Source organism: Thermobia domestica, chromosome 10 (genome assembly GCF_964235325.1).
Source record: "Thermobia domestica chromosome 10, izTheDome1.hap1.1, whole genome shotgun sequence".
NCBI lineage: Eukaryota > Metazoa > Arthropoda > Insecta > Zygentoma > Lepismatidae > Thermobia > Thermobia domestica.
Window position 1 is genome coordinate 232,806,516 of NC_137463.1, and position 68,816 is coordinate 232,875,331.

General features: G+C 35.6%; 1 protein-coding gene across 6 annotated transcripts; it reads left to right on the forward strand.

The window, feature by feature from the left end:
* The first annotated feature begins 10,925 nt into the window (after positions 1-10,925).
* Positions 10,926-42,129, forward strand: LOC145663073 (uncharacterized). Of its 6 annotated transcripts, none has more exons than XM_081729269.1 (4): positions 10,926-11,062; positions 21,592-21,778; positions 31,328-31,617; positions 39,916-42,129. In XM_081729269.1, exons 2-4 carry the CDS (start codon positions 21,725-21,727, stop codon positions 40,976-40,978), a joined length of 1,407 nt encoding a protein of 468 aa, XP_081585395.1. In that variant the 5' UTR covers positions 10,926-11,062; positions 21,592-21,724; the 3' UTR covers positions 40,979-42,129. The 6 variants fall into 6 exon arrangements, with proteins under 6 accessions (XP_081585395.1, XP_081585391.1, XP_081585396.1 ...); XM_081729265.1 differs by having other exon boundaries at positions 11,050-11,142; XM_081729270.1 differs by lacking the exon at positions 10,926-11,062 and adding an exon at positions 11,114-11,231.
* Positions 42,130-68,816: the final 26,687 nt, after the last annotated feature.

Sequence of the window (68,816 nt, forward strand, 5' to 3'; positions counted from 1 at the left end):
CCACAGACATGATTATTCAATTACAATATCATATATCAATACTAAAAAATAAAAACCCGGTTTAAATTTTTTTTTTAAAAAAAAACGAGGATTAAAACCCAAAAATGCATAGGGTTCAAACATATTCAAGCCATCAGGATTTGGGCCCGCTACGTTTCGACGACACCGTTTCGGCACCAGCTCAGTTCGGCGAAAATTTTATGTAGAAGGGCACACATCCCATTTGATTAACATAAGCGCCGAGCTGAAACGGTGCTGCCGAACTGAGCGGGTCCGTCAGGCTTTAACGCAGCACCTAGTCACAATTAACCACACATGGATTTAATACAAAAGAGAACGCTAAGACTGCGGCTATTCGCCATGAAAAGCAATCGCAGAAACTTTAAACGTGTTCTCCTCTAGTGTTTGTGATTGTATTACGTGGTGAACTTTTTGGATTTCCAATTTAAAATAGAATCAATTTCCAACTAACGTATTCATTGATTTTTCGCGTCTGAAATGTAGAATGGCGACGGTTTTCTACATGCTTTCAATTTATGCTTTAAATCATGTTCACTTTCACACGCGATCACCTAAGAAAATGCAATGTTACGCATTTGATTTGCAAGATATCTTGATCAAAAGTTGTTAGTACATTCTCCTATTTTTCGAAAACAAGGATATAAAACTAAACTATGATCACTCTGGCGGTTTCTAATACAATTTTTGTCCGTGCGCATCTCAGAACGTTTAGTTCCTAGACCCGGGCTTAGTAGGCCTATTGGGAAATCCGGACCTACAGGAACAGATAATGAAATCTGTTTGGAAACTTTCGAAATGTGGGCATAGAGAGAAAGGTAAATTATCAGACAAAATACATAATGAAGGAGAGGAGAAGAAATTAAGTGCTGTAACAGCAATATTAAAAAGATGGAATTAAAGAGAAGTAGAATGGGTGAGACTACGCACTAACTGAAGAATGCGATAGGCCAGGGGGAACAAGAAAGAAGCTTGGTATTAATGCAGACTCTTCAGATCAAATCTGTAACACTTGTACGAAAAGCAAGTATCAGCATTTAGCTGCCCGTCTGTCTCATTTTCCTTGGATTAGAGTCATAAAACTATCCACTCTTCCATACACTGATGTCAAGCAAGAGAGTTCCACACATAATTTTCTCTACCATTCAAGATTACATCTGTATAGTTCAAACGATTGATTCAATTCTAACATTGCAGTTTGGAAACCCACACTTTCTTGTAACATTGTTCTCCATCGAAATGGCGTCCGTAGAAAAACACACTGTGCGATATTGGAATATTCTTGGTTTATATTTCAAAATTGCTCATGTTCTCATAGTCCGAAAATAACATCAAGATTAGCACAAATACTTGTTGTCCCAGCCTAATGCTGCTATGACACTGTTAGTTTCCTTTATTGTAGTTACTGGTTTAAATAAAATACAGTGATGCACCTATGAAAATATCCTAAATATGGTCTATACCCTCCTCAAAATATTCTAGATATGGCCTATACCCTCCTCAAACAAATCCTGTGTACGGCCCTCTTTAAGACGAACCCCATTCTCAGCTTTTGGACATCCTACTAAGAGGCACGCAAACAAAAATGCTCTACATGGTCATAGATCATGATTTTTTTTAGATATTCCTTGTTCTATCAGATAGTCTTCCAGAAACCAGATATACTTAATTTGCTTACGATTGCTCACCAGATGATCTCCCCAAATAACTCACTTCCATAATTGTTCATCACCTACTCACGCTAATACTTGATTCACCTCCCGTAACGAAATAAGCGTTTTCACGAAAAGAATTTCATAACACTAGACATTTAACCTGATCAAAGAAAGCATTTAACCTGATCGATGTTTAAGAACGCGCCCCTAGAGTCAACGGTGCATGAAAACGTGGCTTTCACGGCAGAGTCGCACGGTCCGTACTTACCATGATTTTTTGGCGGAAATTTTGCAACGAATGCTAAATACTGCTTGTAATTTTTTATGTAAAACGAAAATTTTGTAAATAATAATAATCTCTTTTAATAAAAGATAAATAAATTTAAAATAATTCGAAAATCGTCTAGTAGAGGGCAGTAGCTTACTGGTGAGAATTAGCCAATAGCGATATAGATGCGAGCCATGCAACTCTATATTGAAGGGCATGTATGTATGAATTGGAAACGCCTTAACTGGTAGAGTTTGTTGGAATAGACATTTCAAATTGGGTCATGGACGACAAGCCTGGACACATTCCTCAAGTGTCCAGGTTTGTCGCGGTCGATCCCGGCAAGCCTGGACACATCTCATTTTGGGTCGTTGACGACAAGGTTGGACGACGACAAGCCTGGACACATTCCTGGGGTGTCCAAGCTTGTCGTGGCCGATCCCGACAAGCCTGGACATATCTCATTTTGGGTCGCTGACGACAAGGTTGGACGACGACAAGCCTGGATACATTCCTGAAGGTGTCCAGGCTTGTCGGGATCGACCCCGAGATGCTTTGACATATTTCATTTTGGGTCGCTGACGACAAGGTTGGCCAACGACAAGCTTCGACACAAAAAGTGTCCAGGCTTGTCGTCGTCCAACCTTGGCGCGGTCCCTACGTGCGGCCAACCTGACCATCCTTCTTCCTCCTGCTTACGTTTAATCTGCCGCATTTCCACTACTACTTGGTCTACAGATTTCCGTATCCTACTTCTGTTATATAAACAGGTTTACTTACCTATTTTAACGTATAGTGTTTTTTCTATCTCCTTCTCCTTCTAGGGTATTTCAAAAATTCCAATCCCTTAAATACACCACTCTCTGCCGTACTCTTAGCCTTCCTTTACCACTGCTGCTACTGCGCTTTATTCTGAGACCCGAGTTCCACCCTTAGTAATTCACTTGAAACGCCCTCTCAGACAAATTCTGTCTTCAACGTTCCCAATTTACCCGACCCTCTCTCCTCCCTAAACTCACTCTGCTCCGACACCTTCATACAGGCCGCAAGCATTCTTCATATCTCGCATCTCTCCCTTTCATATACACCAGTTACCTAGACCTTACACCAGATTTGTTACATATCCAGCGCATGTATACTCTCCCTTGCTACTTCCATGACTATCCTGTTTCTTCCCAATCCTTTTTATCATTTTCCCCAAATACCCTCCTGCCCACCTTTCCAATCCCGTCTCTTACCAACATCGTTTCTCCTCTTCCATTCCTCCTCCTCTCTCAGGATACTATGCATTTGTACTGCGACGGTTCTGGCGAGGGTTTGCATTTGGGATCAGCCTTCCTCTTTCCAGCAATGTTTCAGCTTTAAACTGCCCCCATTATGTCACTACTTTTCTCACTAAAGCTTTTGCCTTATTTGCAACTCTAGAGGTGCCGGCCCCCTAATTTTTTGCTGCTCCCCCTAAAATTTTCACGGTAGGCTTACAAACGAACTCTAATATGTGATGAACTATAACATTGTTCGATCGGCCCCCCAACTTTAGCCAGTCTCCCCTACATTTTTGGGCTGGCTACGGGCCTGTGTAGGCATCCTCAGGAATTCTCTAGCTGATGCCGCAGAACGTTTCGGAGCCCTGCACTTCCCTCGTATTGTCCTTTTAGTCTCGCTTATTGACCTTTTTTTTGACTACTTCCTAATCTTCATTATCTACGCTGTACTGCTTATAATGCCTCATGTACAAAGGCACGTTGGTACTGGTATCATCCCTGTTCTTTCCGTTCTCCATCATTCATTTATTCATTTTATTTATTTATTTCGTCTTTTTAGTCACATATTGCACGATTACGTGCGTATGAATAAGACTCTTGGTTCATTCATCTTAAACTCTCTCCCTCCTGCCTCCAATTTCTTCTCCGAAACAGATTTCACATTTTGTATACTCCCCAACGTTTATATCTTCTCCGAAAACGCGCTACTCCACTTTGTAACTGTGGTCTCGATACTGGCTCCATCAATCATATCATTTTCTCTTGTCCTCTCTACCAACAATATCGCCAGCCATTTCTCGCCATTCTTCATAAATTTCACGGTTCTGGTCCATTTAATGTAGATTTGTTAATTTCCCCTTATCTCCACCTGTTCTTAATGCCTATTATTATTATTATTATTATTATTATTATTATTATTATTATTATTATTATTATTATTATTATTATTATTATTATTATTCAGGGGCGGATCCAGGGGAGGCGATCGGGTTGATCGCCCCCCCCCAAAAGAAGAAACTTTCTTATTTTATATGTATAAATAAAACCCATCCCAAAGTTTGGAGCTCTTAAAAGTAGCAATATGACAACCCACCGCCCCGCAGAAGTCAGATCTGGATTAGTGATGGGCAGTGGGAATATTCCCGGTGGGAAGGAATTTAAAAATGGGATTAGTCCCGGGTTTTTTCCCTGGCCTATAAATTCCCGGGAAGGAATTTATTTCAATTTCTTTACTTTATCTTCCAAATTTTAAGAATCATATGACTAATTATTTTATTTTAATATATTATGATTTATTTCTAGGTTTTAAAGAATTTGGAGGTTAAAAAGTTAAAATTATTTGACGGTATTTGTTTAGAATTGGGGGCCAAAGCTAGCAAAAAGTAGAATGATTTACGGAAGAAATGAGTTGATAGTGATCTTCAAGTAGTCAAGAAAGTATCGAAAACATTTTTTTAGGACAGTAGGGTAATTACAAAACGGAAAGGTAAGTGGAAGTGATTTATGTGAGAAAAGAAAGTGAATTGTTGGCAACGAAGATAGAAAACAACGTGCCATGCGGGGCTCTAACCCGCCTTCTTTCGCTAACGCTCGCTCTCCAACGCTCTCTGAATTTAATGTTGGTAACGTAATTTAACGTATGAAACCATAAAACAACCGCATCGGAATAGAATATCGCAAAAAAGTAGGTGCAAAAGCTGGCCTGCAATGCTAAAGAACAGCCAAAATTAGCAAAGTACTAATTTACAAGTGATGAAAAGGAACCATTTTGTAAAGTAATTTAGAATTATGTAGAAATAGAGATGAAGTACTATTAATAAACCCTGAACCACCATTAGTAATAGACGTCGGTCTGTCTCCTCTCTCTGACTCGAATTTCTGAAGAAGTGCTCGGACTTCTTTCACATGTGAATTAACGTATGAAATTTCGACAAATAGGTAGAATGAAAGATCGTGTATGGCAACGTTACGTGCTAAAATATAAAGATAAGTAAGTATCTTGAAAATTTTGTGAACATAAATATGTAAGCGCAAATGTTGATAAATTGGTGAGACATGTATCTTCTAGCATTTAAACAATCTAATTAGATTATAACATATATAAATTAATTAACCTTATGCAGAGTCGTTTTGAAGTTTGATTAGAGTCATACTAAAGGCTTGACTACTGCAGGGAACACATGTTAGTCGAACTCTTTAATATGGTACTAATCACGCTTCAAAATGACTGCATAAAGCCCAATGTGTTTATAATATCAGTAATAGAGTCAAGTTGAGCAAATCCACTTCAGGGTTGAATTCAGGGGGTAGCCCGGGGGGGGAATCTCCCCCCGAAGAAAATTCATTCCCCCCCCCGGAGAAACTCAAAAAATTTCGGTCACAAAATGTAGAAATTACTTCACCCAATTATTTGCTTTCTTTCCGTGTACGTGCAGACGAAATCCGATCTCTCAATATACATATAAATGACGCAGAACCATTCTATATAAATATTAAACATGTAACATCTAAGAGAGAACACCCGAGTTTGGCAGAACATGAAATTGTTAACTGTTGAAGAAAGGTTTGTATTTTAGTAGGTACTATACTCTCGCCCTATATTATATATTAGTAGGTAGCACTAGCACAGATTGAGATAGGAAAGGAAAGATAGGGAAGATCTTTCGATCATTCCATATGATCTGTGATGTCAGCAGACTTCAGTTCTTGAAAATGTACAGTTCTTGCATTATTTGAAATAGAGCGCCTAAATCCCATTTCTCCCATCGGAAGTAACAGACGTAAATGTTTTTACAATTGTTAAAGTAAACACACTTTTCTTTAATTAAAAATAATTCAGTTAAAGGGTGAGATTCAGAGTGCGTCATTTAGAGGGATCAGGAAGGAACAGTTATCCCTCCTTGGTTAGAGATTTATAGAGAATTTATCAATATGATAGTACTATATGAGTAAAAGATTGCTATTGAAGGTGATGAAGATCCTGCTCAGTGCCGTGCCATGGGGGAGGGGCAAGCGGGGCGACGGCCCCGGGCGCCGAAGTAATGAAATAATGGGGCTGTAAAATTCGGGAGGGAAACAGAAAAGAAAAGGAGAAAAGAAAAACAAGAATGAAACACGTGCACATATATAAAATGAAAGGAAAAAAGTAATGAAAAGTGCTCAAAATCAAGGAAAAGCAGGGTTTACTTTTTAAAATTTTCTCATGTTTCACGGCTGGTCTGTGGACCTCACTCATATATACGGGTGCCATCGTATACTCTCGCGCAAAGCGCTGATTTTCCACGACACGGCACTAATCCTACTGAAGATTTCGTAAACTAAACTATTGATGCAGTGAAGAAACCGAGGCTAATATGCTTGATTTAGAATCAGAAGTATGAGAAAGGGTGATAACTTTTTGTTAAGATATTCCTATGTATGTTTGTTTTAGGACAAAAAATATTTCAGTTAATTTAAATCTTTTTAAAAACTTCTATATTGGTAACAAACAGTAACTTCTGAATATAGGAAATAATAACAAAAATAGCTACTGTAAATAGCAGTTAAAGTTTAGTGTAAAATATTTTTGCCAGTCTTTAATGTTTTAGATAAAATTAAACGATTGTTTTTTTTTAAATTATAATCTCTCATTGAATATTTAGCAGCAATTAGTCCAGTGTGCGAATTGAAAAATTTTCCCAAGGGGGGATAATTTCACCCATATGCGCACCCAGTCCTCCCCCCCATATATATACACTAACAAGTACAAAACAGTTGAGATGTGAGATCTTTCATAAATTTTCACTCAAGTAATATTTAGGTTAGCTACGCAAAGTAGACCTACTTATCTTTATGTCCACTTAAAAATACTCCAGAGGGGGAAAAAGTTATCCCTGCCAGGGATAAAATTTTTCTTCTCCAGGGTGGGAAAGATTTTTGTCAGAGGGGAAAATCCCTGGCAACCCCCCCCCCCCCGCCAATTCGCACCCTGAATTAGTCTCAATATTAGGTAAGATGTGGATATGAATGGAATTGTTAAATATGCTGCTTTCTTGCAAAAATACAGAAAAACAACCCTCCCCCGAGGAGTTAACATTCCCCCCCGGGTGAAAATGTCTGAATTCAACACTGATCCACTTACATATAAATTTAAACTGTTACTATGTAATTTACTATATAATTTTTCACACATCTTTAATTGAAAGAACATATTGTAAATAAATATACATTTATGCGTACTCTCTAAATATAATAAAGAGTTAATAAAGTAACATAGTACCGTTCAGAATATACATGGACGACAGTAATAATATGCTATGATATAAAAATTAATTCAACTTTGAAATCTTAACATAGCAATAGAAGACAATTTTATTTCCGATTAAACATAAATTCCCATTTTGGGAATCTTCCCGGGAATATTCCCGAAAAATATCTTCCCGGGAATTTACCCATCACTAATCTGGATCCGCCCCTGTTATTATTATTATTACAATGATCTAAGTCATTTTGCATCTTATAAGCTAGATTCATCTCATATCATAATTTGTTTCTTTGGATTTCACCGTCTATAATTTCCGTAGGAGTTTTTTAAACTTATTAATTAGCGTTCGCAGAAGAAGAAGAAATAGAAGAAGAAGACGGAGAATCCCCGGGAATCTACTAGGGCTGTTCCTAATTCCGGAATTCCGGAATTTTTCGGAACGGAAATTCCAATTCCGGAATCGGAACACAGTTTCAAGACATTCCGGAATTTCGGAACGTCCCGGAATTTCGAAACATTCCGGAATTTCGAAACATTCCGGAATTTCGGAACATTCCGGAATTTCGAAACATTCCGGAACTTCTTATTGAAAAAATAATTTTTGCTGTTACCCCGAACTGAGAGGTGTGCGCAAAGCTTAGCTTTGAAACTGGATATTGATTCCGCTGTGCTGAAGGAAAGAGTTTTGGTCCACGGCAACTGGTTTGTTTCATTCTCTAGATCCGTTCACTGTGAACGATTGCGCATAAGATTTGAAACTTTGTCTGTTTATCCATAAAGTCTCAATCATAAGTGATTCAGTGTAAATTCCGTGATTTTGTTGCAGAAATCGGAACATAGAAATTCGAGCTAGTTCTTCCCTTTAGTTTGGTTTATCTTCCGAGAAACACCTTTTTTATAAACCACTTTCTATATTCTTTTTTAAATGAATACCGACTACCTTTTCCATTTATACGAGGCAACCCTAACAAGAAATTGAACTGCATATCTTTTGATGTATGGCCATTGTTAAGTATAAGTACCTGAAGGAGGGGCAGAGAATCATTTAAAAGAAAATACGATTTTCAGTAATTAAAGGGATAGGATAGTCTGAAATAAAAATGTTCAATTATTATGCTGCTGTCCGTATTATATAAAAATATGCATTACTGATGTTACATGAACTTTTTGGAAACTAGAATCAGTATTTCATATTTCAGGTTCAAATCACGCAAAGCTAAAATTATTAATGCATCGCTTGTATTGTATTTAGTATACTGCATGCTGCAATCAGCAAAAAATTTCTTAGAACAAGGGACTACTGTTTAATGTTTTTTGTAACTTCTATAATCATGATGCTACTGCTGTTTTTTTAAATGAAAGCTTTATCAAGCATTATTTGCATATCTTGTCAAAATGTACAACGAGAGTAAATCGAATAGAGGTGCAAACTTTACATAATATCTTATAATTATTCACATGTACGCGCTACTCTTCTTGTCCTGCGACACTTATTTGAATAACTAACTAAATAAAAGTGTCTATCAGTTAAATACTAAGCATTGGAACCTACGTATGAAGATTAGTTCTAACTCTACTAATCAAAATTTTATGCAAGGTGATAAATGAATTGTGTGAGTGAAAAACATTTAAAATTGGTTTGTTGAGAAATTGTATTAATCACCAATATATTATCAATGTTGTGAAATTTTGATGTAAAAGCATGTTACTTTCTTTAAACAATTACATTGATACAAGCCAACAGAATATGTACATTTTCATACAAAGCTGCAATATGAAGGGTAGTTATGCATTCAGATGAAAGGGTCTGCACCAATGACTAACTAACAACAAGAAAGGTAAATGTTCAATTAGTATACCCGAAATTGTGAATAGCGATGGTAAAAGTTAAAAATGAAAGAAATCATTTCGTAAATGTTAATATTCACATTAAAAGTATTAGCCTAATGTTCATATTTCTTACGAAAAAATTAATTTGTATCAAAAACTATTCGTACTTCGCGTAAATTGATCTTTACAAAAATTGATGTCTTACTTTCCTTGAGTAGAAAAGTTGGCGAAAACTTTCTTTCTCCTGATTTCTCAAATAAATCAGATAAAAAAGATCAATGAGATAAAAGAAGTTTGTTAAGCTAAAAGTCCCTAAAGCCCATTTTATGCGATGCAATTTTCTATGCAATCTTGCATGCTAAGAGTCATGCGTTCAAATTATTTCGTGTAATAATAATTAACATTCAACTTTCCATAGTAAATTGCACGTATTTCACCTTGTTCGGAGATAGAACATGTGCAATCTACCATGGAAAGTTGAATTCTAATTTTTATTACAGGAAATAATTTGAATGCATGTCTCCTAATTTTGCATACAAAATTGCCTTGTTTAATATCGTCTAAAGTCTACTTTCCCCTAATTTTAAAAAAAAATCATCTGGGCATTTATATGAAAATTGACATTTAATACATGCTCTTATAATATTTTATCCACATCATTGTTCTCTAATAGTATTATTTTGTAGCACAGAAATTTTGCTTTTTCTTTCAATAGTAATTTACATTTACATTTTTGTTGCATTATTTGATGACGTCTCAGGTAGCATCAGTTGTACCATTTCAGGGTTTCAGTTGTCAAAATTTTCACAATTATGTATTACTCATGTGTACTCCTTGTACTTTAGATTAAAAGTTCATTAATATAATTCCAAATGACATGACTACAAATGTTTCGTGTGCTCTTGTATTGTTTGCTTAATAGTAAAACAAATATTTTGGAATTATAATGCCAAACATGTAAATTGTTTCCTTGGTACTTCAAAATACAAAATGGCAATGATTGAAAAAAAATGTAAAAGATAAAGATAAAATGCTGTACTTTATTCCAATAATTGTAAATACGAGAATGCATAACTGTTTAAGACATGTTTCTACTATATTCCATAGATACCAAAGTGAAAACGAGAAAGTATTTGCGAGTAAATTTGTGGGATTAAAGCCTTGTAATAATGTTTGAGAACCATTGCCTCAAAACTGTTTCGAACTTTTATATTCAAACTTCGAACTAATATTAATATTACGATTCCAGAATCAACAGTGAGCTTCAAAATTTCAGTCTTGAAAACAGTTCCGAAATTCATACTTTTGAGCATTCCACAATTCCAAACTTTTGGAATGTTACGGAATTTGCGGAACATTCCGGAACTTCGAAACGTTCCGGAATTTCAGAAAATTCCGGAATTTCGAAACGTTCCGGAATTTCGGAATATTCCGGAATTTCGAAACGTTCCGGATTTTCGGAACATTCCGGAATTTCGAAACGTTCCGGAATTCCGAAACATTCCGGAATTAGATGAATTCCGAATTCCGGAATACGAAATCGAATTCCGAACACCCCTAGAATCTACCCATCACTAATCTGGATCCGCCCCTGTTATTATTATTATTACAATGATCTAAGTCATTTTGCATCTTATAAGCATCTCTATAGATTCATCTCATATCATAATCTGTTTCTTTGGATTTCACCGTCTATAATTTCCGTAGGAGTTTTTTTATACTTATTAATTAGCGTTCGCAGAAGAAGAAGAAATAGAAGAAGAAGACGAAAAAGAAGATGCAGGTTTGTATATATTATTTATTATTGGGCATTACTCGAGCAGGCGGTTCTACCAAACGATGACACATTTCTTACATTTTCAGGTTAGTTTCGAACTTTGTATTTATTGTGGCAGAGCATGCACTAAATGAGGAGACGCATTACTACTTTCAGATTGACTCGGGAGGGCTCAGTAAATACAGTGTGGACATTTGGCATAAAAACTACAGTGCGTAAAATACTAACCAACTTGAGCTAGGAGCCCACTATAAAGTACTAATACTATCTAATGGGGCGTTTACACTTGGTCGATTTAGTCGCACGACTAAATCGACTCGCTGCATTTGCCACTAAATCGAAGCAACTAGGACGAATCAGATCGATGGATGTGTTCAATTATTTTAACCACAGAAAATAGAACGTCTTTCAATTCAGTTTCCAGTCGATTAGTCGCCTTCGATCAACAAGCGATTAAGTTGAAGTCCCGTTTACACGGTCGATTAAGTTGAAAGTGACGCCAATTCAACTGAATCGAACGCAAATCGACAAAGTGTAAACGCTCCATAACCGAGTCAGGGGACGACCGCAACAGGCTGGTCAGCGTGCAGTTTTACTACATGGATCCATAGTATAAATAATAGTAGAAGTAGTGGTAGCAGTAGAAGTAGAAACGGGTTAGAAGCCCCGCAGGGGTTCGTTGGGTTTTGTTCTAGACAAAATGGAAAAATTAGACTCCTAAATTTTGGGGGGCCTTGTACAATCTGTGGATCCATATAGTAAAACTGCACCGGTGGCCAGAACAGCAAGAGATCCGTAGGCAGCAGGCGCATCAGCGACGGGAGGTATACGCATAAACGAGGATAGTGGAAGAACACAACATATTCCATCATTACTCAAAATTCGTTTCAATGTGCTGTGCACTTATAATAATTATTTATGTAGACGCTTATTCCTTTACGAAAAACGTTTCAAATCGTACTCTACTTGTAAATTTTCTATTTGATACAACCGCTTCCTGGAGTGAACCCTTTTAGTGCCCTATGTTAACGAAATTGCAAATTTCACATGCTCCTTGCCGCTAGAAGGAATTTCGATAATAGTATACATGAGACCGCCCTTGTTTTCGGTGTTCCAGGATACTTCTTAAGTAGGGAAATGATGTTATTTCATGTGCAAGTGGTAACAGAACACAGAGGAAACCCAGATCATGTTGTATTCACACTCCAATATAAAGTGTGAATACACCCTGATCTGCGTTTCTTCTGTGTTCTATTACCACTTCGACATGAAATACCATTTCCCTACGTAATGCAAGAGTAAGAAGTATCCTGGAGCACAAGACATGCGATATGCGTTAAAGTCCTAATCCCCCACACACACACAGCCATACATAAAGTACAAGGGCACTACACGTGCAGATATTATAAAGTACAAAGGCAAATGTGAGGATACGTAGAGCAACAATAAGAAGCATCCACGTGCACGTGACATGCGATATGTGTTTCGAATTTCCCACATATATTCATACAATATGTACAAGGGCACATTATTATTCGAAAACTAAAAAAGTCCTAGAAAAACAGTTTAAGTACAAGGGCCAATTTCAAGAATGCAATAAAAATAAGGGAGGGAGTACCAAGCGAAAACGCGCACAGACTTCAAAGCACCAAAATACAAACAAATAACAATTTTATACGTGGTTCACGATCCACGCATTTTAATTACACGTGGTTGTACATTCCTTTCTCAAAAAAAAAAAAAAAAAAAAAGCATCGAAACACAACTTACCAATCCACATTAATGCATGTTCGTGCAGCTTCCCCCTTCTTCGGCAACTCATGCAGCTTCATGTATTTTCAATATTGAGTCAAGCTTCTTCAATAAAATATATTTTTTAACATCAAAGTACGTCTTCACCACTCCAGCTTCCATTCTTCTCCTTCTATTTTCGTTCGGCACTTTTATAAATGTTGCCAGGTTCATGTAAAAATGCCATCGCACGTAGGCGGAACCTCTGCCTACAACTGCAGGACGTTATACGGCCCGCAAGAAAATTCCCGAAAATGCAAATTAGCAGTAAGTGAAAGTAAAGAAGAAAAACACGAAAGTAAACAAGAAAAAACAAATTTCCCGTTGCGTTCAGCTCACAAAAACCTCTACGCAATGACGCAAACCTGTACGGAATAAGCCCCAAACTTCCGTTTCTACAACAAAAACTGCTAAGCAATCACGTTAGACCTGCTACTACTGCATACAGCTCTCGAACATTTGAAGAGCGTTCAACGTGAAGAAAAACAAAGTGTAAGAAGAACAACAAAGGCGAGGAATGGTACGTTCTTTTTTATTTTCGTATCAGTCGATAAGTAAATGAAAGTGGGTTTGTTACCCCCTTTTTAAGTTCGTAGATACTCAATGAATAATCCCTAGAAGTATGAGCGTCCAGCTCCTTCTAGAACTCTGACGGTCTTACGTATACTATATCTGGAATTTCATTTCCCTTGCGTGCAGTGTTTCTTCCAGACACGTTTTTTTTGGGGGGGGGGAAGGCCAGCTTCCCCCGGAGATCTGAAAGTACCCCCCCGAATGAGACGAAAATAATACGGCTACAATTTAATTATAAATAAAATAGTATAACCTGACCAGGATAGCTGTGCGGTTTTGGAAGGATGGCGCTGCTGTTGTGTTTACATTAGTTTCTTGGCAAGCGCGGTGGGACAGGGGAGCGGGGAGTTTCACTTTGCAGTGTATCCAACGGTTTTTTAAAGTTGCAATTTAGATATTATGCTTAGTCTAATCTCTTTACGCTTAATAAAAAACAGCGTAACTTATGTATGTATTGTAGTGAACCATTCCGGAAGTAATGCAGATGTATTGTGAATAGTGATTTATGAATGGAAATTATCAATCTAAGAACAACACAGCACAGTTGGCAATTTAGCTTCTACCGTGTATTAAGCAGATTGTATAAAAATTGATTACGTTTTATTCGATTTCATTATAAAGCAGTAGCAGCCTGTTAAACACAGGAATGACAATGTCAGTGACTAAAAGATTCATTTTGGGTTGATAGCTTAGAGTTTTGCGCAATATCCTGTAACTGTAAGTTTAAATCAAGTGAAGGTTAAGGCTCATGATGCTGCTGTTTAAGTGTATGTTTATCGATTGACAAATAAATTATTTTTTCGAGTTTTAGCCAGAGAGGAATCTCGAAACGTTTCCTCTCGAGAACTGTGAAAGTCCTTTCCGCTGGTCTATTGGCCAGCGCATGTGCTTTTATTGTATGTGGTTCTGGGTTTGATTCCCATTGAGAGAACAAAATTTAATTTTACAATCCTTCACTTTCATTAATCATCTGTCTCCTCTAGCATAAACAACATAATCATGGGACGTTAAAATAAAGAAATTTCATTTTTTTGTTCTGAACCCTTTGGGGGAAAAGGAGGTGAAGAAATTTTTCCTTCAGTTTTTAAAGATTTATGGGATTGGATAATTTGCCTTTAGGGATTGATTTGTACAATTTGGTTCAGTGCACCCTTCTTTTAGGATCATTATAGAAATCCAGCCCTTTGGTAGAGTTCGAATAAAAGTATTGATAAAACATCAGCATATGGGTAGTGTAAGAGTAAGTATCATTGCTTCAGCACACAATAAATTTTATTTATGAGGAAAGAAATTACCTCTGGACTAACTCTGAATTTCTCTCAGGTTTTAGCTATCAGGTGACAAAGAATTAAATCTACTAACTGTTTTCACACACAATATAATTTTGAAACTTGGGAGCCTAGTGTTATATTTGTGTCTGTAGTATATAATAATGCTGATACGTTATTCTGTTGAACATCAAAGGTATTTGTCGATTGACTTCAGAGGACTGAGTTTAGCCCGTAAACACAAGTTGCCTATAGTTCAAACATATCAGATGTACGGTCTTGTTTAATAAAACCTGCTCCTCCCTGTCCTCTATCTGAAAAGTCCTATATTGTTATTCACATATGAAATTCAAAGGCAAAGTCAATCGTCTTTATTCAGTTGTATTTTTATTTCAAGTGTAAGTATTAAAATGCGCTACGCATGGTTGCAAGAGGTTGGGTGGCTTTTTTAAAAATACTGAACTGACATATCTAACATTGGCATTTATCTTCTTTATAAATTGATGTAAGAAACGGCCGACTGATTTCCAGCCAATTACCGGTATCTTTGAGCAACGAGATAACAATGGAAGACAAACTTCGTTCTTTTCAAACTCTATACTTTGAAAAACTTATGAAAGTGGTTTTGTTATTCAAATACATATTCCCTCTAATCAATTTCAGAAGTAACATTAATCTTAGAATAACGTAATGGCTGTAAGAGTTACCCTGAAAATGTATTTTGTATGTTTTCTTTTTTACGAAATTCAGAGACTTTGTCTGAATTATACTGGAGTTACAAGGAACCTTCAATTATCAGGCACCCCATTTTAATCGCTCCCCCTCCGCCGTCAATGCAACACTTCTAACCGTCTCCCCAGGGGTCCTGGATCCACCCCTGATTGAGATGGTACATAAAAATAACTTTGTCTAATCTCTGTCATTATTTAGCATGGTTTAGTATTTCTTTAAAAAAAAAAAAACAAAAAAAAACGATATTTCTGCCACATTTTGAAAACTTTATTTGAAAGTTTTCAAAATGTGGCAGAAATATCTTTTTTAAAATTACTAAATCATGCTAAATAATGACAGAGATTAGACAAAATTATCTTTATGTACCATCTCAATCAGGGGGTGGACCCATGACCCCTGAGGAGACGGTTAGGAGTGTGGCGGTAAAAGATTATCAGTTCACTCTCTCACTAAACTTTTGAAGTACATCCGAATATGATGTCAATGCAAAAGAATTTTCTTACTCAAGACCCCGATCGCTCCGCCCCTGACTTGAGCATATGCGTGAAGTGGTTTATTACGAACAAGACAGAAAGAACTGTGATAGATTGATTAGAGAACTGTGATAGATTGATTACAAGTAGTCCGGTTAGAAACACTGCTGCTTGCATTTTAGTTCCAAAACCGGCCGCCCGCACTCGTTCGCTGGTTGTGTTATACCTGTAGTGCCCCCGGAATACTACGGAATAGATGAAGTTCAGACCTGGTGTGGTTTTCATTATATCACTTTGACGGGGCAACTTACAAGGGAAGAGAGGGAGATTATATATCGGAGTAGAAGATGGCTTATACACCAATCGAAAGAACTAATGACGCCTGTTACAAAACTGTAATAAAAAATTTCCGAATACATATATTGTGCGAGTTTTATGAATATACAGGGTGTCCAGAAAATCCGTTTCCACCTCTAGAATCGGAAACGGTGAGTCAGATACCAAAAGAGGAAAACATGTATTTGATCATTTTAAAAGTACAACGTATCAAAAGCAAAAAGTGTTGTCCCAGGGCCACCCGCAGTGTCCCAGGCGGGGTCCAACTCAAAAATTGCAAATGATAAGGGAGTCAAATAGCATATCGCTGGAAACGTGTTGAGAAATGAAAGAAGACGGAACAAGTCTCGACTCTCTAAAATTACCCCGTGCAAAATGGCGACCGGTCAAAATGTCAGCAAAAAAAGTCAAGTCTATGACCACCCCTATAAATCTGAAACAGTGAGACAGATGTCAAAACAGGAAAATACGTGTGTCATCATTTCAAATATACAATGATTGAAAATAAATATATTTGTCCCAGACGGGGTCGTACTCACAATTTTCAAATGGCAAGGGAGGTCAAGTAGCAGATCTGTCGCGATATGAAAGAATATGGAACAAGTCTCGACTCTCTAAAATTAAACTGTACAAACTGGCGGCCGGTTAAAATGTACATCCTTATTTCGATTCTCCGAGGGCATTCGCTTTCCATTTTGCAATCAACACTTGTCATTGTGAGATATTTGCACGTATTCGCTGTTCCAGGTGCAAGAAAGCTTTTTTTTTTTTTTTTTTTTTTTCAATTCTCAAAGATGTCAAATGTTATTTATTTTCTTTTCTTTATTTCTTAATTTTCTTTTCTTAATATCTAAGAGTACACTACGTATCTAAGCTTGTGAATGTACTAAAAGCAGATGTGACGTCTAGTTTTTATGTTATTGTGAGACAGAGCTTAGATTGCAATCCGGAGAAGTGTGTAAAATCAACTTATATCCATCTTGACGAACTATTGAAATAAGTCCTGGAGGAAGTAGAAAGTGGCGGAGACCTTAAAAAATGCTTGAGCTATCTCCAAAAGCTGGAATAATGAACTATGAATCGTACAAAATGGATTGACGATGTACAGAAGTATGAAGGTTCCACCCTAACGATGTGCTGTTCGTTCGGAAATTAACAAGATGGCAAGTTTCTTCTTAAATCCACCTTGGAGTATGGAGCTAATGGTGTTGGGGCGGGCACATTTTTCTTCGATTTTTGAACTTCCTGACTGAATTCTCTGATGTGCCACTTATTTTATTCTTTTATTTTTCTCTTATTTATTTAGATTTTCCATTGTTTGTTATTATTCTTCTCTTTTTTACTATAACTTTTATTTGCTCATTTTTTGTTCTGTCTTATTCTTAGTTATTTTAATTTCCAGTTATTTTCTTAATTATTCTTTTTGTGAAAATGAAACATTTTCTAAACCCTCCTTCTCTAATTGCAGTTGTTTGTATTTAACTTGTATTTGCACTTTTCTGTTCTTAGTTCACATTTGTTGTGTGTTTTCTCTTCCTATAGTAAAAGCGGTTTCAGGATGGATCACATGATTGGCTGGTGGACTTATGAAAATGCACGACATCTGCAGAATGATAATCCGATAAACAGGACCTTGCGAAATTGTTCGATGATTGGTATCGTGTGAAATTGCACCATAAGAAAATGCACGACACCCTAATTGCAATGCTCTTGCTTCGTAATCATCAAAGTTGGTTCTTTTTTAAGATAAAAATAAAGATAACATCTGTAACTCCTTAGTAGCGTCAAGTAGATCAAGCTTTTCCTTCTGTAGTATCTCACTGGTTTTGTTCACCCTTTGTAAGATTTCGTCCCAAATCACCGTTAACAAAGTAGTCTGAAAACTTTCTAGTGTTTTGCGAAATCCTTCAGCTATGATTCTCCTATCACATACGTATTATACGTATCACATTAGCCTCCGAGATCTAGTTTGTTTGTAACCAGGTAGCTCAACCGGAACGGAAATTACGTTTTCTGCATTAGTGAATTTTAATTTTTTCTCTTTTCTCGCCATCCAATTTTTGCGCCCTATGCAAGTGCCTAGCGCGCCTAAGCGGAAAAGCAATCCTGAAGTGCATATAAGAACGAACTTTATCACCTATTTTTTACTGTAGACCAGGATTTCTCGACGTGGGGGTCGCGACCCCTACGGGGATCGCGAGAGAGTTTCATGGGAAAGAGGGTTCATGTAGATTAGTGGAAGAGATAAATGTAATTAGAATCTAATACCGTAAAATATTTTCAAACATTATTTTGAATTTTGTTCTGATAGGAATATTTTTATTTTTATACATATCGTTAAGAACAACAAAACAAAACAAACAAACAAACAAAAAAAAGTTTACTAAATATTTTTAACAGTTTTTTTTTTATCATATGATCCAGAATTAAGGGAGCTATGAATTTTTTAATTTTCAAACGGCTTCCATTTTGAAACAGTATAACGGATCGGATTCGATACTTGTAACATGAATGAACAGATCAAAGTTAGTTTTAACCCATTTGCGTTTTGGGAAGTTACTGTATCCAGTAAATACAAGAAATGGATTCTACTATGATAGAAATAGATGGATATCGTAAGATCTCCGCCATGGGTATTAAAAATCCCACACAAGCTTATTACAAACCAGAAATTATAAGGGGATTGCTGGCAAGAGGATGTGATTAAATGGGGGTCATAATAGGAATTAAGTTGAGAACCACTGCTGTTGACAAAGTTACACAAACTTCAAAGGATGAAGTTTAGTTATGGGCCAAGCATCGTAAGCGAGTCTCCGGTTAACCATACCAATGAGCTAACTAGTACGGTTGGGTAGTCCCATCTCTTAGTCCTGCAACGCATTTTTATTCTTTACTGTTGTACTTAAGATCTCAGATGTGCTTAGCGTAATGGCAAGAAGAGCTGAAGAGCCAGTCCAATCGGCGACACAGACATATTTATATGTTGCTTTCTGAAATTTGTTTTTATAAGTACTTTCACTGTAAAAGAACTGGAGAACCAACGAATAAATAGCGAAAAGACAATAGTATACATAGTAGCGAAAATCACTGCTCACTTGTGTCAGAAGTTTTGTCGAGGTGCGAGTTATAATGTTTTCATAATTTTCTTGTTCTAATCCATTTCCTGTTCCCGCTTCGCGATTTTTTTGTTTTAACTATATATATATATTGTTAAGAAATAAACATTTTGTTACTATTTCTCTTACGTATAATTGATTTTAGTAAAGGTATGCAAATATATAATATAGGTACATTGAAATCTCTAAATAGCGGACACCATGATGGGACATGAATTTTTGTCCGTTATTGAGAGATGTCCGTTATAGAGAGGTTACAGAAATTTATTTTGACTCAACAGTAATTGTGTGCTGTAATATACAGTAAATACATTGTGTATGAACGTACGTACATAAAATTCAATATGCAAATACTGTATTTAGTACGTGTTTGAATTACTGGGAGAGATGGAGAAATTCATTTCTGTTAAATATGCTGGGGGATGTGTTAATATATTCGTATACCCGTACTGCAACAGATAATGCGTGTATGTTAATTTTCTTAAGTACATGTCATCACCCTGTAAATGTTTCTCATTTATTTCAAATTCTCAAAACCTTCTCAAAAGATGCGTTAGCAACCAACTAATCGGCTAAACTCTTTTGTTTAGTGAAAAAGGCATACTTTTTCCTCTACAATGGTAATAAAACTCATTAGCAAGTGCCCATTGCGGGCAGTACGGTTGCGGAAGAAACATATGTGTGCGTGCGCATTTGTGTACTGTCGCGGTATTTTTTTTGGCGGAATGGATGAAAAGGCATATGGGAGTGGATGTGTTTATTGACCCAGCCCTAATCACAAAGAAAGGGAAAAAGGAAACCGGGAAAGCTCCAACCCAGACTTGTTTCAGTATCATAAGTTTAAAAAAAAAAGAAAAATGTTGCTTTTCAAAAAAAAAAAAAAAAAAAAAAAAAAGAAAGAAAGAAAGAAAGTAAGAGAGGAAACATTGCTCATTGAAAATGTTATTGCAAAACAAACAGTGTTTGTTTTGTTATCTATGAAACTGTCGGGAAAAATGCAAGGTCCAGAGGCAAAAGGACTAAATTTGTTAGGGAAGGGAAGATAGTTCGCATAGAATTCTTGGCCATACGACTGACCCTGGATGAGTGTTATCGTGTATTGAATGTTTTCTAGAATTTCCACCAGAAAGCAGTTTATTGCGGGCAGAAAAAGAAAGAATTTCAAGTTCAGTTTGAATCTGTTCTGTTTGATGGTTCACCAGGTCTAGACTCATGATAGATACGCTTGTGAGGAATAATATGTCGCAGAACCGAGAATAATTCCTGTCCGTTATGAACAGGTTATTGAAACGGCTGGGGTAAAAAAAAAGGACTGTCCGCGTCCGTATGTGAGAATGTCCATAAATGGGAGTTTTTTTTTCCCATAAGGGAACATATATTTTTGCCGGGACAAAAAAAAAAAGGTCGTTATTATAGAGGTGTTCGGTGTTGAGAGGTGTCCGTTAAAGGAAGTTTCACTGTATTTCATTTTGACTGCTGTGTCGTGTGTGTTAAGTGTACATATTTCAGTTTGACTAATTATTTGATATTTTCTTTCTTGGTTTTCTCCCTTTTGCAATCAAAAGATCACGTATTTATTCATCCGAAATTTTTGCCTAATTATTTTACATTTAAAATTAAACAATCAAATATATATATATATATATATATATATATATATATATATATATATATATATATATATATATATTGTTATACATTTTTAAATAATATTGAAGCCAATAATGGACAAGTACAATGTAAAAATTTTAAATTTATCATAAAATTTGGATTTTCGTTATTCGTTCGTTTAAGTATTTTAAGGTATTTTATTTTAAAGTAAGAATGTAAAGTATATGTATTTTAAAGTAAGAAAAGCTCCTCCAGTGCTTTACCGGGAGGTATGGTTTCTAGTATTGAGGATACATTATCTCTCTGCACCGCCATACTTATTCTTTGGATTAGGAAGGTGGTTGCCCTTTCATCACCGGATAAGTGTGTGATGCGTTTTCCTACTTCCTTTATGAAGTTTAGGCTTTCCCTTCCCCACGAGCCACCGGATTCAACTGCAACTGGTACGAATTGATATTTTTCCATAAGGTTGTTGTATTTCCTTCTTTTCTCTCTCTCTTTCCGGCCTGCTGCATTGAAGAGAAAGAAAAAATATTATTATATTTAAAGTATGTTTGGAAAATTACAAATTTTCAAGGGATGTTTGTTTTATATTACAAGATCAAAAATATATCTTTTGTTAATTTTGATTGCAGAAAATTATGAACGTCCGCAGAAAGTGGAAGCAGTTTTATGTCTAAGATAGAAGCATACAGTAAATGCAGATGTTGTTTTGGAATTGCAGACAAACAGAAAACATTATTTGAGAGAAAACCTTGATGGAAGAGGATGAACGAAAATTCTTTTAAGAAAGACTTCCAAGAAGATTCAATGCATTTGGAGGTGAGTGTGGAATTGAAGGATAATACTCGAGTAGCATGAAGAGGTAGCAATTGCTGATACAGGATTTCACATAACTAATATACGAGATATGTTGATACGCCATGTTCTTTATTTCATATTCTGATTCGTGAAAATTCCTTGCACTTTTAGGCTTTCCGTTCTTTCATTGAGCCTTGCTCGCGTAGGATGAAAACAGTAGACAGGGTTGGCTGGTTTAAACTTTGGTTTAAATCGTGTGAACTTAATGGTGACGTTTCAAACCATCTGCATTAGTTTTATCTTCTTTTCACCTTTTAATGAAGGCGTCCCATGTTCAATTCTCAGTCGAACAACAATCCTTCTTTCAAATGTAAACCAAGTAGCGGTTCGGATGTTACTTTAAGGGAAAGCCTTCTCCTTGATAACCTCAGTAGTACATAAGGATGTTGAGCCTAAACATACGAAACGAAACCAAATTGTATATTTTTTACTTATCTAAATGCCTATTGTTTTGTTGTAACCGCCCGGGTGTCAAGTCGCTGTTCGGGCGGCCATTTATTTGTAACCACTTCGTGTAATCTGGTCGCTGTTCGTGGTTCTTGGTCCTATCAATAAGTATTCTCCTGCGACTGGAACTTACCTGGACAGGACGATGAAGGACCTCTCCAAGAAGAGTTACAAACTGTTCCCAAATCGCTCGTCGGTCTCAATGATGAGATGAGCATTAGGCGCCGAGAGGTTCGGGTGTCTCGTCTCGAAAACCTCACGGACGATCAGACGGTCATCCAGACCATAACGCACACAAACATCACTCATACAAACAACGAAAACACACTGGATTAAATGACACTATACTTATTTATTAGAACACTATCACATATATAAAAAAAATAGCGAAGAGGAATGAACACAACACTAAACACTGAATATGTATAATAATTTTCGTCACGGAAATCACACTTTGTCCTTTAAAGACAATAAAGCCCTTTATATATATACGAAATTATAATTTAGAGTTCACGATAAATGCTTCTCTCACACCATTGACGCACTTGGGGAATTAGCACTGGGGAAAAGTTGTCTGGATCGTCCCATGATGAATCCAGTTGCTGCGCCAACAACCCTGCAGCGTAAAGATCAGTCTTCAGCAAATTAAACAAGAAATCCTCCAAAGTAGAATGCTATATTGGAGGGCGCGTATATAACTTTTTAGCGCACTAGGTTTGTGAACCTGGGACTTCACTAGTTGGGGTTAGCCGTAAGAAAACGTCCTTCGCCGGCTAATAGCTTGTGCCCCTTAACACACAATCGTACTTGGTTCCCAACGCAACGTGCGTGGTGGCTACGTACAGTATCGGAGTCGAACTCGCTGAGCACCAAAGCTCAAGGTACGGGTTGCAATGGTCAACTAAAAGTGTTGGTAGTTCATTCCAAAAATCACTCAGTTAACTCACCTGTATGCACATACAAACAGAATACGGAAAACAATTTATGTTAATTTTAGTCAACTGCCTATAATGCACTAGACACGGCGATAACTCTGGCGTGAGAAAGTACAGATAACGAGCTACGAAACAACGCAGTTGGTGCCACTTTGGTCACTGGAACATCTGGTCAGCCCGTATTTCTCTAATCTATTGCAATATTTCCATAAGCGATTAAAGGAAACACTTAATTCAGTTCCCAATAACTATAAAATATATACTGTGCATATAATAAGTCAGGGAGAAACACTGAAATGGTTTGTCACTAACTGAAATGATCTCAACAAAAGCAATGTCTTAAATATATAAATGAAAAAAACGATGAAAGACTTCTTTGTCCAATTGTGTGGGAAAGAAGCAATTCTCACCGAAGAAAGAACTTATATGCATTGCAGAATAAAGTACAAATCGAAAATAATAATCACTGTCTTTACGAAATATACAGAGTGTCCACAAAAACTCCTTCTATAACCTGGTGGCGGTTATATTGTAAAGAAGCAATGGTGCTTAAATATATTGATAGACATCGGCAAAACTTACCGACTGTCTACGTAGTTTCCACCATTGGCTTGTATTGGACTTTCAGTTTTAATTTTATGAATGATTGTACATACTAAATTTGTAATTTAATACCTCAGTTTTAGCGTACTGATTATGACACGCTGACCTTAAAATTTTACATGCAAAGCAAATAACGGGATTTTCCCGTTATTGCTTTGCATTTAAAGTAATCAGGACTTTCTCAATGGCTAAAGCGGGAGTTTCCCGATTTAAAAATAATTCTGTATAATGATTTCACTTGTGTAACTGTTTACCTTTTTGTCCTTCTGAAATGACTCTTGACAATTACATTAACAAGTATGTAAAGATCAGTACAATGCATTTTTATCAGGAGTCCTTCGTGAGTGAGTCGGCAGACTCATCGCATTTGTGGGCAATTAATCCTGGTCTCGAGTCCAAATGGAGGACAATTTCTTTCGGATGTAAGCCGAGCAGCGGTTTGGATTCCGCTTTAAGCTTACGTGACTCCTAGTATAACCCGGTTGTTGCATAATAATTCTAAGGCGAAACAAATTTATTTCTGTCCATATGTAATATAAATACATAGATCAAATTATTCAAACAAAAAGAAAAACTGGTTTAAATCAAAAATCCAGGTTTTTTATTGTGTTTTTTTTTTAAACATGGTTTTTGCCAACCCTGAGTAGAAATAATAAAATATAAATGAAATAAAGAGGACTGGACTCACCTGAATAGAACACTGTAGAATACCTTGTCTATTCTTCTGGATGCGTGTCAAATAGTAGTGAAGCAAGCTGTGGACTGGCGGGCTCAAATTATGTGTTCTTTTGTTCAGGAAGGGACAAGGAGTCAATTCCTTTATTTCTTTGATGTTTGTATTATACTATTATACTCCTATTTCTATACTTCGTGAGCAAGTATCCAAGGGAGACCCGAAAGCTTGGAAGTACAAAGAATTTTCTGGAATCTGAATATAAAGTAAATAAAATGATTGTTTCTGATTATGATGCCTGTTTGTTCGTAATACAGAGACGACTTTTGTTTTATTTAATCTCTGAACAAATGAGACTAGGTAGTATGTGAAGTTCTAATCAAGACCTGTAATTACAAACTACTTATATTTCATATAATCTTTTGACTTTTGTCCTATAGAGAAAGACAGTTTAAAAAGTCCGTGAGTAAGATGATTAGGTCCTGGTTTTAGAAAACCACATGGAGAAGCATGGTGCTTGTTCGGCAAGCATAAGCCGATATAGGCCAGGTAAGCTTAGGGGACAAGATCAAAATATAAACGGTGAGCCAGCAAATAGGCTTCTATCTCCTTCACTTTCAGTTAGGCTCAAATGTGAAATATCTAATCCATCGTCTATCATTTTTAAGGGCTTATTTCATTTCTATAACATTTACTTCTCACATTCTAAACGTGTGATATAGGATCAACGTAAGTAGTTATTGTATATAACTTAAAATTACTTTTTTTATTTTATTTGTTTATGATTATTATTTTATAAATCAGGAATATTTTTTCATTAATCCTAGCAATTGCAACTATTTTTGAAGGGTCGAAGGATCTTCTGTTGTGTTTAGATTCTGTGGCAGAGTTAAGAATCTATTGTCTTGTTATAGTTGTTTTATTTAACTTTTGTTCATTTTGTATTTTACTTTTCCAATATCCATTTGAGCTGAAGTGGTGAGAATATGTGCATTTTGTCTATACTGATATGTGTTGTTTATGTAAGCATGCCAACGTCTGGTAATTGTCCAGATTGTAATGTACCAATTTCTTATCAATCAATGTACCATTAAAGCCATTACGCATAACAATGTTTTTTCGGATGTTATGAAAGAACAACATGGTTTTATGAAAAACAAATCAACGAATACTAACTTGGCATGTTTCATGTTTGTCTTGCCGTTAAGAACGACAGGATAATGATATATATATATATATATATTTCTCTATTAATTTATTTCTCTAAAGCCTTTGATAAACTGCCAATCACATACTTACAAGGAAATTGAAAGAATATGATTTATCTATTAAGTTCATTAGGTGGCCTGTCTCATATCTTTCCAATAGGAAATTTGTGATTAGATATCATGGTTATATCTCTGCAGTTCACGATGTTTTCTCAGGTATCCCTTAAGGTTCTAACTTGAGACTGCTTCTGTTTCTTTTATTTCTAAGTGATTCGAACGAGTACATTGTCATTGTCTTATTATGCTGATGACTTAAAAATTAATCGTTCTGTTGACTGCTGATCACAGTACTGTTATTCAAAGTAATATTGATAGTGTTAAAATGATCTTGCAGTAATGCGTTACCTTTAAATCTCAACAAAACTCTAACTGTTACTTTTTCCAATAAAACTAATCCTGTTTATTATACGTATGTTATTGATAATATTTCTAAGTATGTTGAGTCATTGATAATATTTCTGCTAAATATCTTCGCTGAAGATCTGGATATAATATTTGATAATAAATTATTATTTAATAAGCATTTTGAACATATTATCTCCAAAGGAAGCAGAAAATTAGGCATTGTCAAATGGATCTGTAGAGATTTTGTACTAATTAAAACTTGTTTTCCTTTGTATCTCACTAATGTTAGAAGTCATATTGAATATTATTTTAATGTTTGGAACAGAAGCGTACAGCACTTTTATAATATTGAATTTGTTCAAAATTTCTTTCTTTCCTGGTTACACTGGAAATTCAAGTTTTTGTCATTCAAAATCAATGATGAAATTATACATTTACTTGGATCCTGAAACTATCAGAAAGAACTTTGTATAATCTTAAATAATTGCTTGAAATCCTAACTGATAAACTACACTTAATTAATATTGTTAACTTGCGTGTTCCTTAGAGAACTACTATGAATTAATAACATTTTTAAGTGTGTACCTAGCTTAAGTGATGTATGTACCCATCTAAAAGAGTGTTTCTGTGTGGCCAACAGGGTTCGACCCACCTGGGTTTATGAGTTTTTTGTTATATTATTGGTACAACTGAGGTGATCGCATTGAAAGTGATTTTTATCAGATTTTGAACTTTCCTAGGGCGAATTAGATGCTTTCACGTGAAGTATACAGCAACATTCAACATTAAGACCTTTATAAAGTTTTGAATGCATTGAATGAATAAAAAACGTTAGCTTGAGATAATTATAGAACAAATTAATGTATGGATTATGCTTATAGCCTATTTCAAGTAAAATATGCAATTTTATACTTTAGAAAATACTTTCCGTGAGTAGTGTGCTCGGACGCCGAGGGATGTTATCCTTCATATGTTTGACGGTTTAAGATTATAGGTGTCGGTACTACCAGTAAATATGTAAATACATTGATAAAACTATTAGTATTATTTTTTACCTTTGATGGTAACAAATGTATTCTTCAGTAAAATTTGATTTTCCAACAACAGTTTAGTTCAGTCATTTGTTGTTACTCTTCAAATAAACATTTTGTAGAATCAATACCAGCAATAGCGTAAAAATTCTTGTCAAATTTTTAAAAAAAACTTAATGCCCGGAGTTCCGAAAACTACGTAACGCTACTATTTCAAGTGCTGAATTCAAACTTTCGTACTAGTGAAGTTTCGATGTATAGTAAAGAAAGCTGAATTTTCTGGAAGAATCCGTCGTAAAAAGAAGTGCTCGGGAAATTCCCACAATTGAACGCACAAAGCATCGGAAGTAAATACTTCAACAATAAAACCGTTTACTATGAAAGATATTTAAATTCATGTAAGACATTTTGAAACATATATTTTATAAAACATGAGTTATATCTTTAATTTTGCAAAGACTGAATCTGTAGTTACAGTGCAACTGTCTGTGTGAATTGAATGTTTTGTGCCATATGGCGGAAATTTATGGGCCTTTCTCACCTATCGACTCGATGTGTACCATGGGGGCGCAGTGGTAGAGCGTTTACCTCCGGTGCTTGGGGTCCCTGGTTCGATCCTAGCTCGCGCCGTGTGGACTTTGTGGTGGACAAACACCGTGCTCGTGGGTTTTCTCGGGGTTCTCCTGTTTCCTTCCACTTTCTTCATTCCACCATTTCATTCATTTCTCATCATCACCGTCTCCTTTAACCTAACCGGCATAACCGTGGGACGTAAAACTCAAAGATGTCATTTCATTTTTCATTTTTCGATGTATGCCATGTGCCGAATGAAGCTCACATCGAACACTTGTAGCATAAACTGTTTGAGGTGTTCTTTTACTTGGTGTATTCTTAATAATTGTACGTAAAATGTAATAAGTACTACGAAGACTTAAAACCCCGATATTCAGTTTGAAATAACCTGCATTTCTCAGCAACAGTATTGGAACTAAGATGTAAAAAGGAGAGAAAATATTCCTTGTAAAGTGATTGTTTACAACAACGATTATTAGTCGAGACTATAACTACTACAATAACACGAGTTACTAGTTAAAAAAAAATGTAATCAAATGTACAATAACCCTTTCGGACCTAGGTGGCCAAAGTGGCACATACGGGTGTGTCACTTTTTTAATCCGCTCCTGTGTGAACACTAATTAAGATCTCGGTATATTTTTTTTGCCAAATATGGTTGGACCATAGTTTATCATATTAGTTTCTTTTTCTTCTATGTGTCGAATTTCCTTTTCAAATTTCACCCCAGTAAAAAATTCGAGAATTTTCGAATTTCGAATTTTTAAAATTATTTTTCCCCTGTAGCTTCATTCGTTGTAGAGAGACCTACTTAAGACTTGTCAGGTAGATACGTGGGATGGATACTTAATTGTTGACATCAATTGGACGGGCCTGCGCGCAGTGTTGCCAACTACGGAAATTAAAATTTCCTTAAATTTGGGCAAAAAATTTGAAATTTTTGTTTATAAATCCGTACCTATACGTCCGAGTGCAAGTTAACTTACGCCAGTCGAACATTTGTCCTTAGTGAACAAACGCGGGTACATATCGTTACAGTGGGGAATTAGGGGGTGCACGAAAAATTCGTATTTAGGTTCTAACCCTTGATTTTTTCCCCTACTTTTCTGTTTACCTTAATATATTTTTGGTAATTAAAAGCCCTGTTCCTTAAATATCGCCATGATACTTGTAGGATATATTAGTGGTGTACCAATGTTTATTTTAAAATAGTTTTCGTCTTTCAGGTAGCAGTGTTGCCAGCTACAGAAAATTTTAATTCAAGATTTTAGGGGGAAAATTTGGGAAAATTACCTGTTTTGTCTCTATTATTTCCCTCATGTTGGCTACATCGGAACAAACGTGCCAGTATATGAAAGTCTTGTCTTCGCCCTTCACAACACGATAGAAAGTTTCAATAGAATAATTAGGTAAAGTACAGTTGAGATTTACAGTAGACCTTGTTCTCTAAGTGGAAAGATGACTGATTTTTTTTTTAGGTAGAATGAGATATTTTTTAATGACATGCTTGCTTTATTAGATATCTTTACGATACTTGTAGGATTGATTAGAGGCATACCAAAGCTTATTTTAAGACAGTTTGCGTGTGTCTGCTAGCACTGTTGCCAGCTACAGAAAATTTTAATTCCCGATTTTATGGGAAATTAAAAAAAATCCCTTTTTGTCTTTATTATTTCCCTCTTGTTGGCTACATTCGAACAAACGTACAACTGTCTGAAAGCCTTGTCCTTAGCCTACACAGCACACCATAAAAAGTTTCTTTAGAATAATTAGGGGAAGTACAGTTGAGGCTTATAATAAACCATGTTCTGTAAATGGTAAGAAAATTGTGAATTTCTGAGGTAGAATGAGATTTTTTTTTTTTTTTAATTTCATGCTTTGTTAGATATCGCCATGATACATGTAGGATATATTCTTGGGGTACCAAGGTTTACTTTCGTCTGTCTGATGGCAGTGTTTCCAACCTATACGATTAATTCCCGATTTTAGGTGAAAAATTCGTCAAATTTTCTCTTTTCCCCTCTATTATTTCCCTTTTACTCGCTACATTGGAACAAATGTACCACTATCTGAAAGCCTTCTCTTTGGCGTACAGAACGCACCATAAAAAGTTTCAATAGGACAATCAGAGAAGATGTAGCCCCGGCATATCTGTTGATTTTTGCTTCTGAGGCGTAAAAAGTGTCAAAATTTCATGTGTATGGTGACAGCGAATTTTTTCTTTCTCTCTTTGAATAGAAGCTAGCGACTTCAGGTTTTCACTGTACCTTGTCAACACACCAAGAATTCTTTTAGGTGACTTGGGCCCATGTGGCAACAGTGGTGCTAGATACAAAAAAATCTTGAAATTCGGTTAGCGAATTTTTTGTAAATTTTCACCCCTACATTTCGTTCAGTAATTTCCCACCCCTTTTCAACACTGCAATGTAACTTACCCTAAAAAATAGCCATATTCCTTTTCTAAAAGCAAGGTCTTAACCATATCAATCGGGTAAATGTTTTTTGAGCAATAAGTCACTAACTGAAAATGTAGGAAAACGCCATAATGACCTGGGTCCGAAAGGGATAATCACACGATTTTTCTCGTATAAGTACAAAGAAATAAACAATTTGTAAGTTACGAGAGCTTCGACTCAAGTTTTGTTGATTATTTCAATAATCTTCAACGTAAATAAATAAATAATAGTTGCCAGAAAAAAAACAGACATATGGAAAAAAAAACATAAAAAACGGTGTTTTTTATTGAAAGAAAACCACTTTTTTTTTTTTTTAACAACACTATCGTGTAGATATTCAGAAAGTTTCTCCCAAATAACCCGTCGTAGGTGTCGTTGCAGGAAAGTGCGACAATAGTACAGTGCATTAAAGGTTGTCCGTGTGGAACGAAATGGCACAAAATAAGTCCTCTAATGTCATAGGCTATGATCACCATTAACTTGAAAGGAGAGGGATTGCGTCGAACTTTCTTCCTGTGTGGTGAACCTGAATGACGCCATTCCACGGACTGGCGTTTCGCCCAAAATTTATCTATGGTGACGATTCTCGCAAGCATATTGTCTCCCTCCTCCTCATAACGCGTTAGATGCACACGGCAAGTTTCGTAACGTGTCAACTTTTCCACTTCACTTACTGCATGAGACATCCACTTTACAGCAACTTTACGCATATGTAGCTCGTCGCGTAAAATCCTGTAAATTTTTGTCTTCTCAAATACGAATATGGCCCTGTAATTCCTGCATTGTCCATCTTATGTGCAACGTGTGTTTATTTTTTCTAATAGAGGTCTTTCAATGCTAAATAATTAGGTTCCTCGCTTTAGGTGTGAGAAATTATAGTTTTTCGATGGGAGAGCATGTGTTTGGATTCCACGTTAAACTGAAAATGCATATCTCGCATTGCTTTGTTACTCAAACAGAAGCTAAATAACAAAGAAATAAACTTATTCTGAATTAAGTTTACAAATTCTAATGAAAGATAATCGTCACAGTGCTTTTATTTTATTTTCGTCACAATGTTTTATTTTTTAATTCATGTGATAGTATCCAAAAACATGTGAACGCAGAAATAAATTGCGCGGAAAATACTGCTTTCAACTATTGCCTTAATGAACGTGTATCTTGTTCTAATTATTACAGATTGTTTGTAAAGTAGAGAAGGATGACACTATTCCAAGAGATGAAAATCTGGAAATATCGGACTATTTCTCTCAAGATGATGATAGTAATGATTACCTGAGAATAGGAATTAAAGAAGAAGAAGAAGAAGAAGAATTAGCGTATGGAGGTAAAGAGACAGAAGCACTAGAATCGACCACTTCTGAGTCTTCATTTCAGTTGCAGTCTTCTACAGGATCTGGTTCTGTTTCCTGTCCTTCACCGCATACCTTGGATCATGCTTCGATTTCAGAAATTCCTTCGAAAACAAAGTGAGTAATTTTAGCTAAAAGAAAACGTTAAAGAATAACACAATTGCATAGATGTTTAGAACATGGTTCAGAATTCACTGATAATTTTGTCACTGAAAAATGCTGTTTCAAGATTTTACCTTCTCAAATTGAAAATATATAGAGACAAAACAGTTTACTTTATCTTACCACATGGCGCTAGAACTCTTTCTGGAATTTGGCCTTCCAAGTGATTTGCCACCATTTCATTTTCAGTTCCGTAGGTCGTTTGTTGCATCATCTATCCACCTAGTTATTTGTCTTCCCTTTTTCCTGGCTGAACATTAGATTGTGGTCATAATGTTTTTAAATTATCTGTTGTGATTAATAGATACCTGCTCTGTTGTGCCTCTACTGGACCTGAAACCACTTTAATATCATTGCGTATTATATTTTCATTGGTCAGATAATGCCTACTTTCCATCCCTCAGGCAACCGTTCTTCTTTCCATATATATTTGAGGAGTTCGTGGATCTTGTTCTTTATAGCTAATACTGCCTCCTTGGTTATCTCTAATTCTACATTATCTTCGCCAGATTTCTTATTGTTCATCTTTTAATTCATTCTGTTCATGGTTTGTATTTCCTTATGTGATGATGGGTTTTCCGTCATATTCCAGATGTTCCCTTCCCGTTCTTCCTTCTATATCCGTGCCTGCAATTCCTTCTTCTTCTTCCTCTTGCTGGTAATCAGGGTGTCTATCGGTCACGAAAGTCACGAAAAAGTCACGCAATTTAGGTTGTTTTTTTTTTTTTTTTAACTGTACAAATATAAGTACAGATTGGAAAATTCTGTTCTATAAAACGTCAAAATTCACCACCAAAAATGTCTATGGTCGGCTTTAGACGCTACCAAATCGCAAGCAAAGTACGTTTCTATCGCATGGATGAAAAGTCGGCCTAATTCACACGCAAATTCGCTCTTGAAAATGTTAGAAAATTTTATGATTTGGTAAAGAAAGGGTCACGAAATTTTATTTTTGGAATTTTAGTAGACACCCTGGTAATGCAACAAATTACCTCCAATTCTTCTTCCTGTTAGTGGTGGAAGAATAGTACCATTTTTGTAGTTGTTTGTATTGATCTCCTATTATATCTCTGTTCTTGCCTTCACGTCCAATTTTGTTTATTTTCTTGATTACCATGGATTCTTTTCTCGTTTCCTTTTATTTACTGTCTATCTTCACTATTTATGACTTCAGCATTTCTGCCTTTTTCTTCCTGCACATGCTATTTCCTATCCTTTTCTCTTTGTATCTCTTTACATTTCCCCTTGTTTCTCTCTGTATCATCCTTAACCTTGCTGCTTGCTTTTCTTTTATAGCTTTTTCGCATTTCTCATCAAACCATGCGGCATCTGTTTTTCTCTGTTTATTTCTAGCTGTTTATTTCATTATTTCTTTTAGAACGCGCTGTATTCTTTGTCACTGTTTTGGTATTAGTTCTGTCCTCCTCCGTTCTTCATTTTTGTGTTATATTCTTCTGGTATTGCTGAGCTCCTTCATGGCTAAACGGTTAGCGTACGCGCCTTTGGCGTGGGAGACCCAGGTTCGATTCCCAGCGGGAGCTCATGTGGTTCTGATTCCACGTTAATCAGTGGGTCCACGTCTCATATAGCCTCGCTGCTGAACGGGACGTTAAACTCCAAATTATCATCATCATCATCTCTTGGTATTGCTGTCTACCTTCTTCTCTTTCCAGTTTGTGTATGTTCCATTTTTCTCCCTCTTTGTTTTTATCTACGTGTGTTCCCGTTTTTCTCGTACTTTTGTCTTCAATACAAAATGGCCTGGGTCGCAGTTAAGTTTTCTTAGCTTTTAACGTCTAGAACAGATGAAACCTATCTTCGATTAATGAAGGCGTTGTCTATTTGATTGACTCAGTTTCCACCTGGGATATTCCGTTGTGTAGAAAAAAGGCGCTTTTTATAATAAGTTCCTCGTGATTGCTAATTGACATAGAAGATCTCCATTATTATTGCTTTTATCATGGATAGTGTGTATTCCACTAACGCCTTGGTTGTTATCCTGTCTTCATATTTGAATGTTGAAGTGTTCCAGGTCATGTTCAAATGTTTTATCCAGTTTATCAAAGAAAATCTTCCTTCTCTGTTCGTTTTTTTCTCTCGATGGGGACGCGTGCGGTTATAATGGTTATGTTTCTTATTCTGTTTTCTATTCTGAGTGAGTGAGCTGATTCTTTTATTTATTGAGATGTATTTTAATACGCTTTCTCACTTCTTTCGTTACTATGAACACTGTTCTGTGTTGGCCAGTTCTTTGTTAAAGTCCAGTGTAAAATATTGTAGCATCCTTGGTATCTAGTCTGCATGCTCTGTGACATTTGGCTTCTTCTAATGCTGCAATCTGTATGCCAGTTTTCAGGATTTCCTGTTTTATTTCCTGTGTTCTTCTTGCAGCTAACATGTCCTTACATTCATGTTGCCATAATCATTTTTTCTATACCGTTTCTTCTTCTTTGTTCTCTATCTTCTTCCGAGGCATTCGTCTGATTTCTTAAGAGTTGTTGTTAACTTCACGCCCAACGTAAAGGGTCAAGTAATTTTTCAGGTTTATATCCCTTAGCCTTTGTGAATCCCTTCACCAACTACAAGGCTGTAGTACTGGTTTAGTCCGCTCTAGGTTCCCCAATACTTACTATATCCAGCTCATATTCTCCTATCTGTCACTTTGTGAGACACCTGGTGAGAGGGCATCTCCCCAGGGGTAAAATAGTTTAGGACCACTTTTCTCGGAGGAATTAGTGTTTACATTTGTTAACATTACTTTAAACACAAAGTTAACTTTTAAAGCTTTGTAATATATACATTAAAGAGCTAAAGATCATGGGATACATACCTAATAACATATGGGACCTTCTTGAGCAGGGAAAAGTGCAGCAACTCGATATGACAGAGACGCGATAAGTCGATGGTAGTGCGCTAGAAGTATGCGCAAACAAGCAGCCTGGATTGTCGTCCTCAGTTCGCTGGTTATTGTAATTGGAGGGTCCTGGCACGAATGGTTCCTTCGTTGATATCTCACATTTGTTTGATAGGGTTAATGTCCGGATATCGACGGGAACAAATAATACGTTGAAAATGGCCAGAATGGTTCTCAAACCAGTCTCATACCACCAGTATTGCATACCAGTGCCATAGTGCATTGTCATCCCGAAATGGCAGGTTACACGAAGTCCATAAAGGGCCAGAGATGGTCACCAAGCAATTGAACAAAACGATCACCGGTCAATGATGGTTCAGGTGGACTTTAGAATCCAAACCATGCCATATAAACACGTCCCAAACCATTACGCAAGCACTACCAGCTTGAGAGTGCCTTGTTGACTTGAGTCCATGGCTTCGTAGGGTCTGCGCCACATCCTGATTCTATTACCAGCACGTAACAACTTGAATCTTGACTCATTTGACTATGCTACACGTTACCAGTCATCTAAATGTCAATCCACGTGTTCTCGAGCCCACATGAATTGCCGCTTCCGAAGTCAGTGGATAGTAGCAGAACTGGGTCGGACTGCAGCTGCGATATCCCATGGAGACCAAATTGCTCTACACTGACCTCTGAGACACGTTGTTGAGACGTTCTGGATTGATTGGTGTTGTACTGAGGTCATGCACTGTTGTTTGTCTAATGTCTAATTGCGGAAACAATCTCTATTGAATTAGACTTGCGTATTATAAAATTTGCCTGTGTCGTTCTATATTCCAACTAGACTTAATACAGCTTTCATAATTATTTATGTGTTAAATTTTTGCATATTAAAATGTGATCACAAATACGAATTCGCATTTCTCTTATCTTTGATAGTTAATTCCTGATTAGGTATAAACCAAGATTTGCGCACTCTAGACATAATCAAACCCCTCGACTTGTGGGCGGCTTCGCAAGCAGTAGTTCTGCCACTGTCGTTGGCATAGATCAAGGCGAATTAGCTTCGCTGGTGGCCTATTATAATCATAGCAACTATAACACCAGATTCTGTAGTCTACTTCATTGTGATACAAAAATAAGTGCAGGTTGCCTTGTATGAGTAAGCCGATTCATTTTGAAATTTGTTTTTCTGGGAAGCAAGAATATTTGCGCTAAATTTACTAGCGTCATTTTATAACAAAAGTAGGACCCACATCCCAATTCGGTAGCATTTACTTCTTTTGTAGGCTTGGATCTAGGTGTGGTTCTACAGGAAGGTTTAAGTACGGAGATTTTTTTTCTTCAGAAAAGTCTTTTAATTATTATTGTTACTACTATTATTATTTCTTTACTTGGTTGATATTCGACATCTAGAACGTCATAGGGATGTATGGCTGCTTAATCACAAAAATGTTCTTATTTCGGCTAATGATACTTGGCTGATTAACATGGAATTTCGCTTTTTTTTTTTTTAACGCTTAATAGGTGTCCTAGTAATTATTTTCACTAAGGTGAACATCCGACATATTTCCCTGGAATGACGTTATCCAAGATGGCGGATGCTCAGTTACAAAAATATGTATATTTCTGGTAATATTTGTCTGAAACTAACACAGAATTTCGGTATTTGTTTAATTCGTGATATTCGTTTGTGAACGAAGAACCTGTTTCTAGTTGATTTTTTATATTTCCTTTCCAGTATCAACAAGTTTCGAGACTAATTCTGTTTACAAGAAAGTAATTTATTTATCTATGTTTACACACTATTATCTTCAAAATAGTCACTTTGTACAGAAGTGCAGCGCTCCGAGCGTTTCTGCCACTAGTAGAATGTGTCCTGGAAGTCTTCTTTTGCAAACATGTCAATCACCTTCTGCGATTCGCGCTGGATTTCCACAGTAGTGTCCAAACGGCGATCTTTGAGCTGGAAATCAGCTTCGGGAAGATAGCTAAGTTCCCAGGAGCCAAATCTGGCGAGTAGAGTGGTTGCGGAAGTTCGATCATCTCGTTTCTGGGGAGAAACTCACGTGTGGGAACATGGGGAGAGGGTGTATTGTCGTCATGGAGCATGCCAGGTTTTCGCGCGCTACAGATCAGGTCGCTTTCGTCGAATGTCTCCCCTCAGACGCCTTAAAACCTGGCAGTAGAACTCACTGTTGATAGTCTGGCCTCCGGGGACGAGTTCGTGATGCATAATGCTGCGAATGTCGACAAAGATGATGGGCCTGCACTTGGTCAAGCTGCGGACCTGTTTCACCTTTTCCGGTCATGGAGATAATGGATTCTTCCACTGTGAAGACTGTTGCTTTATCTCAGGCTCTTACCCGTACACCCAAGTTTCGTCAAAGATATTGATCCTCGACATGAAGAGCGAGGCATCTACAGCACACTGACGGAGTTCTTGGCAGACTTCGACGCTTTAGCTTCTGAACCAGCAACCTGGGGACGAACTTGGAAGCAACACAGCGATGGCCAAATCACAATTGAGGATATGACAAACTGGTAATGACAGCAATATTGTTGATTGTTCTGCGACGATCGTCATGCACAAGTTGCCGAATGGTTTCGACATTTTCGGCTGTTGTACTCTTCGAAGATCGTCCTGATCTCTAGTCGTCTTCCAGTGATTTTCCTTCGATTTTGAAGCGCACGTGCCACTCAAAACATCTCAAACGGCCCATTACAGCCTTGCCGTACACTGGTCGAATCATATTAAGCGTCTCTGTGGCGGATTTATCCAGTTTCACACAGAATTTCACGTTCATTCGTTGTTCTAACTTGCTGTCCATGATGAAATCGTAGACGTGGCAATGCGCATGGTCAGAATATCAGCTGCTGCACAACTCTCAGTGTACACAAGACGATGTTCCCTGTCCTGTGCGTGCAGCCTTGCGCTGCCATCTGTTGACGTGTTACAGAACTAGCTTAGAAAATTTTTGATACCACCTCGTAACTTCCTTACCTCCATCGTATATTTCTCTAACTCACTTAATACAGCTTTTAATGCGCAATGCGCCTATCTTATAAAGACCTCTTGTATTCCACATTCCCTGATTCAAATCTCATGTTGATTTTGGTTTCTTAAGGTCGAGCCAAGTTATCAGTCCTGGTCCGAAGCTTCTCTGAATGTTTTAGAACAAGTACCTTTTTCTTTTTTTTCTTTTTTTTTTTAATAGGTTTTGGTTGTTAGCCAAATCCTAATCCCCAAACTGGAAGACCAACCCGTTGTCGTTTGTCCGCGTCTGCGTATTCAATATATTCATATGCCGTTTTGACAGGAACCCACACTACGTTACGAACCCACATATATATATATATATATATATATATATAATATTGATAAACATATGTTCCATCATGGCTGTGTGGGTAGCGTACGCGTCTCTGGCGTGGGAAACTGGTTCGATTCCCGATGGAAATTCATCTATTTCGGATCTCACGTTAAACTGTAGGTCCACGTCCCATATAGCCTCGCAGCTAAACAGTACTCTAAAATTAAATCCAAGCCAATGCAAACCTAAAAACATAATACTCAATCATACAGGGTTTGTCCGGAAAGTAATAGGACTGAGTCGATTTTAAAAAAAAATATTGAGCCAATCGTTACAATTCTTTAAAAACTTTCAAAATAGTCTCCTTCTGCGTCGATGCAGCGCTGCCAGCGCGATTTCCAAGCATTGAAGGCGTCACGGAAGTCATTCTCCGGAATAGCCTTGAGAGCCGCGGTGCAAGCTGCTTGGATCCCCTCTGTCGTCTCAAAATGCTTGCCTTTCATCGGGCGTTTCAGGCGAGGAAACAAAAAGAAGTCCCGGGGGGGCACATCTGGGCTGTAGGGCGGCTGCGGAAGCGTTGGGATGCCGGCCTTGGTCAGGTAGCTGTTCACAAGAAGGGCGGTGTGAGCTGGGGCGTTGTCGTGGTGCAGCTTCCAGTCGGCTCCGATGTCTGGTCGGACCCGATTGACCCTTCGTTTGAGTCTCTTGAGCACTTCCACGTAAAACTTGGCGTTGACGGCTTATCCAGGAGGGACGAATTCATGGTGGACGATGCCTTTGATGTCAAAAAAGACAATGAGCATCGTTTTCACTTTGGATTTGCTCATTCTTCCCTTTTTTGGGCGAGGAGACGCCGGCATGTGCCACTCGGAAGATTGCCTCTGTCTCGGGATCATACTCAAAGATCCATGATTCGTCACCTGTGATTACGTTATTCAAAAATTGGGAGTCACTTTCACACATATTCAATTTTTTTTTTTTTCTTGGCACAATTCCACTCTCCGCAATTTCTGGTCGTCAGTGAGCACTTCTGGGACAATCTTCGCGCACACCTTGCGCATGTTCAAATACTCCGTCACAATTTCATGAACCACAGTTTTTGGTAAATTTAACATCTGGGCAATTAAACGAATACTTAGTCGACGGTCTGAGTTCAAAACTTCGCGCACACGAATCATATTGTCGGTGTTTGTCGAAGTCGAAGGTCTTCCAGCACGGTCTTCATCGGTGACCTCTTCCCGGCCCTCCGAAAAGGCCTTGCGCCACCGAAATACACCACTTCTTGCTAAAGCATCATCTGGGTAAGCCTGCTTGATCATATCAAACGTCTCTGTCGCAGATTTACCGAGTTTAACACAGAATTTAATCGCGTACCTCTGCTCTAACGAACGCTGCATTTTCGGCTTGCACCACTCACAGAAACACGTCGCGCAAAAGAGCCTGTCCTGACTCTCCGTGTGCTCGTGGAGACAACTGACCAGCCGCTCGTTCGTTAACTAGGAACGCCCTCTACCGGATCCAGTCGGTGCGCGCACGCTCCGAAGTACAGTCATGGCGGAATAAAATCAGTCCTGTTACTTCCCGGACAAACACTGTATATTACTATTATGAGGCGCTGAATGTAAGTACCTCAATTCTAGAAGCAAACTAATAATCATTTATTTTTTTTTTTTTTTCAATAATTCAAAAATATTCACTCTTAATTAACTAGTGCCATCATGGTAAACTAGAGCTCGCTATCCAATAAGTTTTCATGTAAGAGTACCTTTTTTTTATTCTTTTCATGGAATAGAAAATACATTAGTACTCGTATGACCTACCACGTACGAACGTTCTATAATGTTAATCTACGTATAAGAGAAATACTTTCTTTGCTCAGAAATATATGTTTTTCGGTATATGAAGTGCTTTCGTGACTAACTTTAATGTCTTCAATTTAGTTCACACACTGCAGTAATTATTTTATTTAATTCGATATGGGTCCACTACCATTATAATTTGCCTTGTAAACAAACAGATGTTTGATGGAAATGAAGATTGTTCCCTGACACTTGATTTATATTTTACCTTTGTTTACAGAGAGCAACAACCCACCGAACCAGTCAACAAACACATGTCAGAAAGCAGTAAAGGATGGCATGACTCTGAAGATACAAATCTTAAGAAAGACAATAGTGAGGAAAATAATGTTAACATTGCAATCCAAAGCTTTTCAAACGAAGCCTTGGTGGAGAAAAATTTACATGATGAAAAAGAATTGCAAAAGTGGCGTGATAAACCTGGTACATTGTCTCAATCAAGTGAAACGCTACAATCTAAACGACAAAATAATTATGTAGAATGCAATGTGTGTAAGAAGACATATCTTAAAAGGTACTTAAAACTTCATATAGAAACGCATAATAGTGTACATAATTTTGAGTGTAGTACATGTTCTAAAAAGTGCAAAACATTACAAAACTTGAAAGTTCATATGAAAATTCATAGTACACCATTTCCTTGTTCTTATTGTGAGAAAGTATTTCCTTTTGAATCAAATTTGAAACATCATGAGAAAAAACATTTAGAACCGACATATTATTGCAGTTTCTGCAGCAAAACGTTTACTACAAAATATACTTTAAAAGCACATGAAAATGAACATACAGGAGAAAAAATATATGTATGTGAGATATGCAATGCGCAGTTTGCGTCGTATTCAGGTTTTCAGTCTCACAAGAACAAGCATATAGATAGAAAATATACGTGCGATATTTGTGGAAAGAATTTCAAAAGAATAAAAGACCATCTACGGACTCATAATAAAGATAATACGAATGTTTGTGATATATGCGGAAAGAACATTGCTTCGCGCAAATCTCTTATTGATCATTTGAGGATACACACTGGTGAGAAACCATTTGTCTGTGAAATATGTGGAAAACGCTCCCGCACTCAAGATCTAAACACTCAACACAAATTAATACACACAGGCGAAAAGCCGCATGTATGTGATATTTGTGGCAAAGGATTTAGTCAACGATCTCCTCTAGTCATACATAAAAGAGCTCATACTGGAGAACGACCGTACTCTTGTACAATTTGTTCAAAAACTTTCACTTCAAAGTCAGGTTTAAGTATACATACGAAACAGAGTCATTAATCCAGAATGAGAATTAGAATAAAATAGAATAACTTGCAACTCTATCCATCAGGACTCTGGAACTTACTAAAGAAATAATAAACACTTTTGACCAAAGTATATACACTTGTTTATTAAAAACTAAATTACAGTGTAACTGTTTCAACAACGTAACGTTGTCTTCATCAGACACTAACCTCATAACCCAATAACCTTATAATGTGTTGTGGAGTTTGAAGTTAACTGTTCGATTCTTCCTCTAGTGATCAAGTGAAATATATTGCCTCGTAATTGTAGGTTCTACGTAATTTCGTTCAAGGTGATCTGTGTGCGATTTAAACTCGTGATATTGTGGTTACAAGGAAATAAGTCGTATTTTGGATTATGAAAACGTTCGACGTTAATAGTATTAATATTCTTTTTCAGTGTAATATTTATTTTTAAAGTCGTATTTGACAGGTAAAAGAGTGATCCATGTAAACTTTTGTGATTTTATTTGCTTGTTCCCTGTTTATCATAATTGAACGTAATATTGTAGTAGCTGAAGTTATTATAGTAACTGTGTGAAGATGAATCTGGCAGCCCTGTCAAGTGATCTGAATGTGACAAATTTATTTATTTATCAGGACAACAGGCATATGCCCAATTAAAGTGTTGAAATATTATGATTCATTTTTACAAGTTTTTTTTTTAAGTGCTTTGCAGGACATTGTCCATATATCAATTTCATAATTTTTATAGAAAGAACATATTCTCCTGATTGGCGACTTTAGCATTATATTGGTCCTAGACTTTTTGCGATAGAAGAGACCTGTATTATTAGTTCTAGTTCTAACTGAAGGAACATGGAAGTATAATGAAGCTATAAAGTTTGGACAATCAAATTCACTTTGAACTATTTTTTGGAGGAATACCATATCAGCAATATTATACCTTTGTTCTAATGAGTAAATATTAAAATTGTCTACCAGTGTATTATGGGTTCCAAGTGAGAGATAAATTCCAGTTATTTTGTATATCAAATACCTTAGTAATTTTGATTAAACTCTTTCAATTTGTTGGCGATACTTTTGTTGCAAGGGGTTCCAAATAGTGTTGTAAAAAAACGGTTTTTTTTCTGTGAAGTTTTTTTTCAATAAAAAACATCGTTCTTTTTCACGTTTTTTTTCAAATGTCTGTTTTTTTTCTGGCGACTATTATTTATTGATTTACGTTGCAGATTATTGAAATAATCAACAGAACTTGAGTCGAAGCCCTCGTAACTTACAAATCTTTTGTTTCTTTGTACCTATATACTAGCAAAATTGTGTGATTATTCCTTTCGGCCCCAGGTCATTTTTGGCGTTTTTCTACATTTCCAGTTAGTGACTTATTGCTCAAAAACCATTTATCCGATTGATATGGTTAAGATCTTGTTTCTTAGAAAATGGATGTGGCTATTTTTTGGTGTAAGTTGCATTGCAGTGTTGCCAATGGGTGGGAAATTATTGAGGGAAATGTAGGGGTGAAAATTTACAAAAAAATCCCTAACCGAATTTCAATTTTTTTTGTATCTAGTACCACTGCTGCTATATGGGTTCAAGTCACCTAAAAAAAATCTTTGGTGTGTTGACAAGCTACAGAGAAATCCTGAAGTCGCTGGCTTCCATTCAAAGAGGGAAAGAAAAAATTCAGTCACACACATGAAATTTTGAAACTTTTTACGCCTCACAAGTAAAAATCAAATATGCCGGAACTACAGCTTCTCTGATTATCCTATTGAAACTTTTTATGATGCGTTCTTTAGGGCAAAGAGGAAGCTTTCAGGTAGTGGTACGTTTGTTTCAATGTAGCCAGTAAGAGGGTAATTATAGAGGGGAAAAGGGAAATTCTCCGAATTTTTCACATAAAAGCGGGAATTAATTGTTTTGGCTGGAATCACTGCCATCAGACAGACGAAAAGTATCTGATAATAAACCTTAGTACTCCAAGAATATATCCTACAAGTATCATGGCGATATATAACAAACTAAGCATGAAATTGAAAAAAAATCTCATTCTACCTCAGAAATTCACCATTTTCTTACCATTTCCAGAACATGGTTTATTATAAATCTCAACTGTACTTTACCTAATTATACTAGTGAAACTTTTTATGGTGCGTTGTGTAGGCTAAGGATGAGGCTGTTAGACACTGGTACGTTTGTTCGAATGTAGCCAACAAGAAGGAAATAATTGAAATAAAAAAGGGATTTTTTCCCAAAATTTGCCGCTAAAATCTGGAATTAAAATTTTCTGTAGCTGGCAATACTACTATCAGACACACACAAATTAACCTTAAAATAAGCTTTGGTATTCCTCTAATACATCCTACAAGTATTGTGACGATATCTAATAAAGTAAGCATGTCAATAAAAATATCTCATTCTACCTTTAATAAAATCACAGTTATCTTCCCAATTAGAGAACAAGGTCTACTGTAAACCTTAATTGTACTTCCCCTAATTATCCTATTGAAACTTTCTATAGTGCGTTGTGTAGAGCAAAGACGAGAATTCCAGATACTGGTACGTTTGGTCCGATATAGCCAACAAGAGGGAAATAATAGAGACAAAACAGATAATTTTTTCAAAATTTACCCCTAAAATCTGGAATTAAAATTTTCTGTAGCTGGTAACACTGCTACCAGACAGACGCAAACCATCTTAAATTAAACATTGGTACATCACTAATATATCCTACAATTATTATGACGATATTTAAGGAACAAAACTTCTAATTCCAAAAATATATTACGGTAAACAGAAAAGTAGGGAAAAACTAGAAAAATCGAGGGTTAGAACCTAAATACGAATTTTTCGTGCGTTCCCTAATTACCCCATTGTAACGATCTGTACTTGCGTTTGTTAAGTAAGGACAAATGTTCGATTGGCGTAAGTTGACTTGCACTCGGACGTATAGGTACGGATTTAAAACAAAAATTTCTGATTTTTTGCCCAAATTTAGGAAAATTTTAATTTCCTTAATTGACAACACTGCGTGCAGGCCCGTCCAATTGATGTCAACAGTTAGGTATCCATCCGAGGTATCTACCTGGCAAGTCTTAAGGAGGTCTTTCTACAACGAAGGAAGCTACAGGGAAAAAAGAAGTAAAGGAAATTCGACACCAAAAGAAAAAAAAATAATATGATAAACTATAGTCCAACCATATCTTGCAAGAATAATTTCCCGATATCTTAATTAGTGTCCACAGGAGCGGATTAAACAAATGACACACTCGTGTGTGACACTTTGGCCACCTGGGCCACCGAGTATACATTTGATTACATTTTTTTTTTTTTTTTTTTGACTACTAACTCGTGTTGTTGTTGTAGTTATAGCCTCGACTAATAATAATATCGTTGTTGTAAACAATAACTTTATAAGGAAAATTTTCTCTCCTTTTTACATCTTAGTTCCAACACTGTTGGTGAAAAATGCAGGGTGTTTCAAAATGAATTTTGGGGTTTTAAGTCTTCGTAGTACTTATTACATTTTACGTACAATTATAAGCAATGCATGAAGTAAAAGAGCACCTCAGTCTTTGCTACAAGTGTTCAATGTGAGATTCATTCGTCACACGGCACACATCTAGTCGATAGGCGAGAAAGGCCCATAAACTTTCCGCCATATGGCACAAAACACATTCAATTTAGGGGAGTCTCTTTTCAAGTGTACAATCTCCTGAGGATTTGCTGACGGTTAGATGCAAACATTATGAGTGTTCACATTAGCTCTTAGGTGAAAAGTCGATTTATCACTGAAGACGACACGATCCAGAAAATCTTCATTGTTATGCAGCAATATTTCACTTGCGAAATTGGCACGTAAACCGTAGTCTGTAGGCTTTAGACCTGTAGCAACTGCAAACGATAAGGACGTCGTTGCAAGCGTCTCCTTAGTATTCTTCACACAGACCGTTGCACTGTACAGATTCAGTCTTTATTAAAACACAAAAAACGTTCTGCTCTCTAATCTCCATCTTTGCTGCTTCTTCTTTCTAACGACAGACAGAAGAAACAATGCATGTACATGCGTGCGTACAAAACTGTTTGAGTTGCTTTTTCATTTGATATAATATTTATAACGTAAGTTAATTGTAATAGATACTACAAAGTTTCAAAACCGTAATATAAATTTTAAAACACCCTGCATTACTTCAAATTGTGTCATCCTATATCCATGTATTTTATATACATATCATCAGGGCCGGTCGTAGTCGATTTGTCGTCCCATGCAATGGCATAATTTGCCGCCTACCCCTTTCTCCAGAAAGAACAAATCTTAAAAGTCATGATTTTAAGTATGCTGCTCCAGCATGAACAATAAAGGTGAGGGTAAGTGTAGATGCACTCAGAAAGGCTTAAATACGTACTAAAAATGCAATCCCGTTTCATATATATATATATATATATTAATCTATTATGTTCGTGAAAGATAAAGCAAACACACCTGCAGAGGAAAGATGGTAATCCTTTTTATAGAATTCGCTATCGAGCTTCAATCTCAATGTATCAGTTTGCAATTCCAGTGCAACTAGCTCTTTTATCTTTATTTCTTGATTTCTCTTCTATATCTGTTAACATTTTTTAGAAAACTTGTTTCCATCTTCAATGATAAGGAACTTGTTTCTGACAAAAGTAAGACTAGTTGTCATATCAAAACTGTGATAACTTGCTAAATGGAACAGATATTCACTACTATTTGAGAATTGCATTCTTGCATTTCGCAACAATCAAGCAATTTGTGCTCGGATTTATTCGACCATTTGATTTAGCATTGTCCATGTGGCCTTAAACTAATGCAACCTAAACATAATTTATGAATATAGTATTCAAATAGAAGGTCAGCTTAGTAAATGTAACTACCATCATCATGAAGTCTGTTTCCAACAAGAAATATTTAATTGAAATAATATACTTATGACAGATTTTGCCGGACCATCCAAATTGCCGCTCCACACAAATGCACGTGTTGCATATATGGTAGAGCCGGCTCTGCATATCATATATATCTAGTCGACAAATTATTTATATATGACATTTAGAAAAATACTATTAGGCAAAGTAGTATTAGTTTTTACCTTTAGAAAAGTTATTTGAATTTTATACTGTTCGTGATATTATTTTCGTACTTATTAAAGGCCTGCTTTCGCGAAAAAACAAAATTTCATTTCTACTTTTATTTCTTAGTTGATATTGATGAAAACTGCTGAAACCCGAATTGTTAATAGGTATGGTATTCATGTAAATTGTAAAATATTTGTAGCGTATTAGTATCTAGCGTTTAATTTATGTTGCATTTTACGGTGATTATGCTTACATAAAAATATTTAATACTTAAATAGACGTAAGATGCATTACAAATGACTATTTGAAAAAAAACGAAATTTAGAAAAAAAACGAGAGGCAATGTTTTTTTTCTAAAAAAAACGTACATTTCTGAAAAAATACGAACGGTTTTTTTTCTATTTACAACACTAGTTCCAAATCACAATAGCATATTCCAACTCTGTGCGTACATATGAATAATACATTTTCAAGAGTGTTGCAATATTTCTGAAGTCTTTACCACTTCTAATTATGAATCCTAATAATTTAAATGCATCATGAATAACATTTTCGATGTGTTTAATGAACGTTAATTTAGGGTCAAATGTAACATCTAGATTTTTAACTGTATTAGGTCTAGGTCTACTTATAGAAGTATTACTAAGTTTATAATCATATTTAAGGGTACTTTTGCTTCTGCTGATAATATGTTACATTTATGTATGTTTACTCGAAGTTTATTTACTGAACACCGGTTCGCAATATCGTCTAAGTCCTGTTGTAAATCAAGACAATCATGCACATATTTTATCTTGGCGTATATTTTGAGATCATCAGCGAACAATAATTTTTCACTGTTGGGTATATGATCTGGAAGATCGTTGATAAATAGTAGAAATAGTAAAGAGCCTTGTGGAGCTCCTGATAACCTGAAATACTCGTCTAATTTAAATTCTTTATGGAGAATTGTGTGCTTACGTTCAGTTAGATATGATGGAAAGAAAAATTGTGAGGGTTGAAGAAAAATTATAATGATTTAATTTGTTTAACAGTATTTTATGACTTACTCTGTCGAGAGCCTTCTCAAAGTCAATATGTATTACGTCAACTTGGCATCCTTCATCTAACGAGTCAGCAATAAACGAGTCAATGACTTATACTGGATAAGTTGTTGATGATTTGCGAGTAATAAAACCATGTTGGTAGGTTGAAATTGCAGATTTAACACGATCAGTAATCTGTTTATATAATATCTGTTCAAATACTTTCGTAAAAGTACAAAAAATCAATATCAGGGGGGGATCCAGGACGGACTTCTGAGGGGGAGGGGATGCGGTGGATTGTAATACTGCTACTTAGAGCTACTTTTAAGAGCTCCAAACTCTGGGATGGGTTTTATTTATATATAAAATTATAAAAAAACTTTCCTCTTCTGCGGGGGCGATTGCCCCCCTGGATCCGCCACTGATTAATATGAGTCCAAAATCAATATTTTCACATTTATTATTAGATTTAGGTATCTGGCAGACCAACGAAGATTTCCATTTATCAGGGAAAGTGCAAGTTTTAATGGAGAGGTTAAAAGCAATCCATATGGACTGTTTAAATATATCAATACAGGCTTTGATTATATACGAGGGTATTCCATCAGGTCCTACTAGAGATGCAAGGGCTCGGAAAATAACCGGCTTTTTTGGAAAAAAACTCGGTTTTTTCTGCTTCGCTTTTTTGCTTAGGAAATTTTAGGCTTTTTTCAAAATTCTGCTTTAAATTGATAAAGCAGACTTTGTTTCGCTTCTCTCTAACACAAAAAGTCATTTAATTAGTGGTTGATGCCGATAATAATATAAAACCTGGAAAATAAACCATGAATTTGGAAAAGATATTTTAAACAATTTTACTCCAACATTTTTACATTATGAATTCCAAAGGATTAACCAATGTATATAATAAAAAAAAAAAAAAAATAACCTCCTATATACAAAAGTAAGCAGAGTTGGCAAGAACCAAGGTTGTTTCTGAAAATGCCAAAAACCTGTTTTTTGGGGGGCAGTTTAAACCAGGCTTTTTTGGAGTTTAAACCAGGTTTTTTGATTTAGATATTTTGCTTTATGTATTTATATTACATATTCACAGAAATAAGTTTGTTTCGCCTTGGTGTTATTATGCAACAACGGGGTTATGCTAGAAGAGGTCCCATAAGCTTAAAGAAGTCGGGTCAGTAAATTTCTTAAATTGAGAAACTCCCGCCCTAGCCATCGGGAAAATCCCGTCATTATTTTAAATGTAAAACAATAACGGGAAAATCCTGTTATTGCTTTCCATGTAAAATTTAAAGGTCAACGTATTATAATCAGTACGCTAAATTGAGGTATTAAATTACAAATTTAGTATGTAGATATCATTGAAAGTCCAATCCAAGCTAATGTTGGAAGCTACGTAGGCAATCGATAAATTTTACCAATTTCAATCAATATATTTAACAACCTTGGCTTCTTTATAAAACAAGAGACGTGCAGAAATATATAATTTGGTTTCGTTTCGTATGTTTAGGCTTAACATCCTTACGTAATACCGAGGTTATCAAGGAGAAGACTTTCGCTTATAGTGACATCCGAACCGCTACTTGGTTTACACATGAAAGAAGGGTTGTGGTTCGACCGAGAATTGAACATGGGACACCTTGATTAAAAGGTGAAAAGGAAATAAGACTAATGCAGATGGTTTGACATGTGGAAACGTCACCATGAAGTTCACACGATTCGCATTTTTGTTCTTTTTATTTTTTTGGTTGAAACCAGTTATTAAAAAAAAAAAAAAAAAAAACAGCTGGTGTAAACGAGCCAACCCTAGAAGTAAAAACTTCTTTTAAAAAAATATACAAATAACTAGCAAAATTGTATGTAGTATTTTTACTTCAAAATATTCCATACCCTCTTTTTGAAACAAAATAAAATTAAAATAAAACATAAGAGAAATACTTAGATTTATATGATACAATTAAAGGTTGCACATCTGGAACTTTTGGTTCGTATATTCTTGAAATTCTACAGTTAAGTTTTTTATAACCACCATCAAGGGCGCCCATCAGGGGGGACAAGGAGGCGCTCGCCCCCCTAGAGGAAAGTGTACTTCAGAATATCGAAGATCCAATAGAATTTTTACATTAGTTACAGCAAAATTTGAAACTATTTTTGAAACGTCGCTTATACTTGCCCCCCTTGGAAACCACAACATGGGCGCCCTTGACCACCATCACGGTTTACCCAGTCCTCAAGTTTTCTGAATTTTTAACAAGAGGGATTCAACATATCATTACGGAACTCCTCCCCTCCCCCCCAAAAAAAAACTACGGAATATATTTAAGTTAAGCTAAATACAACTGCACAACAAACATGACTGAGTGGTTGGCTTTTGCGCTTCTATCGGGAAGTCCCGAATTCAACCCAGCATTCGACCATTCTGATAAAGCTTTCCTTCATTCCATCTGTGAATGTAGAAAAAGTGTGTGTACTGGGCGACTAGGAGTGTAGGAGTTGGCCGACTTCCTTTCTTATTGTTTTTAAATCGTTATTATTACTTATTACCAGCAGTGACGGTTTTGCGAAGGCTAGGGGGTCGGTCTTTCGGGCTGAAGCCTGTTCCCCAAAGTTGCGGAATGTCTAAAACGAACGAAATATCTATTAGTTATGCCTTTACTCATAAACTTTAAGCTCACGTCAAATAAAAATTACGAATGTTTAGAAAAACTAAACATTAGTAGTAAGAAAATCCCTCCCAAAATACTTATCTAAATTCGCCACTGATTCTCAGTATAAAATGATCTTCAAGATTGTATCCGGAAGATTATTGCTAAACATATAAACGAAACGAAATATTTGTTATGCCTGTACTCATAAACTTCAAGCACCTCCCAAATAAAATTAGGAATTTTTAGAAAACGAAACAATCAGAGAAACTCCTCCCAAGGTACTTCTCTAAATCTGCTACTGATTATTTGTATAAATTGGTATTCAAGGTTGTATCCGGAAAATTATTGCTAAATCATTGCACAACTACAGTATAACAGAAATGTGGAAGTACGGTTTGATGGACATATGTTATTGAAAAATGTATGCTTTGACGGATATATAGAAAAACGTAAGTTTAACTTTTGTGCTAGAAGCTAGAGTACTAAGCTCTTAGAAATGAAACACGGATGACAAACTAAAATGATATAGAGAAGAAAAAAATGTCTATAACTCAAAAGTTAAAATAAAGTTAAATAGCCTGTAAAATTGCCTTCAAATACTACATTCTTTATGTTAGCTTTAATTCGTAAAACATGTGCTCCATCAATCTTGATGGTGAATTACAGAACTAAATATGGCATTTAGGTCATAGAATTCTTATCTAACTATAGAATATACTATAAGAAAGCTATTTGGATAGAAAAATCATGAAAATGAAAAAAGCCAAAATTTCCAAAATTCTCGTTTTTTTCCCAAAAAAGCCGGCTTTTTATGAGAAAAAACCATCGATTCAAAAAAGCCGGCTTTTTTGCGTCTCTAGGTCCTACAGCTGTTCTGAACTTCAAGTTTTTTTTTTTTTTTTTTTCCTATTTCAATTTCATGTAAGAAAATTTCATTAACACTCAGCGTTTCTAGGATTTCACTACCGTTACTTGATAAGACGTTTGCCGTAGTCATACTGGGTTTGATGAAGAGGGCAGAAATACGGAGGCGAAATATTGAGCAAAGATGTCAGCTATTTGGTCATTACGATGGAGGTCCCGCCCTTCAAACTTCAATTTACACCCAGGGATATGTTTAGTCCTATTATATAATAGTTTCCGAAGTTCTTCAGAATTATTGTTAATCTTTTCTTCCGAAGTGTGGATAAATGAATTATATGCTACCTTGATGTCTTTCTTAATATCCTTACGCAATTCGTCATTTTTTAAATAGAAGTTCAATGAGTTGTTAAGTTTACACTTGCTGTGGTACTTCGCCTTTGCTTTGAGTTTTTGAATAATTTCCTTCGTAAACCAACAAGGATAGTTATAACGTGAACTTTTTTTTTTTTTGGCGGAATATTCCTATTAAATTAATATATTCTTGTTGCTATTCACTATTAATGAGAAAATACGAAATAATTGAGCAGATATCACTATTCTCCTCGAGAATGTTCTTAGTAAAATGTACTGGGTTACAATTTGTGTGAGTAGAATAGCAAGAGCATTCCGATATATATATATATAGTGGCGGCTCGTGGAATAAAAGGTTGGGTGGGCCAAGCCCCATGACAAATACTTTATGGTTACTGGTGCTACTACTACTACTACTACTACTACCAAGATATTGTCGTTATTTGATTATTAAGTGAATTGCTTAAAAAAACTCGAAATTGTAGTCAGAAAAATTTATCATACTAACACATTTTGTGTTAAATTCCTTTATTGTGGTAATATAGTCTTTGTACGTAGACAACATTGTTAGTGTTTTTAGTTTGTCTTGGCTCATCCAGCTCCTTAGACAAGTTTTCACCCTTTTTAATGTACTGAAACAACGTTCTGATTCTGCTGTAGCTACAGGCGTTGTCAACACTATGTCCACCTCAGAAAATGTATCTGTTAAGTCATTGTCACGCAGAAATAGTAATAAATCACTGGTGTTATTAATTGCGCAAAGAATATCGTTTCTGTATGCGTCCGATAGTTTGGATTTGAGCTTTTCTTTGTTCAGCATCGGAATAGGAACAAGATACAACTGTTAAGTCATTTTTCCGGAAGGAATGTTTAAAAGTAGAAAAGTTCTGAGGATTCACCTATTGAAAACGAGCGTAATACTTTCTAACAACACGCTTACTTTATTCATTTTTGCACAACCTCACGAAACAACAAGGGGAAAAATAGCACAAAAGACACTAAGAAGATGCACATCTAAACTGAGGAGTGAACTTGCGGTTGATTTTGGATCCCTTCAGCAGAAGTAAGACAAGAGAGCAATGTCAAGGGACAAAACAACTGAAAGTGCAGAATCAACAACCTCTACAGAGAAAGCGAATTTTGGCGACAAGCAACCTTCAAATCTTTTCGTTCGGAAGAGGCCGGGTGCAATCGTGTGATCAGGGCCTACGATTCTTGGCCCACCGCACCTATATTCAAGCTGGGTTTTCACGTTGTTCACCACATGAGTCAATGCAAGACAATACTAAGTCCACACTGAAACAGCTTAGGCCCTTTCTCACTTTGTGTTAAACTGACCGACTGAACAGCGTGCCCATAAGCGTAAGTAATACATGAAAAAACTGATTTGAAAGAATCGGAACTACTGTTTTTGGTTCAGAGGGGAAATTATAGCAAACAATACTAGCAGGATAACTTAAGACACATACATTTTTCTATGTAAATACAAAAACGATGGGAGGGACGGGCCAATATATATATATATATATATATATATTATTGTTTATAATGCACTAAGGTGGTAGCAATTCTTTCAGTATTAAAGAGACTACAGACAGTTTGCTCGCTTTGTTGATGACTTGTAGTTTCAACTTCCCATGTTTCTTGACTCAATTTTTCGTGACTTCTTATTAGGCTGCCTGAATGATACGGTATATAGGAATCGTCCAATGGTACTGGATGGAACACAATATCATCAAGAACAAGGTTAATATCATACAGTATGATGTAACGTTTTTATTTCTGTTTGCAAGAGGATGGTTGAAATTCCCAACATTTTCTGTGACAAAATGATTTTGTCGGGAAGAGGATTGTTGAAATTCCCAACAGTTACTGTAACAAAATGGTTTACCTTGTAAGAGGATTGTTGAAATTCTCAATATTTGTTGTGACAAAATGGTTTTCCTTGCAAGAGGATGGTTAAAATTCCCAACAGTTGCTGTAACAAAATGGTTTACCTTGTAAGAGGATTGTTCAAATTCTCAATATTTGTTGTGACAAAATAGTTTCCCTTGCAAGAGGATTGTTGAAATTCTTAACATTTGTTGTGACAAAATGGTTTTCCTGGCAAGAGGATGGTTGAAATTCTCAACATTTGCTGTGACAAAATGGTTTTCCCATATTTGCTGTATGATTCAGCGTAACAAATCTTCAGAGATTGTGAACAACAATAGCCTTCAGATAACAGGTTTTTTTGTTTTTCATATATTGTAATAATAACTTCCAATTGATATTGACAACGAAAGAAATGTTTCTTGCGCGATGAAAATGAGAGTGGATTAATTTCACTCAGTCTGATTTAAATCAAATTCCGAAATAAGTTAATTTGAAGGATAATAAGTGACTTTTTCACGGCCTAACATTAGAATTCCAATCAAAATTTTTCACAAGGTCGAACGTTGTGTGGATGAGGCGGGGGGCTAGAAGAGGAAACTCTTATTTTATATATAAATAGAACCCATCCCAAAGTTTGGAGCTCTTAAAAGTAGCTCTAAGTAGCAGTATTACAACCCCCCCCCCCAAAAAAAAAGTTCGTCCTGGATCAGCCCCTGGCGTGAGGAGAGGTACAAATACAATGAGAGGTAAAGATATGTAAAGCACAGTGTGAAAACCAATGTTTCGTGCAGAAACATAATTAGAGAAAATCGCGTTTTGAACAGACAACAGGACAATCCTGGTTTCTTCTCTTCGTAACATAGGGTTTGTAAATAGTTAACTATTCCGACGAAATCACCATTCGAAATTTTAAACGAAAATTCTTATGTGTGGCCATCTGTTTGTTTCCAGATAATAGGGTCATCTGATCCCCTCTCTCAAACTTAAAAATTTTGCACATTTTACATAACTTCAGGTAAAATAGTTATGTTGATAAACATTGCTGTACTTTTATCTTAATGCTTAAGAAGTATTGTTTGGGATTGAAATAGATTAATGATTTGGGATTAATTCAAAATTCGAATGGCGTTTCGTGACTGTATGAAGTGGTAGTGCCGAAATTGTGCAAAGTAAGAGTATATCCTTAAAAAAAAGTAATATGCAAAGGCACAAATAATTCATTTTATAATTATTTTATTTCACAATAACTAGTGATAGATAAGTAAATACAGAATGTTAATGAACGTCACCGACAAACTGTATGAAATAATTCCTCATATGAAAATAAGATTAAAGTTTCATATAGGTTTGTCGTGAAAAGTACGTACTTTCAGGGTTAGAGTTGCCCAAAATCTGGAAAGCTGCATTGCAACACGCGTTGATTCGAATTCGAGAAACTGAAGTGCCGGTTGATAGCAGCATTAAGAAGTGACGTATAGGCTATTCAAAAATGTCTAAAGGGGCCGCGGTGGCTCAGTGGTAGAGCGTTCACCTCTGGTGCTTGGGGTCCCGGGTTCGATCCAGACCCCGCCAAGTGAACTTTGTGGTGGACAAACACCGTGTGCGTGGGTTTTCTCGGGGTTCTCCCGTTTCCTCCCACTTTCTTCATTCCACCATTTCATTCATTTCTCATAATCACCGTCTCCTTTAACCTAACCGGCATAACCGTGGGACGTAAAACTCAAAGATTTCATTTCAAAAATGTCTAATTTAGCAATGTGCAATGGATGCTTAAGGATCCACCTAGGGTAAATAATTGCCAGACACGCTCCTAACAGAATCCTTAGGTATGCTTTGCCATCAAGGTGGATCCAAAGTAGGCAAAAGTTAAGTCCTGAGAGTAGTAAACATGGAATGACTCGGCGGGATGTCAGAAGTTTTAGGGACCGTCAGCACTAGGGTCCCTCTTGTTATGAACACCTGTGCTGCGATGTTCTGTCTCATGCTTATATGATTTTTTTTAAAAAAAGTAAAATATACAAAGACAAAATATATTCTTCAAATGTACTTTTTTCTTTTTCTTTCTTTCTTTTTTTTCTTTTCTTTTTTTTTTTAAGCCTCAGGTCCGTCTTTCAGAACCGATATCTTAAAATTAAAACCGGTATGGGTTATCATCATTGCCTTTTATTTCTTTAATTTATTTGGTTTTGCATTTTGGAACAGCTGAAAGGGGATTTGGATGAAGGGAGGGAAAGGAAAGGCACAAACAAGAAACAAAAAGACAAAAACAAAACACACAGAATGAACAAAGAATAAATTATGTTAAAAAAAAACCTCAACTATTGAATATTACAATTTCCAAAGTACTATAACCATTGAACTTGACCCTAACATAATCTAATACTAAACTATACAAAGCTTTACTATCGACTAATACGATTTCCAAGGTATTTAACCATTGATCTTGACATTAACGTTCTGATACTAATTATTTGCTAATCAAATCAAAATAATCTAAATTCTTTCTGATCTCCCCTATCATTTCCTACCTCTGTTTGCTATTTTTATTTACTTAATTCTGATCGTATGAATATTTAGTTAGTTACTTCTAACTATCTAGCTACTTCTATTTTTTGGTCAAATGTACTGTTAGCATTTCTCAGGCGCGGATCCAAGGGGGGCTATAGGGGCTATAGACCTCCTTGACGCTCAGGTATACACTGGATAAAATGGCCTTTAATCCTGCTTTACATTGGATAAACCGGCAAACTGTGATTTAGCCCCTCCCTTTACAATATCCTGGGTCCGCCATATATATATATATATATATATATATATATATATATATACAGGGTTTGTATGATAAGTAATGAGACCAGGTCTGGAAACATTGTTTTATTGATCTGATCTGTACAGGGACTTAAAAGCTTTCGAAGTACTCTCCTCTTGCGTCGATGCACTTCTGCAATCGATGTTTCCACGCTGCAAACGCCCCCTGGAAGTCAGCAGCCGGCATGTCCTTTAGAAATGTGGTCACGGCTGCTTGGATGGCTGTGACGTCTGCAAAACGGGTTCCTTTCAAGCGTGGCTTCAGCTTCGGGAAGAGGAAGAAGTCGGCCGGGCTCACATCTGGGCTGTAGGGTGGTTGTGGAAGGACTTCCACCCCAATCCGGGTCAAAAAGGAGGTCACTAAGAAGGCGGTGTGGGCAGGGGCATTGTCGTGATGCAACTTCCACCGGCTAGCGATCGCCGGTCTTTTCCGCTTGACGCTCCTGTGCAGTCTCTCAAGGACTTGTTTGTAGAAGGCGGCGTTGACGGCTTGTCCTTGGGGTACAAACTCCTTGTGGACCACCCCCACATTGTCAAAAAAAACAATCAACATTGTTTTCACCTTTGACTTCGACATTCTGGCCTTCTTGGGGCGCGGGGACGCAGGAGTGTGCCACTCCGCGCTTTGACGTTTCGTTTCAGGGTCGTACTGGAACACCCACGACTCGTCACCTGTTATGACGTCATCTTCAAAGTTAGGGTCACTGTTCATGAGGTTCAACAGTTCCTGACAACAATCAACACGTCGTTGCTTTTGTTCGTCAGTCAACACTCGCGGCACCAGTTTCGCACAGATTTTTCTCATTCCCAATTGTTCCGTCACAATCTTGTGCACTGTTGTGTGGTTCATATCGAGTTCATCAGCAATCAATCTCAACGATAATCGACGGTCTGAGTTCAGGAGATCCCTCACTTTTGCCACAGTTTCGTCCGTAGTCACTGTTGTCGGGCGTCCAGCCCTCTCCAGATCCTCAACGCTTTCCCGGCCGTTCCGGAACGCACTGTGCCAACGAAACACCTGGGCTTTGGATAGGGCTTCCTCTTTGTAGGCCTCCGTGATGAGAGAAAGCGTCTGAGTAGCCGTTTTCCCCAGGCGAACGCAAAATTTGATCGCATAACGCTGTTCGATGGAACCCTCCATGTTTGCTGATTTTCCGCCGTGACAAGAATGTTCACAAGGGCTTTGTCCAAGGCTTGTCCGCGCTCCACTAAGGCTCGGAGCCAACTGACGCGCGGTGCGTTGCTTTGCTCGGACCCCCCCCTACATCCTCCATCACCGACAAACCCGCTCCAGCGACACGCGCGCCGCGGCGCGGCGAGTCTCATTACTTATCATACAGACCTTGTATATATATATATATATATATATATATATATATATATATATATATATATATATATATTTCAAATATGAACAAAGTCAGTGACGCCAGAGTTTGTCCAGTTTGCGTCACCTTCGAAGAAAACACGCGAAACAGAATAAAGCATTTACTACAACACAACCACAAATCCAACTGCTTTTCAAGTACATGTTCTTGTTAAATTGATGAATATTTTTCAGTGATGAATTATTAAAAGTACATGCCAAGGGCAGTTCTAGTGATTATTTAAATTGCTAGTTATTAGCAATATGCTAAATGTGTCTTAGCATTTTTTCTGAAGGTCTAGTCACTAATCCTCACTATATTTTTTAAAAAAATTGATTTTCCCTATCCTCCCATGTTCACTCATTTTCTCTTTGTTTCCTATGTGCTTGTTCTTACCCAGTGAAACTTAGTTGAGGGTCCTTACCATGCTCCAGTTTCTTATAACACAAGCTGTGTTAGCATTTTTCTCAGCAGTGTATGCAGCAGTATTGGCTAGGCATAGAGGTGTGTTGGTATTTACCAACATATCCCAATGGCTTCCAATATTGTTGTACATAATAATATGCAGTGTTCCAACGCGTCCTGGAAAACCCGGATATAAAGGTGTGTCGTGGAAACGCCTTGGAAAAGTCATGGAAAGCAGAAAAATGATGAGAATTCTGGAAATTATTTATGAACTGGAAATGTCCTGAAATTTGTGTTGGATAACAGTTGTTAGAAGTGTAGATAAAATTTGCAGAGCTATAATGAATGAAATACTGCTACACTACATTATTTATTTCAGAAGGAAACACGTTGATCAAATAATTCAATGTTTTAATTAGATTCAAATATTTCATTACAGGGAAATAAGTTATCAATCTTTTTTTTCATTAGAAAGGTATGAAAGAGAAATAATTTATATTTTTGCGTCCATTAATTTAATTTACGTATTATTCAAAATATGTATTAATAACGACATGAAAAAGTGTTAAATGCCATGGTAATCCTATAAACAAGAGTTAACTATTTCTTTTTCTTATTCTATATTATTTTTTTTTTCTAAAACTTGTTTCCAGTTGCCCATTGAGAAGAAGCGTGGCCTTTTCTAAAGATACATTTATATTTTTATCTGTGCTTCAGAGCATAATATTCTATTGCATAAACCAAACTGTCCTGTTTTATAAACCAATCTGTCCTATATTTTTTCTATGTCATGCTGAGAGGCCTGTGCGTATGATGTAATTATCGTCCAACAAAATCAGGAACATTGTTTTCCTGACATTTGGTATTAGTTATGGTACTTGAAAACTATAAAATAGAGAATTCGCAAAAGTTCAGGAAATCTTTAACACCCGTATTGGTTATTTAAAAGATACGGGCTGTAAAATAGCTTACAAGCATACAAAAACATGACTTCAGTATAAATTTAGTTAATAGGAAATTGAACAGGGAACTACAGCGATTAGAAGGGAATGTTGTTACAAGTTATGGATTGTAGATGTAAAATTATATGATTGCTGTATGTAGTAGAAGCGAACGATTTATCTTCGAGATATTTTGTTGGTAGTTATGAAATAATCTTTAAATTTTTCAGTTTAGCGTCCTATGATTATAGTGTGTTGATACTTTAATTTTATAGAACGGAGTTCTAAAATAACGTGATTTCATGAAAATGTAAGAGGAAGCAAACTTAACTGCCATAGTTTATTGCAAATAGGAAAACTTTGTTTTTTTTTTTTATGAATTATAAATGCAAGAATAACTAGGGCTCTATCCTGAAATCACAAGTAGAAAAGTCCATTAGTATTCATACAGAGAAATTAATTACCGGTAAATATATAGTATTAGATGTAGAGGAATGTTATGTGCTTGATTTATTTTTATTAGGTTTTTCCCACAGTTTTGGTAGAATGTTGTGCTGGAAAACCTTTTTTCTTTATCGGGCAAGGGATTTCAGAATAAATTTATTTGCATTCTATGATGGTTAACTGTCTGCTAAATAATTAATAAATAAACAGGGTAAAGACACTTTTAGTTTGCATCTTTATAGGAAGTTTTTTACTGGATTGGACACATCTTCCAAAGAAATTGTTTTTATTATGACGTCATAGAAGGAAAGATGGAACGAAAGCGAAGAGTAGGAAGAAGACGACAAATAATTGCCGATTTGAAAATAGAAGAAAATATGTGCGTGTTTAAAGAAAAAATGGAAGAAACATTTCCAGGCTCAAACTGAAAATTAAGAAGAAGAAACATTATTAATGGTGGACGTGCTAAAAGACAGAATACTTAATAATAATAACTTAAGAAGACAGACGTAAACACTTGTTACGCCCCATGGGTATGTTGCGTAGGATACCTTTATTTAGCGATTTGGGTTTATGAAGATTATTTAAATTTTAAGAAAACGTATTATTATGAAATAAGCGATGGACTAAGAATGTAGGAGGACACAGGAGAACCGTGAGAAACGCCCGGACAGAAAGTTGTTTGACACAAGGTTACTTGGAGAGCAGGATCGCCTGCACTCACTTAAAATAAGTGCTTTCACATTGAATCATCTTAAGGCGGCAGACTACTAAATATTTTTGAAAATCTAATAATTTTTCTTTTGCCCGTTTTTCGTAAGTGAAAAGAGGTAATAAAATGTAACTTTCCACACTAATAGATAGTGTTATTCTTCACCCGAAAATACGAATCCGAAGAATTTTCAGTGTTGCCATCCATAGAAATTACAGTGTGACCAGAATTTGAATTACTCAAAAATCTAGGTAAAGGCAGCGACTAGAAAAATGAACTGAACGGTAATTGATGACTTATCATGCTGTCTAGGTTTCTTGTTTACTACTTTTTAAATAATATTTCTATTTATTTTATAAAACTTTCATAAATTATTACAAAATAAATAAGTTATTATTAGTTTTTCAAAAATATTTAGTAGTCTGCCCCCTTAAGCATTAGTTATTTGTGCATACGTATAATAAATTTATATATAGTATAGATCCTATAAATGGCATGGTAGATTCTGTACAGAAAGTTAATTTACGTAAGATGGCTAAAGTTTGTATGCTTGCTTACTTATGACATTTCTTTGCACGAATGGTTGTGCTCGATTTCCTGGCCACGAACATGAACTATTGCCCTGCGGTACAATTTTCACTGAAGCAGTGTGAGGCGAAACTGAGTGAAAAGGAAATTGTAGACTGCGACGCTTAAGCAGCTTTATAGAGTCCTCTACCATTAGGGTATTGGGATACCTTTGTAAGACCTTGTTTGAGAAACTGAATTTTGCAGAAATTTATCAGTGACACGTTCAGGACTTTACAGGTATGATGAGAATGGTATAACGCACAACAGTTTTAGTGACTATACACAATAATATGTAACGGAACAGCGAGCAGTGTGACTGGATGCTTTGATAATGTAGATTTACACCCTTTATGAGGTTAAGGCTATACAAGTGTAGGATGTGTGTTGTGTATAACGGTTGTATACATTTGTTGCTTGAGAAAACTTTACTATTATTTGAATTCTAAGAATTTGCTGATTTATTATAGAAATTTATAGAGTTTAAGATTTTGAATTTTATATTAAGTTTCATTTTTGTTTACGAAGAGGCAGTTTGTGTGTTTGTAGAGGAATCACTGAACATTATAATATAATAGCCAAGGTTAAACCGAATACATGCGACGACATGCCGTTAAATAAAACCCAGTAAGAATTTTATTGATTAGTTTGTGTATTACCAATTTTAGAATAATATTTGTAGGTTTTGTGCATTCATTTAGTGGAAGAGATTTGACGATGAACAATTGTATTGAATTTCAGTTGCATTTGCTGTAGAGTTATGAGGTCTTTAACGCTGCTTTGAATATATACCGGTATATATGTATATATATTATTTAACGTGTCATGGGAGGTTAAGAAATTACGAGTTACTGTATGGAAATGACTATTAAAATTTCAAGTTGCTGAATTACTGAACAGTTAATTTCAAACTGATTTTTTTCAGTTTACGGATGCATTTGGAAAGATTTATTTATGTCCTATGGTTGATGGAGAATATTTGCACAAAACTTTAATATAAAGAGAATTAACGTACATAATGTTGATTATAGTTTGGAAATATTAACTAGTTAATCAACTCTATGCCTTAGGGAACCTAAAGGTTCACAGATGTTCTCTAATGATTACAGTTCGTAGGTAACAGTTGTATTTATCTTTCCACTGGCGCGGAAGTTTTCCTAATGGTCGTTTTCTACTTAAGACTTTAAAATTGTTCTTACTCTCTTTGATTTTGCGTATATACCCTAATATTGTTTGGTAAACCGTATATATGTTATATAGTTTTCCATTCCCGTTTTCCTTTGTGTAAATTATATATTCTGTCAGAGTAAGCGACCATATTTCAATGGCTTTCGTTAATATCTAATTTCTTCGTGGACAGGATTTTGATATGATAATATTCAAGATAGATATTTGAAAGTACTCACTTTGGCGAAACGATTACTGGATATTTTAATACAGTCATAATTTGTATTATGATAACGACAAACTTTCACGTATTTAGTTTTTCTGTTTCTATTTCTAAACTTATGTTCTTGGAAAGTTAATTGAGACCTATCCATTTTATTATATTGGTTTAGACATTTTCTATTATATTTGCATTTTCAGACTTCTTAAGATGATGAATCCTAACAGCTTTAGGCCCTTGTTGTTATATTTGAGTTTCCTTATATCATAGTTCAAATAATGACGTCAACACATTTCTTGTTAAATTATTGTCGATGTGAAAGCTCGTGGACAGAAATATTCCTAAGCAGTCTTTACTTGTGGATTCATTTAAACACACCTTAAATAATGTAACTAGTTTTCAGTATTTCAAATTCCGTAAAAATCTACAATGCTTTCCTTTATTCGAGTCTTGGTGTTTTCTAAAATCATCATATATTTGATGCAACAGGGTATTGTATTTTCATTTCTTTTTAATATTTGTTGAATAGTAAAATTTTACACGATTTTACATAACCTTTATTTATATTTCTGTTAATTTTTGAAGCGTAGGATCATTTTTAATAAAGCGATATCCGAGAGGAAAGCAGATTAATACAGAGTTGATTATTGCTATGGTTTTGTTGTTTGTCAACTGAAACAGCAATTGATTTCTCTCACTGTTCTAGTATTGTCTTCTTGTTACAAATAATGAAACTGTCTTTTATACATTTTGCCACATTTAATAATAAGACAGTTAAAAATACATTTATGGTTGAAGTCAAGTGTTTCTTTAACTTCTTTATATTGACTTTTTATTTTGTGTGGTTATGGTTTAGAATGTTTGATTCGTTGTATGTATTCTCCTTTACAACTGCATTAGTCAATGTATGAAAGGAATATTTCACTTATTTAAGTTAGTTTATTTATACTACTAACTATTGTATTCAGGGATATATTTCTTTTAAATTATATAATTGGGACTGATAACATTTTTGTTTTTCTACAAATATGTCGAGATCGTACCTCAAATTTATCAATGTAAGTATTTTTTCAGGTAATGAAAAATGATGCTGTTATCATTATATGGATTGAGCTGATTTTAAGTTTAGCGCTTCTTTCATCAACAAGTTTATGAGTAGTGAAACTAGTAATTTTTTCCGTGAAATCAAAAACCCTAGTGTAGTTTCCATCGGGAAACAAATCTGGATATCGTACATCAACAACCCATATCTTATCCAAATAACAATGAAAAATCTGCACTATTCATATATCATTCGAAATATATCTATCCAATCAATTGTTTCATGTTTAAAGGTAAAGAAATAAAATATGCTTTTCACAAACAATTGTTTCCTCGAAACTAATGAAATTTACTCATAAAAACAAATATCTTACAACAATATTGTATATGTGACTTAAAATATAACAATGTACATAAACGTACAATGAAAGGTTAATTCTAAAATTCTTTCGTAATGACTTAAGTTCTGCAAAATATAGAACTAACAACGCTATCAGTGTTTTAAATCATGTCTACAGTTCCACGAAATACTTATATATAATGACAATGTCACCCACATAACGCAACTACTAATACTGTCGTCTTCAGTATACGCGGCTTCGGGCTCAATTCTCAATGGATATTTGCTCGAAAGTGTAATTCTTTCAGTCCTGTAATTCTAAATATGAATTTCACAAGTTTTCCTCATTGATATCAAACAAATGCAGTGGTAAAAATGAAATGAAATAAAATCTTTGAGTTTTATGTCCCACGATTATGCCAGTTAGGCTAAAGGTGATGAAAAGGATAAATAAGTAAAATGGATAAATGATGAAAGTGGGAAAAACGAGAAAAACCCTTGCCCACGGTGTTTGTCCACCACAGAGTTCACTTGGCGCGTGCTAACATCAAACTCCGGACTCCCCCAAGCACCAGAGGTAAAGGTTGTATCTCTGAACAATCGCTGCCCTCCAAATGGAGTATTGTCTAAATTATAGACTCCATGCTGTTCCCTCGCTTTCCTAGATAATATTCTCCCTAAAAGGGATGCCCTCCCTCATACGTTATGGTGTAAATGGTCTTAAATGTTAAAAGTCTTGAAATCTAAATCCAAATTCTATGATATGAAACATTCTCCTTCAAACTTACTCAGCCAAGACAAAAAACTAAATCTTATACATTACTCGGTAAGTGCTCAAATTTTAATTTGTGGCCCGTCATGTTCATACTCTAAATTTCCACATAAATTTACAAACATCATAAATGTAATATATTAAATCATATTTTAGACTAAATTATAATAATATATATATATACAACAATAAAGATATGCCATCTCTAAGCAGTACGTAAGTCTAATACAATATCACTCTTAATCTTCTAAAAAATAGTAAGTGACATTAAAGTACTCATAATATATATGTGCTAAGCTAGTTTGTAGGCTAATTAAATGTTAATGTGATGTGTGTCATAAAATTATCCCAAACATCATTTATAGGAGCTGTATGAACTGTCTGCAATTCCTTTACTAAACAACCCATAAAGATGTTCCTAGAAGGCATCATTGTCGCTTCAGTTCAGGCACATATCAAGAGAAATGACTAATAATTCTTTTTTATGCTATGTAAAAATTTTATATATATATATATATAACATGTATTATCATTCATTATCTTAAAAGTTATATCAATATACCTTCTCTACCTTCCAACTCTCAAATAATTTGTAGAGCTTCTACCTCTATAAACTTTACCCTGGTTTTTCTAAACTAATTTCAAACACAGTAGCTCACTAAAACCAGTCAGTGTTCGCGCTTCCAGTCGTCTCCAATGAAAATGGAATTTTAATTATATTTTAATAATAATCAAACTTTTTAATAATCATATCGTATAAAATCGGGGCATGCAGTGACGCTCTAGTTGTAATAACTATACTGAATTAATTAAAATATACTCTCCTATAAAAGATTTCCATACTATAATTAGACTGGCCTTGCTAAAATATCAATATAAATATTTTGTCCTATAAACTCCACATATCCAACTACTAAATATATTATCAAAGAATATTATATGCATCACTGGTAAATTTACTCCTATACCCTGAAAATAATATTTATTTACTGTTGTAATATCTGGCAATGTTAGTGTTATGCAATAGAAGCTTTTCAATTTATCGTCCTTCGGTTATTCTTAATAGATTAAAGGGCTCCTCAATTAAACAATAATAAAAAATAATACAAAAGATATGTAAGATGCTCCTACTTCTTCACTAAATTAATTGATCGAACTCGTGTACCAGAGGAATACTTTCAATCATTTAACCAATATTGAGCTTTCATCTATGTTGGCTTCTGGTTGCAAAGTCTTTTGAAATCTTTGCATTTAACATTACTCGATTATATTATGTTCATTAGTTTAATCTTAAGACATCGTACCTAAAATAATTCCATGAAATGAAAAATGTGAGAGGGAACAATGTTGTTCTTCACAAAGTTATTTGGCCATGCAGCAACTCTTGTGTCCCAGTTCCACAAAGCATGTGCTATATCACTGACCTAGCGTTGAATTTCATAATGAAAGGTTAATATCAAACAATAGTAACGAGCCAGTCAAAACTGAAAAATTAAGTGTAACCCTTCCTCAAGTATGTACCATAAGCTTATATGTGTTACAATTCTAATAATTCAACAACCTGTAAATCTGATTATTACCCTGCATGGTCTTAAATTTAACGTTTTCATGTATTCGGTAAGTAATTAATTTGTCTTTATTATATATCCAGTTTATGGAAATAGTATGGTATATTCTAATTAATTTGGTATATCGAATATTGTATGTTTCAATTCTTTTACTTAATAAGAAATATGTCCACAAATTGATCTCTACTTAATCCCTATAATCATTAAGGTTGTATTTACTTAAATACTAAAGTTGAACCAAATCGTAATTTCGTATACTAAACATCATACTCTGTGAGTAACATTATATAACGCTCTGTAACTTCATTAGTTTATAATACAAATACTAAGCTTAAAATTCAAGACTGACAAGCAAAAAAATGAATGTGTAAAAATACATAACAAGAACCCTTACGACATACAAAAGAAAAAGGCCTAAAGTTATACAAAGCTTACAAACCTTACAAATATCAACATTAAACTCATTGTCATCGAATGTAAAACTTCCAATATTTAGAACAAAAAATTACAATTTTGAAACCAAAAGTTACTAAAGGTCAATACTAATCAAAACCCTTCAACATATGTATAAAATCATCAAAGAAATTAAGAAATGTTATCCGTTACAATTATATAATTTAAAAGAAAAAATCTTCAATACAATAGTTAGTGGTAAAAACTAACTTTAATAAGTGACATTCCTTTCATACGTTGACTAATGCAATTGTAAAGGAGAATACATACAACGAATCAAACATTCCAAATCATAACAACACAAAATAAAAAGTCAATATAAAGAAGTTAAAGAAACACTTCAACCATAAATGTATTTTTTTAACTGTCTTATTATTAAATGTGGCAAAATGTATAAGAAAAGACAATTTCATTATCTGTAACAAGAAGACAATACTAGAACAAAGAGAAATCAATTGCTCAAGGTACAAAAATAACAGGTAGCCCCAGTTCGCGATTAGCGTTCTGATTGGCTCCCTGTTTGTGACGTCATGTGGAGGTATCCCTGAATATTGTTTTCGCTTGCCTGCTTGTTACACTTCGCGCTTTACTCGTAAAAATGGATTCAAAACATAATTATGAACTTCCTTGTCTTTCCAAATGCAAATAATGAGTTTTTGCTATTCACAGATGAGAAAATATGATTTAATAAATAAATAAATACCATCAATAATGATTAATTATCTATACAAATAAAACTCAATATAATGTTTACTCGCTAACTTATCCTAGACCTTTGGGGCGATTTTTATAATTTTTAGTATATACATGAGTTGAAATGGCCTGACTAAAGGGCGAATACTAAGAGGTAGAAGGGGGCTCAAAATTTGCACCTAAAATATAGTATCTCACGAGCCTATTAAGTTAGAAGATAAAACTCGGTATATAAACTCCTCATCAAACTTAAGGGAAAACATGTCCCATTATTTTGAAAATTTCCGTTTTAAGGAGAAGGGGCGTTTTCTATTCATATATATAAAAATCATTGTAACAATGTTTGACTGCTAACTCCTCCTCGACCAACTTAATGTATCAAGTATTTTTGGTACTTAAATGCACGCAAGGCTAACTCAGGATCTTATCATTTTTCAGCTCGGAGGTGAGAGGAGGTTGGAAGGAGACGACAGACAATCGAAAACAGCCGAAATTGGTGTCCAGTCCATAATTTTCGGTGTCACTGAAATGATTAGTGACACTATCCATACCGTTTAAATCCAAATTCATCCTCTTCGAGCGGGGGGAATATAAAATTAACGGAAATGTAAATAAAGGTTATGTAAAATCGTGTAAAATTTTACTATTCAACAAATATTAAAAAAAAAAGAAAATACAATACCCGGTTGCATTAAATATGATGATGATTTTAGAAAACACCAAGACTCGAATAAAGGAAAGCATTGTAGATTTTTACGGAATTTGAAATACTGAAAACTAGTTACATTATTTAAGGTGTGTTTAAATGAATCCACAAGTAAAGACTGCTTAGGAATATTTCTGTCCACGAGCTTTCACATCGACAATAATTTAACAAGAAATGCGTTGACGTCATTATTTGAACTATGATATAAGGAAACTCAAATATAACAACAAGGGCCTAAAGCTGTTAGGATTCATCATCTTAAGAAGTCTGAAAATGCAAATATAATAGAAAATGTCTAAACCAATATAATAAAATGGATAGGTCTCAATTAACTTTCCAAGAACATAAGTTTAGAAATAGAAACAGAAAAACTAAATACGTGAAAGTTTGTCGTTATCATAATACAAATTATGACTGTATTAAAATATCCAGTAATCGTTTCGCCAAAGTGAGTACTTTCAAATATCTATCTTGAATATTATCATATCAAAATCCTGTCCACGAAGAAATTAAATATTAACGAAAGCCATTCAAATATTTTGTCGAGGAATTTCAAAGCTTAAAATCATACCTGTTGTTCTGAAATATGGTCGCTTACTCTGACAGAATATATAATTTATACAAAGAAAAATGGGAATGGAAAACTATATAACATATATACGATTTACCAAATAATACACTAGTTAACAAATTTAAACTTTTTGTTTGTTACATGAGAAAAATCACCTGATCTTAAAGGAACTTTTTGCGCTGAATTCGAATATGCACTCGGTTTCTCTCCATCACGTACAGTTTTCCCGTAACAGGGATTTTCGGGAAATTCCCTCAAAAATTTCCCTTTTTCAGATATTTTATTCCCCTAGCTCCTGTCCCCTTACATATAGTAACATAGAAATTATACCTAAGTATACCTTGATTTATATTTAATAAACCCTAAAAGTTTCGTAAAAATCGCTTTGTTCTTTCTAGAGAAATAAATATATTTGTATGTATACTGTGTGCACTGTTTATTGCACCTGATAGTAATGCTTTCAGATCTCCTGAGTTGGGGTAAAAACGTCACTTTACTTGCATGGGCCAAAGGGAAACGGAGGTTCATGAAATTTGCTGTACCAATGGTGTGGAGAGAACCCACCAACCATCTGGATGATTGTTATTTTTGTCTCACAGTAGTTAAGGGACATTCTAAAAAAGCAAATACACAATAAGTTATCCCAACGTTAAATCCGCAATTAGACCTATTCCGCACGGGGATGAACTTCCACTTCCCGAGCCCCCTACCAACTGGGAAGAGATATGGCCAAAAGACTGATGATGATCATGACCTTGATGAACCATCGACATCAACATGTACATCCAAGGATCCAACGTTCATCCCTGACTGTGTTCGCGAGCCACATTTCATCCGGCAATGTGAACTTAATGACCTAGTCCGTGATTTGCACCTGACAAAACAAGAGGCGGAACTTCTGGGATCAAGGCTCCAGCAGTGGAACTTATTGGATGCAGAAACGAACATATCAGTGTACAGGAAAAGGCATGTTCAATTTTCAAGCTATTTCTCAATGCAAGATAATGTGTGCGTATGTACGGATATAAATGGGTTGATGGCGGAGATAGGAATTCCTTACGTTCCAAAAGAATGGAGGTTATTTATCGACGCGTCAAAGGTCAGCCTTAAAGCTGTCCTTTTACATAATGGAAATAAAAAACCTTCTATACCACTTGCGCACTCAGTAAAGATTAAGGAATCCTATGACACCATGTCAACTTTGCTAAATCTTATAAATTACAAGGACCATTGT

What these genes read in the sequence shown, in the direction of transcription:
- LOC145663073 (XM_081729269.1), top strand. Translation starts at nt 21,725, where the DNA reads ATGAACGAAAATTCTTTTAAGAAAGACTTCCAAGAAGATTCAATGCAT. An exon ending in AAGATTCAATGCATTTGGAG is followed by an intron (nt 21,779 to 31,327) that starts GTGAGTGTGGAA and finishes TAATTATTACAG; the next exon opens with ATTGTTTGTAAAGTAGAGAA. An exon ending in GAAATTCCTTCGAAAACAAA is followed by an intron (nt 31,618 to 39,915) that starts GTGAGTAATTTT and finishes CTTTGTTTACAG; the next exon opens with AGAGCAACAACCCACCGAAC.